At 42.6% G+C, this 72,089-nt stretch overlaps 1 long non-coding RNA gene across 1 annotated transcript; it reads left to right on the plus strand.

Moving 5' to 3' along the window:
* The first annotated feature begins 20,881 nt into the window (after positions 1-20,881).
* LOC310759833 lies at positions 20,882-43,922 on the plus strand. The gene is made up of 6 exons (XR_014546547.1): positions 20,882-21,138; positions 26,124-26,250; positions 29,305-29,533; positions 36,020-36,112; positions 41,446-42,688; positions 42,940-43,922. It is a non-coding gene; the product is annotated as an uncharacterized lncRNA (long non-coding RNA).
* The last annotated feature ends 28,167 nt before the right edge of the window (positions 43,923-72,089 follow it).

Consider the following 72,089-nt stretch of genomic DNA (forward strand, 5'->3'; position numbering starts at 1 on the left):
AAGTGACATGATTAAGCAGTAATAATGAACTATGATGGATTAGTTATGTAGGACATTTATTTATTTTATCTCAAATGAGTTTATATGTAAAGTCTATAGGGGGAGTAGCCTCCTGTTAGTTCTAATAAAAAAACTTTTAGTTTTTCAGACAAAGCTGTTGAGATTAGCAAAAGCCAACATGAATTGGTTTTCCAGTAGGGTTGCCACCAAAATCTCCAGAAAAGCTGAAGTGAATATGAGGATTCTTTCTTGGGAAAACATTCAAGGGATTTTGAAGGAAGGGGGGGGAGGACTAGTAAAGCATGCATGCTTCTGGTTAATTGCAGCAACCAGGAGGGAGAGCACATATCTGGTTGTTAGTTTGCCAGAAACCTGGATTGAATTTCGTTCTCTACCACCAATTCCCCACACGGCTTCTGAGCCAAGTTACTGACTCTTTCTGTGACTCACATTCAAAGCCAGTAAAAGATAAGAAGAGAAAAGTTGAGTTTGGAAGAGCCTTTGGATTGAGACATATTGTGTGTGTGTGTGTGTGTGTGTGTGTGTGTGTGTGTGTGTGTTGGTCTCTGTTTATTTTCTTTGGTTCCATAAATGTTGTAAGCCATTCCAAGAAGTTAGTTAAGATAGGTGATGAGCTTAAATGTTTAAGATAAACAGCTTTACACCCCAAGGTATCCAAATCTTTAGAGCAGTGGTTCCCAACCTTTTTTTTTGGCCGCACCCCACCTAAGCATCTCTAAAATCCTGATGCTCCATCCCACGTGACATATAATTCTTATTATTCAAAAAGTAAACTCCTATTCATGTGGAGGAAGCCTAAAAGGACATTCACTGTTAATAACACATTCTTGCATTGCCCCCCCCCACAAATCAAATTGCCCCCCTGTGGGGCGTGTGTCCCACAATGGGAACCACGGCCTTAGTCTATGAGCCTCTGCTAAGGTAAGGAAAATGACAGCAGGACATGGTTGCATTGGACATTCGGGGAGCTATCATGTCCTCAGGATTGTGGGTACCCGCCACCGCAACCAGGCATGTGACATCACTCACATAGGCAACTCCTTTTCCTCCTCATATCTGTAGTCAGCAAGGCACCTCAGAATAGAGTAGTTGCGTACACATGTGTGATGTCACACCCGTCGGGTGGAGGCCTGCTGCCTCTGTGGGGAGCCCCACTTAGGCCACTCTGCCCTACAGCAGGTAGGTTTGGTGGGCTCCCTCAAGATTGGAGGGGCTCGGCCCTGTCCTCACATGTCTATAAAGTACATTGATCTATCTCAAAGACTTCTCTTTGTACAGGTAGCCAAAGAAGGATACTTTTCTCTCAACTGAAAGAACATGGCCAATGCACCACTTCTGTGCTGAACAGCTGAACAGACCAACAGGGAAGTATTGACCACCTTGGCATGTGATTGAACTGCCAACTAAGTGCAGAGAGTGGAAAATCCCTCCTTGTTTTGGCCACATCAAGGACTTTTGAGGTAAACGTGTGCTTAGGACACAGGTTGCTAAAGATTCTACTCTATCACTTCACTTGGGATTTTGTTTTGTTTTGTTTGTAGGGGGAGCACCCATAGTTTTAACAGTTTATTTGGCACAGCAGCAAGACCCGTCACTTCTGTCTAACTGCAGCAAATCAGGAAAGGAGGGAAACCACAAGTTTGCCAGCGAGTTTGCCAGAAACCTGTGTTCAATTTCGTTCTCTACCACAGACTTCCCACATGGCTTTGGCCAAGTTGCTTGTCCATTCTCTGGCTCGCTTCCAATAGTCTGTAAAAGATAAGAGGGGAAGTGTTGGGCTGGGACACCCGCCCCCTCCCCCAAACCCTGTGAAGCCTAATTTAGTCAAAATGGTTGGGAGGGATCCCAAATGTGGTCGAGGTAAACCATCTGGAACGCTTCTGATGCAACTGAGCGGAAAACAAACAAACAACGAAGCCATAGGCAAATTCCAGAAAAGAAAGGATTGGGAAGAAAATTGAAATAGGCTCAGCAGGTCTGCTCTCTTCATTGATACATCATGCTCCATTCTGGAAAGGATTGCTATAGGGTAGCTGGTTGTTCCAAGTTTGACTCTTGTTTAATATATTTACCTCTTAACAAGGCATCTCACTGAGAGGGCAACAACTTCTCACCTACTATAGTGGCCAAAGCATTAGCCTTGACCTAGTTTCCTTGTTCCTTCTTGCAAGAGAACAGTGGGGTACAATGCTGCATTGAAGGTGGGTCAATGGTGGCTCTCTCCTTGTTGGAAGCATGAGAGTAAGAACGGAGTGGAAACAGTCTTGAAACACAGCTTGTTTGTAGGTGCTTGGGGGCCCAGTGACCACGGCTGAATTTACACTGACCAGTTTAACATTATTTCCCCCTATTAGAAGATCAAACCTCTCCATTCTTAAGGAAATCAGCCCTGAGTGCTCACTGGAAGGACAGATCCTGAAGCTGAGGCTCCAATACTTTGGCCACCTCATGAGAAGAGAAGACTCCCTGGAAAAGACCCTGATGTTGGGAAAGATGGAGGGCACAAGGAGAAGGGGGTGACAGAGGACAAGATGGTTGGACAGTGTTCTTGAAGCTACGAAAATGAGTTTGATCAAACTGTGGGAGGCAGTGAAAGACAGAAGTGCCTGGCGTGCTCTGGTCCATGGGGTCATGAAGAGTCAGACACGACTAAACAACTAAACACATATATGCTGGTCTAAAATAGCACCGGGCATACTTGTTAATTAAAAAGCTTTTTACTCCGTCAAACGTAAGTAATACCCGGCCACCCCATTTTCCAAAATGCTGTTTCTTTCCTTGCTGTAGGTCGTTGGTTGCTTTCTGGTGCCACGTTTTAATTCTTCCTTCCTCCCAAACTTCTAGGACGGAAGAAGCAAAAGGCGGGGTACCACTGGAGGGGTGTGTGTCAGAATCTGAATGCAATAAAAAAGGTAAAATGCTACACAGGGATATATGAGCAGTGTTTCACCAATATAGCTGCATAAAACGATTAGAAATTAAGCGTTAAAAAAGACAAGGTAATAACACATTATGAACATAAAAAGTAGAACATCTTGTGTCCATCTATGTTATCAAAAGCATTCTTTAACCCTTCCTTCATGAGTGCAGATCCGCCTCATGTTTCTTATTTCATGTTATGGGCCTAATAATGTAAGGGTGCTGCGACAATCTGTGAGATTTTGACAGGGTACGGAAAGGCTTTGAATGGTAAATACATTGAAATGTCTGATGCTAAATGCTCTGTGCTCTCATGCGCATTCTATATTATGTACACACTTAACAACTACTTCATAGGACAGCATATTTTATGATAGTTCCACACACACAAAATTCTTACACCTACAGAGTAAAAGAAAATGGGGGAGGGGAGTGCACATTCACAAAACATCAAATTGCTACATGACGCTTTCAGATACAGAGTTCAAATAAAAGATTGATGTCTGCAGGATGTATAAGCAAAATTGAAGCTGGATATATTGCTCTCTGAGAGCCTTTATATCTAAGCCAAAAATGCCTATGTGAAGTAGAGTTAGAAATATTTATTCTAGGCATAACTCCAAGAATCAAGAGTACCCTGTTGCCAGAGTCATTCTGTGGACAATATTACATGTTTCCATGTATAATAGATAGTGCTTTTAGAGTGGGGTGGAGAAATACCTTTTGTGATGTTTACTCACAATTTTGAAACTTCATGTTGTCTGCAGAGTGATCAAGTGTCTTTTTTTTCTGTTTAGCCCAAACGATAGACATGCAGGAAATGTAAAATAAAATGAACTCTAGCCCTGTGATGTTACTTACATGGGTTGTTCCAGTCGGGAAAGCATAATGTTATTATATTTTATTGCTGATGCACACTCTGGAATTGTGCAAACAAAGGAGAGTGAGTTGTAAATAATTTAATTAAATCAACAAACATAAATGCTGGGGGGAATTAATGTTGTCAGATGATGACTTGACTTTTTTAGAGCTAGGTCTGAAATTTGCATCGATTAAATCAGGCAGCTATCCAAGATCTCTTCCAGATGACCGGCTCATTGAGTACCCATCTGATATGTTTGCACAAAGTTTGTGGTGTGATTAGATGATGATGCCCAAGAACATCAAATCAACCATTGCTGGTAGTGCGTTGCTGGTACAGTCCATTCTTACATGGAAAGGGTTCTTAAACCGAGGTGCACTTTCCCTAATGAGGGTTCCTGCCGCTGGTGCCCTTCCACCATTCAGCTTCCGTTCATCTTCCGGGACAAAGTTCACTAGCCGGAACACCTACTTCTGGTTTTGCAGAGTACGTTGCCTGAATCGTTTGTTAACAGGGCTGTTCTTAGACTGAGGTACCACTGTAGATCCCTGAATTCCATCAGTAGCAGCCTGGAAGCCCCCTTACTTGCGTGTTGGGCTCCAGTCCAATACCTGCTTACCTGAGAGTAAGCCCCATAAAAGTCAACAGAACCTTCTAGACATGCAAAGGTTTTTAATGTGATTACAATTGCGGTTCCAGTCCCATAGTAATTATTCTGCCACTTTTCAAGGGTGAATGCTCTAGCCTTCACTATTTTTGCAAAGGAATCAGTCAGCTAGTTTCTACAGCCTGGCTTAGACTACCGAAACAGCTTTGGCCCTGTATACCTGAAGGAGCGTCTCCACCTTCATCGTTCAGCTGGGACACTGAGGTCCAGCTCCGAGGGCCTTCTGGCGGTTCCCTCCCTGTGAGAAGTGAGGTTACAGGGAACCAGGCAGAGGGCCTTCTTGGTAGTGGCACCCGCCCTGCAGAAACCCTCCTATCGGATGTCAAGGAAATAAACAACTATCTGACTTTTAGAAGACATCTGAAGGCAGCCCTGTATAGGGAAGTTTTTAATGTTCAATGTTTTACCGTGTGTTTTTTTTAATTTGTTGGGAGCTGCCCAGAGTGGCAACCTAGTCAGATGGGCAGAATCATCAATAGATGAAGAAGCATTCAGTTGCAACCCCATATCTCTCAAAAAAAATTTTTTTCCTTTTCTGTTTTGAATGGGGGAAGTTTCTGAATAATATATCATTGAGTGAGCTCACTGATCAGGAAGCATTCCAGTATATATTTATCCACCTGAAGATTTTCATTTTCATCCCTTTTTTATTTTACATTCCCAAAGAAACATCCCCTCCCTGTACAAATCAACCTATCCCTCCCCCCGTCGAATCTGGCATATAAATGTTAATAATACAATAGTCTTTGATCTCTGCCTAAGAAAGCACTGTACATCATTAAATCAAGTGAAACTACAGCACTATGATTTGTTGTGGGCTTTTACTCCTGGAATCAATTATCTATATATTTTGGAGAAGCACAAAATTTACAGACTTTTCAAACAAGACTTGATGGCGAGTTGAAGGAAAACACAGATGTTTGAGAGTGATGCAGGCACAAGAAAGAGATCAATGAAACACTAAGAGAGGGAATTATTAAAGGAAATAATAATTCCAGATTGATGTGTCATATTATGCAGAACACGACACTCATGGGGGAGATAATTCAATTATTTGCAGAGAGAAATTTGTATCTTTTTCAGAGTGACTTTGGGTTGCGATAGGTTTTTTTAATCAATGTACTTTTTGGGTCAAGATGCACCGGATGATAAGAGGCACACGGGAACTTGCATGACAATTAAATTCTCTGTAGTTAGAACCTGGATGTCTTGATCAAATGTTGGCTCCATTAAATTTTATTCTGGAGAATTCTAAAAAAAACATAGTTTATGCAGAGAACTGGGATTCAGCCTGTTCTGAATGGGGTTGCGTTCAGATAAGTTTGTTGTTTGAGGTTTGTTCCTAAATCCAGTTCTCCCCTGCACCTCAGATAGCCTCTCCAGTTGTGATCCCTACTGAACCAAGATAGACTGGCCACTGCTATCCATATCCAGGGAATCTCCAGATTAGACTACAGTGGTACCTTGGGTTACAGACACTTCAGGTTATAGACACTTCAGGTTACAGACGCTCAGGTTACAGACTCCGCTAACCCAGAAATAGTACCTCAGGTTAAGAACTTTGCTTCAGGATGAGAACAGAAATCGTGCTCCGGCGGCGCAGCGGCAGTGGAAAGCCCCATTAGCTAAAGTGGTGCCTCAGATTAAGAACAGTTTCAGGTTAAGAACGGACCTCCAGAATGAATTAAGTTCTTAACCCAAGGTACCACTATACTAGCAATGCATTGTAAGTGAATCTGCCTTTGAAAACTGTTTGAAAATTGACGTTCAGAACACAGCTGCTCTGTGTCACTCTGAGGTCAGGTATTTATACCCTCCAACATTTGTCTGATGAAAATAGGGATGTCCTATTCCATAATAATAATAATAATGATGATGATGATGCTATTATTTATACTCTGTCCATCTGACTGGGTTGCCTCAGCCGTTCTGGGCAGCTTACAACATATATAAAAACAGAACAAAACATTAAAGAACTTCCCTACGCAGGGCTGCCTTCATATGTCTTCTAAACATTGTATAATTACTTATCTCCTTGGCTTGGGGGCGGGGGTCACATAACTCCATATCTCCAACATTTCTCTGATGCAAATAGGGATGTCATAAGGGAAAGCAGGATCAAATCAGAAACCAGGACGGCCTCTGTAAACCCAGGACTGTCCCTAGAAAATAGGGACACTTGGAGGCTTTGCAGCCATGGGTGGGCTTTGAGCTTCTTTGCCCTCTAGGGAGAATGGAGCCAGTCCAGTGTTTCTCCTAGAATTTAAGGGGGCGCAAAAGGATGTGAGTACTGTGTTGTTGTTTTTTAATGTTGGTTGGTTTTCACACTCCTAGGGGATTGTGCCTCCCTCTTCCCAGTCTAGGATGCATGCATTAGATAGCTCTCTATGATCAATTACTGCTCCTCTTTGGGTTGCTTTTGAAGACCGTCCAATTGAGTCAAATGCTGATTGATTCAAACTGCAGCAGCTTCTGATGCCAAGCTCTCGGGAGCACATAACACCTATGGTTCCCGCTTGTTCCCAAACTGTTTCTAAGCACAATTCAATACGATGGTTCAAAATAGAAACACGCTAATGGGCTCGGACCAGATTATGAGTGGTTCCAGACTGTGTGCTTTTCGTGGTTATTATTCTTAGGCTGCAAGCTACATGCAGAATTACAACGGATTCCCCACACTTTGGTAGATTTTGTGCGTGCACATCTTTCTGTGTCCTATTTGCATTAATGAACACAACACTTCTGTGTGAGTGCAGAGGAACAGTGCACCTAATCATACAATTTTAGCAACATTTTTTTTTTAAAAAAATCAGTGTTTCAATATGCACTCAAAGGTCTTTTCCTTTCTTCCTTTTTTGTTGCAGCATTACTCCAATATTCTTTATTATTTTTTATTTTAAATATGTTGGCGGAAAAGCATTTTAGCAACAATTTAAAAAATAAATGAAGAAATGTGCCGCTAAACTGCTACTTATGGGAATTAGCATGGTGTCCGAGTTGAGAGATGTGATGATAGGAGGCAACCATCCAAATGGTTGCTGCATGTGTCAAAACAACTGCATTTCATTAAAAACATAACGATAGCACTAAGTTGATCTATACCTGCACGGCTGTTTCATTCTTTCAAGAATGTCTGTCTTTTTGTGAGCTCTCAAAAGAAATGAAAAAACAAAAAAGGGAAAAGGAAGTCAGGTGTGGGGAACCTTTGACTCACCGGAACTGCGACTCCCTCTATATGGTCACCTGCCTGGCGCTGTGGTCTAAACTACTGAGCTTCTTTGGCTTGCCGATCAGAAGGACGGCGGTTCGAATCCCCACAACAGGGTGATCTCCCATTGCTCTGTCTTAGCTCTTGCCAACCTAGCCGTTCGAAAGCTCACCAGTGCAAGTAGATAAATAGGTACTGCTGCAGCGGGAAGGTAGATGGCGTTTCCACGCGCTCTGGTTTCCATCACAGTGTCCTGTTGCACCAGAAGTTTAGTCATGCTGGCCACATGACCCGGAAAGCTGTCTGTGGACAAACGCTGAGTCTCTTGGCCTGAAAGTGAGATGAGCGCCGCAACCCCATAGTCACCTTTGACTGGACTTAACCGTCCAGAGGTCCTTTACCTTTTACCTTACCTGCACACCAAGTAATGGGAACACCAATGGTCCATCTAGCACAGTACTGTCCACACTGGTTGGCAGTAATTCTCCAGGGTTTGAGACAGGAGTTTCTCCCAGCCCTACCTGGGACCTTCTCTATGCATCCTTCCCCAATCCTTCTGTGGCTTTTCCCTTCTTCTGAGTAGACCCTCTGCTAGTGAATCAGGCTTTTAGAGCTGATGAACAGACTGGAAAATGATGTGCTGTTGTGTTGCTGATCATCTTCCGTTTAAGTTTTTCGGATTGTGATTTTGTTATTAATAGCTAAGAAGTTTCCTTGTGGCTTCATTCAACTTTGCTCTTGTTTTATTGCCGTTTTTAATGTTTTATTTTAAGTTATCTTGAGAGCCACATGGCTGGAATTAATGAAATTAAAACAAAACGGAAATAACGGAAATAGCAGAATTAAAATAAACAGTATAAAGCATTAATTTATTACAACTTTAACAAAGAGGGAGATTGGTTTTTTATATGAAACAATGAACTAGTGCAATGAATTGGCATGCAAACTGAACCATGGAAAGAGAAGAAGGGAAGTCATTGATATTTTAAGGCTGTTTAAATGAATATTCTAAAATGTAAAATAGAAAAACTTAATAAAAATTATACAAGAAACAGGATGAGCAGATAAAACTTCCATGCAGGTGGACTCTTTGGTTGCATGCATGCAGCCCATTGGGAGAACATACATAAACTGATGGAGGGGGAATGCTGCTGCAACTGCTCCATAGAGCACAGAGCTGGGAATAGCTGCCTAGAAGCTAGACTGGTGTGCTTTGGGAGCCGTAGTGTTAGCTTTGACAATGAAGAGTTAACCATCTGCTGTGTGCATTCCTTTGGCTGTGGAGTGCCCTTGACAGCATATGTGCATTATATCTAAAATGACAACAACAGAGGTAAGAGGGTCATTGGTCATCAATTCCCCTTCAACCCAACCCAACCCTGAACCGAATTCTACTGAACAGCCTGTCTGAAGGAAGGACTTAAATTACGGTGGGTGTTCCCTGACTGTTATGCAGCCTGCATATACTTAATTTCTCACAATGCTTTTTAAAGCAAAGGTTCCCCATCGCACAAGAGCAAAGTCAGTCTGAAATCAGTGAGAGGAGAAACACAAACCTTGCTGTGACCTGAAAATTTCACTGACATGCTTAACAAAGCCCATTGGAACAACACATAGCTTTGAATTTTATTTCTACAGCCACCGCAGATCCTTGTTCTTGAGCAAACAGTTTTCTCTTCAGCATTAATGGTTAGGTTCTCATATTAAGAAGCTTGATTAAAGTTTTTAAAAATATTTTTCAGAGCCTGAATTCAATTTTATTGCATTTTTAGTTAGGCCAAGGGCTCCTGTTCCCACAGTGGGACTCTAGTTTTTCGGTACATGTCCTTGACAAATAGCCCTCTCTTATTACACCACGTAGATGAGATTTCATTCTGGTTTTTTGATAACTTGCCACAATCTGTAAGTTTGTGCTGGATTCGAAAGGCCTGTCCCTCAGCAGCAAATCAAGTGCGAGGGGGGAATATTGAGTGTTGGTTTCCATATTTTTATGACCTGCCAAGCTCAAGTGTTTAGGTTGTAGAAGAGACATGACTGGTAGCAACGCTTCATCTTTTTTTCTTTTTCTTTTTTTGTATCAACAAACACAGCTGCCTTGCACGATGCTGTGGGAACATTGATCCAAGGATAGTTGTGCACATTCCATGAAGTTGGACAGGGAAAGAGGCCAAGAAGCTGCATCACAGTGCAAAGCATGGAGATATAAAGGGTGAAGCCCACAAAGGGATACATTAAACTGCCTTATAGTGAGTCCAGTCTTTGTTCTAGCATTCTCTTCTCCAGGAATGAGGCATCTGGTGTCCTCCAAAAGTTGCTACATGGGGCTGATGGGAGCTAGTGTGCAACAATAGCTGGAGGGTCACAGGTTTCCCATTCCCAATCTGCTTTGACTTGGATAGACTTTCAATGAATTTTCCAGCAGTGCCAGGTAAGCCAGTAGAGGAATTAGTACAGGGATGATGGCAGAGAATGGGGAGAACTTTCATGGAATATTGCAACATGGGGACAAAGTGTTAGGAAACGGGCCAACAAAGAGAATGTTGGGAACGACCTATTTGGATGGATGGTTGGATAGATAGATAGATACAGTAAAGTCTTTTCTATGTTGCAACTAGAAAGTCAGTGCTCTATTTTCTTCTGCCAGACAGTGTCACTGAATCTGTAAACTATCAGGGAACTTGGGCTCTTCTGCACGTGAATTGTGCATGTTACTGCCAAACTATGGGTCCTACCAGAAAAAGTAATTTCAGGACCCACATCCGTTTCATATCATATGACACAGAACACCTTGGAAGGAAGGTACATATCCGTATCATCTATATCTGTACCATACACAAACAGATATAACCAGCCACTGTACCTGGGATCTTCTGCTGTTGTGATCTTTGTACTGTTTTTATTTATTTACACATTTATAATTCACACTTTTTTAATTTCAATTTTTAAAATTCTGGCCTTTGATCTTTGGATTTTCTAGCAAACTGCTTTACAAACATGGTAACTTCTTTGGTATTAATATTTTGTTGAAAAGGTTTCAATTATAATGAAATAGAGGGGTTCAAAGAAAAAATGAAAAAAAATATTTAAAAATTGCAGTTTGATAGAGATATGGCAGGGTGGACATAACACGTAAGAATAAAAGCAACAAAAGTATCCATAAAAATATGGTGATGGTATTATATTTTCTATTGCACTTTTGTTGTATACCAACAAAAGGAGATGGTGTTATAATTTTACTTTTTGGAATATGGCAACTAGCCACTAGTTCTTGACAGCCACAAAATTGTTGACCTTATTTAGAAGCCCACCAAAATTGCTGAGCTTTTTTTGGGAACAAACCCAAATTGTTGAGCTTTCAGAGCTGTTTCCACTGCTTTTTCTATCGCATTGCCATATATCCGGGTTTCCCCAGACGTTTTCCTGCTGTGGCAAAATTCCCTCGCCATTTTTACACCTGCAAAACAGGATATGTCAGGAATTTTCCTGACGTATGGCAAGCCCAGTTCTGACGGTTTAGCTTAGTGAAACATTTAAATTCAAAATTGCAAAATGAAACGGCAAAACAGAAAATTCTGCTGGACAGACTTCAATTCCTCTCCCCAAATAAAATCTTAAGTTATACTATGCGTGTAATATTATAAGAAAATAAGAAGAGCCTGCTCATAGCTGTCAACTTTCCCCTTTTCTTGAGAGGAATCTATTCGGTATAAGGAAATTTCCCTTAAAAAAAGGGAAACGTTGACAGCTGTGAGCCTGCTGTATCAGGCCAATGGCCCACCTAGGCCAGCATCCTGCTTTCACAGTGGCCAACCAGATGTCTGTGGGAAACCCACAAGTATGATGTGAGCACAACAGCACTTCCTCTGCCGCCCCCTGCCCAGCCGTGTTTTCCAGAAACTGGCATTATACCAAACTATTTAGCTTCGCAATACGGAGAACACTTTGAAATCCCAGAATCCAAGCTTCTCACATAAATCACAGCATCCAGATTTCCTACTTGCAACGTTCCCAGTATCCAACAGAGGACACCTGTCTGTTATCACATTTCTGCTTGGCATTCCAGTACTGTGCAGTGCTGGTGCTGAGTCCGAGGTGAGAATATGGCGCTGCGTTTTCTGGAAAAAAAGACTGAAAGCACATAGGTAGCCCATGCAAAAGAAGACTCAGGTTTTCAACCAGTTTTCATTTTGGGGAGGGTTGGGTAGCAGCCAGCCCTCTCCATCCTGTCAGTATGCATCTGTAATTAGCACTGCTTTCTCAGCCGTCCACATTCTTTGCATATATCCGTCATAAGGGACTTGCGTTGGTTTTTACCTTTGGCTGAATGCATAAGAAAAGTAATCTGCAAGAGATCAAAAGGAAAGTTCAAAGCCAAATACTTTCTGGGCAATGCTTTCAAGGGAGACTCCCTTGGGAAGATACAAATATGCCAGGGAAGACCCCACAGAAAGAAATCTGGAGAGGTCAGTGCTGTCTATTGCTATTCAGGAATTCCATTCAAAGGTTTCATTTTAACAAACTTTCTGACCGCCCCCCCCCCATTCTGAGCAAATATCTTTCCTTATCCATGAAAGCCATTATTTTATTTTATACACGTTGGCAAATTGTACTCCCCTGCAAATGCTTCAATGGGCAGTAGGCCTCTGTTTGCCCAAAACACAGTCTGAAGGACTTGTAATTCCTCAAACCTATCACAACTCATCAGCCATAGATGGAGGGCTTGATAAAAACTCTGGGTGGTATCCCGCATTTTTGTCCGCGAGGGAGCTTCCATTCACGAAAGGAGAGTTGAGCTTATGGAGGGACTCATTCTTGGATGCAGTTCTCATGACACAAATAGAGGCTCCTTCTGTTAACAGAGAAAAAATGTTGGATACCACCCCCTATTTTTGCTACCTGCCTGGGACTGCAAAATGTTTGTGAGAGTGCATGCACTGTCAAGCACTCACTCCTGATGGGCTGATATAATTCTTGCCTCTGATTGTTACATTTGGCTTGGTGGCGCAGGTATGGGTTGCAATAGATTGAAATCTATCCTATTTGTTGCATTTCAGAGCATACTTCACGCTGCCATGGAAGTGATTCCTTGACATTTGAAGTACTCCTTACTTGAAGGTGAAACCTCCTTATTCACTTTCTTGTGAGATATGAGTAAAAAGTAGAAGAAACAGCTCCCCACATGTTGACTTTTACATCCAGATGAGCAAATCTATCACTGGTCCATGCGACAATTGTATGTTTTGTACCCAAAACTCCATTTAAATCTGTTTCTGCATGAGTCTGCAATTTTTAATACCCCCACAAGTTACATATGTAAATGTGGACTTTAATGGATATTTTATATGTGCTTTCTCTCAAATTGCATTCAAATGTGCATTTTGATACAGTGGAACCTCAGTTGTCAAACGCTTTGGAAACCGAACAATTCGGAACCCAAACGCCAACAACCCGGAAGTGAATGCTTCCATTTTTGAATGATTTTTGGAAGCTGAATGGCTTCCGAGGTGCGTTTTTCATTCCCCCCCCCCCATTGACTTTGCAGCCAGCCTATTGACCAGTGGGTTTCGGTCTTCCTTAATGAATTAAGTTTGAAAACCAAGGTTCCACTGTATGTTTATACTGCTGACAACTGTGTTGCAACATTTGGAGAAGTGCAGAATCAGATGGATGGCAAATTCACACCTGCATATTAGCCCAACAGCTTCTGATCGCATAAATTCAGAAAGGATCACATTCTTGAAGCATCTTTCACCTTTGGTGGACATGCCCAAGGATTAAGACTTTCTGGGAGATGATTTATAATGAAAGGAAAAAGGTATTTAAATATACCTTCCTGAAGAAACCAGAGGCCTTTCTCCTGGGCATGGTCGGCCAATTGGTGCCAAAGAAGGATACAATTTTCTTTATGTATGCTACAACACCAGCAAGAATACTTATCGCAAAGCATTGGAAGACACAAGATTTACCCACCTGGGAAGAATGGCAGATGAAGTTGATGGACTATATGGAACTGGCGGAAATGACTGTCAGAATCCGAGAACAGGGAGAAGAGTCAGTGGAAGAAGATTGGAAAAAATTTAAAGATTATTTACAGAAATACTGCAAAATTAATGAATGTTAGAAGGATGCTGGAATGAAGTTATATGGCTTTAGCAGAAATGTTACAAATAATTAAGTAAAAATAGATTGTTAATGGGCCAAAGTGGAAAAATTAAGGTTAGATTGTGTTAAGATAAATTATAGAACAAAAATTGAGAAAGATGGAAAGGATTTGCTGAAATAGCTAATTGAATTAGAATACAAAAAAGGGAGGTGTGAGGAGGTCGATGAAACAAGTAAATGAAAGACAAAGATATGGAAATTTTGGATGTGCTTTTAATTGTTTTTGTTTTTCTTTTTCTTTTGCTGTATTGTTTTTTGTTTTTTTCCCTATGTATTGTAAGGTATTGATTTGTTTTGTTTAACTTTTCATTTTTTCTTTCTTCTTTTTTTGTAATTTTTAAACTTTTAATAAATATTATTTTGAAGCACCACTACTTTGACCATCTTTGGCAAAGGGAAAAGCATACTCATGTGGAAAGATCGCAAGCTACCCTGCCCTGGGAAACACTGGCTTCCTACTAATTTTAGGGTGCCCTTAGACAAGGTAAGTGTATCATGCAAACACTGCAGGGATAAACTCACTCAGGGTGGCTTCCGTGCTAAGGACCCTGTGCATTGACTCTGTGTGTAGTTGCTTTCTACAAATTGAAGTTGTAACATTACAACACCCACTAGACTTTCAAAAGTGATAACATCAGAAGTGTTCTGCAGGTAGCCCTTATCAAAGTAGGGTTGCCAAGCCAGAAACATCCCAGAACCTTAGATTTAAGGATCCAAATCTGAGAAGTTGGGGTGATGTCATGCCCTGGTGATATGGAAGACCTTGGTGAGTCTTCTGAGCTCCCTCCCACCACTGAGTCCTGGAAATGGAGGTTAACTGGAAGAGAGGAAGTGGGAGCAGATTAGGGCACCCCATGTCAATAAACTATACAGTAATTTGCAGCCACTTTCTACCAGACTGAAGCTTGCAAGCTGCCTACATAGTCTTCTTAATCATTTTAACTTTTGCCCACCTCGCGAGCCCTCTCCCTGCTACCTGTAGGGGGCCAGGCAAACCTAACAACAACAACAACAACAACAACAACAACAACAATAATAATAATAATTTTTATTTATACCCTGCCCTCCCCAGCCAAGACCAGGCTCAGGGTGGCAAACAATCAATAATAAAAACAAGTTGATTAAAATACAACTTAAAAACAAGATTAAAATACAACATTAAAACATTAAGATGCAGCCTCTTCACAGGAGGAGAAAGGAAAAAAGAAAGAGGGGGAGGGAATCAAATTGATTGTAAGCCAAAGGCCAGGCGGAACAACTCTGTCTTACAGGCCCTGTGGAAAGAAATCAGATCCCGCAGGGCCCTGGTCTCATGAGACAGAGCGTTCCACCAGGCCGGTGTTGAAAAGGCCCTGGCTCTGGTTGAGGCTAATCTAACTTCCTTAGGGCCTGGGACCTCTAGGGTGTTGCTTTTTATGGACCTTAAGGTCCTCCGTGGGGCATACCAGGAGAGGTGGTCCCGTAGGTACGAGGGTCCTAGAAACTCCGGGTTAGTCCCGGAGGTCTGGTAACCCTAGGACCCTCATACCTACGGGACCGCCTCTCCTGGTATGTCCCACGGAGGACCTTACGGTCTTCAAATAAAAACATCTTGGAGATCCCGGGCCACAGGGAGGTTAGGCTGGCCACAACCAGAGCCAGGGCTTTTTTGGCCGTGGCCCCGATCTGGTGGAACGCTCCATCACAAGAGACTACAGCCCTGCGGGACTTGACATCTTTCCGCAGGGCCTGCAAGACAGAGCTGTTCCACCAGGCCTTTGGCCAAGGCACAGCCTGACCCCCTCTCTCCTTCTGTAATCCTCGTAGAACTCTAGCCCAATGCTTGACATTAATTTGATTCTGAATTGATTTTAGAATTAATTGTCTGCGATTTTATGTAAACTGTGATATTTTTACTGTTGTTAGCTGCTCTGAGCCTGGCTTTGGCTGGGAAAGGCGGGATATAAATAAAATATTATTATTATTATTATTATTATTATTATTATTATTATTATTATCAAAGTTGTCAATTAACAGTGCTGAACAAGTAGCAATTGGCTACTTATTGCTGTAAATCTGAAAGGCATTACATCTGACATGGAATGGGATGTGGCAAGCAAGTTATGCTAAAGACTCTCCTCCCTGGAAGAGAGGGGAGTGGTTGTGGGCGGGAGCCCGAGCTCCCCTCCCCCACTCACCTGGCTGGCGCCCACCCCCTTCGGCAGGCACCCAACCAGGTGCCTCCGAGGGGGCGTTTTCAGCAGCCTAAATGCTGCTGCGCCAGCCCCTCCTTGGCCTCATTCTCCGTCGTCCCGTCGCGAGTCACCCACCCTCCACACCCTTTGAGCTCAGGGTCTTAAATTTTCTTTGGCCTTGCTATGGACCTTAGGTTGGTCGCCCTTGTTGTCCAGGGGGCCTGGTAGGAATTTTTCCATTTGGCATTAGGCTTTTTGGTTTTTTCGCCTACCTCGTAGCAAACGTCACAACTTTCGTGGTATTGGTGGGTAGGTTAGGCACTGGAAAAATGTGTTGTGGTGTCGAAGAGCTAGGTGTGGCCATCGCCTATGCCTTCAATATTTTGGGTATTCCGTTAAAGGAATCTGGCGGTCGTGTATTCTGTCCGATGCCTGCTTTGCGGGAGGCCATGGCACGACCCTCGGTGACATTAGGGGAGAGCCTATAGTTGGATGAGCATCAACAGGCTCCACCTACTGGTGAATAAACCCCCCTTGTTTTAGACATCCAGTGCCTAAGCCAATACCTTTTCACTGCTGTAATCAATAAAGTTGTGGCCTTTTCTTGCCCATTAACCTTATATCTCGTGTCCTTGTGTATTCATTTCATATTGCGGGGGTCGGGTCCTCGAACCACAACAAACTAATAGTGTGCAGCCTTTGTGCTTCCTTAAAATCATGTGTCTTGTTTTTAAATGCCAACACTTACACTCAAAGCATTGGCTTGGAACATGAACTAGTGGGAGCTGTCTGGGAGTTTCTGGATGAAGACTGAAATGTCTGAGCATGAGTAATCCCGTGACTGAAATATTGCAGTATGGACTATGTTTCTAAGAAGTGCGATCGCAGAGAGTCTCTGATTCAAAGTCTACTTAAATCAAATTCTTTTGATTCTGAGAAGAAGAGGCTATAAATGTTTGCAACAGCCCTGATTCTCCAGGGAGCTGTAATGGTGGCGGGGAAGGGAAAGACACCCACCCACCAATGTGAGGTAATAAAGATAATTCAGAAACTGAGAGAAATTCCTCAGAAGGACAACTTCATATCTCTGAGAGGAACATTAATTAGAGCGGCAGGATGATAATGAATCAAGTGAGAAAATGGTTCGTGTCCAGCAAAAACAAAACAAAAATGTCCTGGATTATTTTAGAGCTGAAAATGGAGTCAAATACCAATGAGATATCAGACTGAATGAGATTAATTTGGATGAGGTGGCTGAACTAAGTACCTAATCACTTGAGAGTGAAGGGGGGGAAATGTGCCAGGTGAGGCCTGTCAGTAATGGAGACTGTCTCAGACTGAAATGCTGGACACATTCAGTTGCAGTTAGTGCAGTTATTTCTTCTCATACTGCAAACTAAATGGTTCTGCTTTTCAGTCTAACTTGGACAGTAATAGGACATCGAGGCCATTTCTTCTCTGAGATTGCTCAGAGGTATGTATTTTCCTAAATGTCTGTTCGGCCAAATGTTAACTCCGATCATTCTGATGCCCTGAAATGGATTCTTGCTTCTGGGAATGGTAGAGTAAGAACAGTGAGTTTAGAATAATATCTCTAATTTTACATATTCCGGAGAGTGGCTGAGAGAAAGTATGTCCCCTCAAAGCACCTAGTAGCTCTGTGGTTGAAGCAATATTAAAAATATAAGGGCTGCCTTATGGAGTAAGGCCAAAAACTATTTAGCCCACTTTTTTATTTCCAACAGATGGAGAAGGCACGATTAACTGATTGAAGATTATGGTACTTGGAGGCATTCCCCAGCAACCTAGGAATAAAGTCTTCAGCTGATGCCAAGAAGAATACAGACATCAGAAGAGCCTCTTTGGTATGGGCATTCCATTATCAGAATGCTATTCTTGAGAGATTCCTCAACTTGCTTGTCAGGGGCACTGAAAGAAGGACCTCTGAAGACAACCTTAAGGTCCGAGTGGATATACATTTTCTGAACATGGGAGCTTTCTGTTTTTGTCATTAATAGACCTAATCTCTCATGAAGAAGATCAGGAGCAACAACAACAACAACAAAATTAAACCATCAATGCTAGTGGCTATCTTCACTTCCTGAGGTAATAAAATATCATAATTGAATTGTGTTCTACTTGAAGGACTTCATTTTTGCTGTCCTGAACCTACTGCCAATCAACTTTACTGGGTGACACCAAATTGTGCGAAAGGTAGAATTTTCTTTCTCAAGCCACTCAACTTTTGGTTTAAATCAGGGGCCTTCTGAGCTCGCAACTCATGATGCACTCTCCCTTCCACAGAACGTGAGGAATCTCCACGCAAAGACCACAGCAATCAAGTTATAAGCCTCTCTCCAATGTTTGTGATTCTGTGATTCTAAGTCATAAAATGGCTTACGATGACCGGAGAAAGGGTCATTGCAGAGTCACCAGAGTATATCATGCCTCGCGACTATCTTCTAAGGCTGCGCGTGGGGGGAAAATCCATTTATTTCTTCCTGAGCCAATACCGTGGGAGCGTATGTTATTCATGGGACTTAACTTCAGACACCAGACAGCTGTAGCGTGGACAGAGAGTGCTCTGTCTCTGTGTACTCCACATTGGATGGCCAAGCTGACAGAGCCGGACTTGAAACCTGGAATGTGTTTATTCTGGGGACTGCTCTTCGCATGTCTTCCTTCCCCCCCTCACTGGTCCTCCCTACTGTGTGTATGAACATGCACTTTGTTCTTGCCAGACACCCAACTGTAAATTATAGTCTCCCAAAGCCAAGATTGTAACAAATTTATATGGCAACGGTTTCTACGAGGAATGCCCGTGATTAACAGTTGACGTTTTCCCTTTCGAATGGCTGAATAACTTCAAATGTTGGGTAGACTTCATGTGTGTCCAACAGATAATGGTGTCCCGAGACAAAAGTGGAAGATAACGTGGCATCGCAAGCAATTTCTTCACTTCTAAACTATGCATGAGAGACTTTGCCTCAAGAAATGGACTCAATACAACATGCAATATGGAGGGCCTCGGTAATGGTTCTAGGGGTTGCTCGTGCGTAAATCGACGCCACACCTGGCTGGGTTACCTGGGTGAACCCTTTCTGTCCGGACAGCCACTCACCTGTGGCTGTCTCAATCGCTGGCAGAATCCGTCAGTGGGTGTTTCTTGAACTTCTTCCAGCAAAGAAGTTCTTTGACGCGTAGTCGCCGCCTACTCTCCCTGCGCGGAAGCCTTCTGCACAGGGAGGGTGTGGGCAGCGGAGGACCCGTGCTCTCCCCGCTGGTCTCCAGCGAGGAGTCATGGAGCCACCTCGCCGATTCCCCCATCTGCCCCCCTTCTCCACTGGTGCTACGCTGAATTCTTTCCCCAGAAGATGGGCTGCTTCTCTCCCTCCCGGGACGCTCTCCGGAACCCCTCTGGAGCCCTCCCTCTCCCTCTGGCTCCTATGGCAGTTCCCTGACAGCCTCACTTCAGCACCATGTTTAGTCACAGACTTCCTTGAAGTGTCTTTGTGCTTTTTAAAACTAACTCGCTTACACTGCAACCCTAGGCAGGTCTACTCAGAAATTAGGCATGTTGTTTCACACTCACGTAAGTGTCTGCAGGACTGTGGCCTTAATCATGAGATAGGTGTTACAATTTTAACAGAAAGGTTAAAAGAGTTAAGGCATGGACTCTTGCTTTGAATGCTTTTCACCTTTGTTCTCTACACCAAAAGTTTCTATTAGCATTTGCACATTCTACATAACTAGACAGGTAACTTGCTTTGAAATATATATTGTCAGGGATGGGGCTTAAGGTATACACATATAGAAAATCTCCTGCCTCTCTTTCTGGCCCCTGGAGTGTGGGAATGCTGGACTTTGTTTCCTGGGCAATGCCTGCTTTTGTAAGCAGCTGTTCCAGTAACGCTTGCTTGTTCCTCCTAGCATGCTCTTCACTTTTGACAGCCTCTTCCTGAAGAGGTTGCACCCCGATAAGCTAATTCTAATTAAGTTCAAAACCAGAAGGGAGGAAAGATACGCAAACAACCTAGTAGCTGGCTTTTTAATATGTCCCGCTGATATAGTTCAAACTCAGCAACACAGTGTTCCTTCAAGAAGCCAGATTGTTATTAAATGCTACTCTGTTTATTGGCCGATGCTGGCAGTGTTTTGGTGAATGTTTGAATCTAGGAATCTAGTGTAAATGCAGTAACTGTCAAGGATATGAGCTGTAGAGCAACAAAAGCCACCTGCTGCTGGGCTCATGATGGCCTGAACCAAAGTACCGGAAAAAGGAGGTTGGATGCCAAGAAGAGAGAGAGGGAGGGGGAATTGTGTGTGTGTGTGTGTTGTACATATGGACCAAGCCACAAGGCCTTGGGGGATGAAAAGCTGTTGCTAATTTTAGTGGGATGTTCTTTGACTAATGGGGCATGTCAGTTATAGGTTCTCTGGATGCGTCCCAGTGCCTGCTTGGAACAAGACAAGAAAATTTTGTCTCCGCAGATGGACACGTTGCAAAACTCTGTCACGCCAGTCAACAGCTGTTCTGCTTTGTAGATAACGCCACGGGAGCAGAGATGAAAATGCGCACTGCTTTCCGAGCCCTCAAAAAGACGGTAATTGCAGGGCCATCATGTTTGCCAGAGCTGACTTCACTGGCACCTTGGCAGGTCTGCAGCCAAACTCAAAATCCAGGTATTATTAGCTGCAGTCAAAATTCCATTAGCTGACATCTCTTGCTACTTTTCAAGCAGACCCTTGGGGCAGCTGGCGCTAGAGGGCTGTGCCATAGTTGCGGGAGCTGAGCCACCAATAATAATATTCAGGCATGTGCCTACAAGATGTCTTAGTCTGTACGGGGGTTATAAAACACAAGGTGGATGTGTGGTTCGCTTTGCTACCACTTCCCCCCTCCCTTCCCTCTCCCCCTCCCCCTAAGTTGCAAACAGCAGGCTGCCAAAAACCAGAAACCGTTTGCTGATTCCTTCAGAGCTGGGAGCCTGAAACTGGTTTTTCTGTTCTTAATTTATGTCACGGAGCCTCAACAGCAATTTAATTTGAAGCTTTGGAGTATAGGAAAGCCAGCTACTGATGCCTGCCGACTGGTCTGAATGGGGGCTTCTGGCACAGGCCTAAGGTAAGAAGCTGCAATTCAAATGGCTTCAAAGACGTGACCTGTCATTACAAAGGCAGGCTGATTGTTTTCTTCCAACAGGTGACATGAGAGCTGGACCAGAAATGAGTAAAAGGGAACATGTGGCTGGTGCAGCTGAGAACGAAACAGAGATGGGCGTCGATTCTGTTCTCTTTCACTTCCATCATGACCAAAAAGTGTTTTTTTGTGTGTATGTGTGTGTGTGTAGAAAAGGGATCTAAAGCTCCAGCCAGCCAGACTATAAAATATTACCTCAACACCTTAAAGATAAAAGCACCGGTTAAGTTATTTATCCAGTTTCCAATATAAAAGGAAAATACCAAAGTGATTATTGTTAATAACAACCTTTCTCATATGTTGTAGGATAGCTAAAAGAGACACAGCCATACCTAAGGTAAAGAGGTTTTTGGGGTTTTTTAAGGGGACAATGGATACAAAGAAATCAGAAGATTCAAAAATTAAACCAGAAAACAGAGGAGAGAGAATGTATGCCTTCCCTTTGAGTTCTAAAAAGGGCCCCTAAAGCAGCTTCCAAATTAAAAGAGCAAACCTAAATCTCTCCTCTTAGATGTAAGTCACATTGCGTTCAGTGGTGCTTACTCCTAGGTAAATGGGTACATGTTACAGGCTGATAAGTTCCAAGGTCCTTTTTTAATTGGGAATTGCAGGCAGGGTGTGCATTTGGGTGGGTAATAAGTAGCATGGATGTGGTGCAGCCAAAGAAACAACACTAAAAATGAGATACAGGAGGAAAATGAGATGCACTTTCTGTTTTTATAAAGGTGCCCAAGGAATGAAAATGGCTGTTGCCCATACCAAGCATCAAGGGGGGCAGGGATAGTCCCATATGTTCTTATAGGTCCAGGGGTGCACATCACATCTTACTGCTTAAGGTGAAACCCCGCACTGCCTGCATAGGTCACTTTATGTATTTGAAACCCATAGCTCCACATATCTGAACAGTACTTAACAGTGCATAAGATTGCACTCTTAAATTGGGAAAAGTAATGGATTTTCTCTTTTCCTGGATATACCTGGAAGCCATCATTTTACTTTTGTTTCTGGCTAAGAATTCATTCATGATGGCTAGAGGTCTTCTGATTAGGTAGGTCAGGGGTCACCAGCCTTTTATGGACCAGTGGGCACATTTAGAATTTTGAGGAAGTGCCTTGGGTTCCAGTCACAAAATGGCTGCCATGGGGGGGGAGCATGCCATAACAAAATGGCTGCCATGGATGGCTGCCATGGGAATGTGGCATAATGCAAACTAACTTGTGTGTAGAGGTCCCCAGGGCCACCCCAATAACTCACACATCACACCAAATTTTTTGTTTAAGGTTTTTGGCATAATTTTGGCCACAACTTTTGTTGTTGTTGTTTAGTCGTTTAGTCGTGTCCGACTCTTCGTGACCCCATGGACCAGAGCACGCCACAACTTTATTAAAATACAAACATGTGAATGGTTGCTTAGGCATTGGTTGCGACTATCTGCCCCCACTGTGGGGGACAGACTGACATTCTGCACGCCTGCGAAAGTCAGAAAAGGGGAATACACTTGGGGGTAGCGACGGAGCAGGGAACCTGCCCTCAGCCCTCCCCAAATGCAACCAGGAGCTCATTGCTATGGCCCGAGCCCCCTTGACAGGGTGGACAAGCAATAGTTAGCCCCTGATTCCTTTAACAGAATCCCTTGTAGCAGCAGCATTAGAGGGGCAGGCACAGCCAATCCATGCCCCTCAACCAACCAAACCATAAACCAATGCCTAACCGCAACCTTACAAGATGTGACGATTTGCTACACAGTAGGCAAAAACCAAATGGCCCCAGCCAATCAGCCAGATGAACAAAATTCCTACCGGACCCCTCCCCAAGAGCAGACAACCCCATGACAGGCATAGCAAGGTCAAAGCGAACAACCCTAATTCTAGGGGGGGGGGGGGGGACAGGCAATCCGATGCACGGGTGAAAAGAGGAAACCCTAGCCTCGTGCAAGGAGTTTTAGCATTTCTGGCTGTCAATCAACAAATGGCAACATTAATTTCTTCCCAACAACAAGGGAAGCCCAATCGCATCAGTGGCCAATGATCAATTAGCCTGCCCCCAACTTTGGAGTGTCCTGGTGGCCCCCACCGCAACACGTGCTCTCCATGAAGGAGAACTCGCTTTGTGGGAATGTGCATAGTGTTACAGTTGTTCCCTATGTTGCAGAGTCCCAACTGGCCTCAATTAGAAGTCAGACATTTAGTGTCACCAGCCTCATAGTGCGGAACACTCTTCCAGCAGAGATTTGGAGACACCCTCAGTTCTGACTTTCAAGTGGCTCTTGAATACCTTTTTGAGGCGTTCTCTCTCTCTTTTTTTGTAAAAATCTTTTATTCGTTTTTACATTTAACATTTACATACAAACATCAAACATAATCATAAAAATATAGGATTCTCTGAATCTTTAGACTTCCCTCCACCCTTCCATGTATTCCATTATTAATCTTTTCCCACCTGCATGCTATAAAGTTCTCTATTTATCTTTAATATTCAATTTGTACCATAGTTCTTGTTACATCACAAGTGTTGTTAAAATCCTGCCAATGTTTTTAATTGTTTACAGTGTTCTCCACCTTTTCGAGGTAATCAATACCTATGCAGATGTTTAAAACTTTGATTAGCGACTCATTTTAATTATTATTTTCTACTTTTTAAAAATGGTGCTTTATGTTGTATTGTGCACACATATTGCTGTGAACCACTCTAATTTTTATGAGGTAAAGGTAAAGGTACCCCTGACTGTTAGGTCCAGTCGTGGATGACTCTGGGGTTGCACGCTCATCTCGCTCTATAGACTGAGGGAGCATTTGTCCGCAGACAGCTTCCTGGTCATGTGACCAGCATGACTAAGCTGCTTCTGGCGAACCAGAGCAGCACACAGAAACGCCGTTTACCTTCCTGTCGGAGCTGTACCTATTTATCTACTTGCACTTGACGTGCTTTCAAACTGCTAGGTTTGCAGGAGCAGGGACTGAACAACAGGCGCTCACCCCTTTGCAGGGATTCGAACCACTGACCTTCTGATCGGCAAGCCCTAGGCTCAGTGATTTAGACCACAGCGCCTAAAGTTAGCAGTACCTAAATGTTTTTTTAATAAATAAATAAAAATAAAATGGCCGCCACATTGAAAAGAGCAAGTGAAAAACAACAGAACCACAAAATAGTGCAGGCATCATTGACTAACATCAACCATATCATCAATGGGGGTGCAAGGAGGCAACTACATTATCCACCACCATGTTCGCTTGCAGAGAGAAGCTCTGTGCATCTCTCCTTTGTTCAGAATGGAGGAGGTGATGAGCATCAAATCCTGGCACCCCGTGAAAAGTGGGTATGTTTAAGCAGGTGTGGTGAAGAGGCTGAGACAGTGTGAACAGAAACTGAGCAGGAAAAGCAAATGGCCTCTTGCGTACTATGGATTTTTGAAAGGCTGAGACTTTTAGGTGGTGCCATTTTGGTGACCCCTTTTGGCTGAAACTCCTTTCACCACCTTATCCATATATTCTTAGCATGATCAGAAGGGTAACTCATAGCCTCCAACATTTCTCCAGTGAAAATAGGGACAGCCTATTCCATCATCATCATCATACCACGCCCATCTGACTGGGTTGCCCAGCCCCTCTGGGCAGCTTCCAACATATATAAAGATATAATAAAACAATACAGGGTTGCCTTCAGATGTCTTCTAATGGTTGTATAGTTACTTATCTCCTTGGCTCAGGGGGTCACATAGCTCCATACCAGGCATAGGCAAACTCAGCCCTCCAGATGTTTTTGGCCTACAACTCCCATGATCCCTAGCTAGCAGGACCAGTGGTCAGGGATGATGGGAATTGTAGTCTCAAAACATCTGGAGGGCTGAGTTTGCCTATGCCTGCTCCACACCATCCAACATTTCTCTGATGAAAATAGGGAAGTCCTACCATGCCCTATAACATTTCTCTGATGAAAATACGGATGTTCTAAGTGGAACATTCTGGGATCAAATCAGAAACCAGGACAGTGTCTGTAATCTGGGACTGTCTCTGGAAAATAGGGACACTTGGAGGGTCTGATATCTCTGGAAGATTCACTTTAACATTTATTTATTTATTTATTTGGAAAGTTTTAATTGCATCTTTCGTTGTTAGAGTATATGAGAACTGAACATAAACATTTTAAAAATAGCTAAAATAGTATAAAATCATGATCCTTCCATTCTCTGCAAACACTAGATGGATTCTGTTTACAAATCATGAACACATTAGTAGCAATGTAAAGGGGATATGCTTCCTTTTGACGGCTACTGTTTTCAGGAGATGAAAAGATTATCCACAGTGTACTACCATGTGATAAAAAAACCAGGCTACCATGTGATAGGTACAATCATTTCGTGAACAACTTAGGTGCCGAGATTCACCCAGGGTTCTTTGGTATAGCTGCAATTTGGGACCTTTGCTGCCCCATCTGTAGTACAATGGGATTATTTTGACTTTCAGGTTTTGGGAATGCGAACATGAGTGGAATTGTGAACACATGTCTCAGCAAAATGCTCTCTTTCCATCCATCCTGACATTCATTAGCATCATCGCAGGCCGTAAACACATGGACTATGGGTAGAGATGGGTATCTCATACAACAAAAGAAGGAAAGAACTTTTGGCGAGTGAATTAAGAGGACAGTTCCAGACACTTTGTGTTCTGATTTTGTGTTGTTAAAATGGTTGGGTCCCCCCCCATTTTTTTCTTCTGTGTTAGGGGATGTTGTGGGGTTTGAAGTGTCCAACCTATGAATATAATGCTTAAGGGAGAAGGGAAAGGAAGAAACTGAGGACTCATGAAGCAAAAACAAACAAACAAACGGTAGTAAGGGTAGTTTGGATGTCAGGAATCTTTGTTAGTGATTGCAGCAGAAATTCTGGATAATTTCAAACTTTGTTTTGAAAGGCAGGTAGGAGGCGCCATTTGACCACACGTGAAGTAAACAAGAGCACACTAGGGAGAAGAATTGGTGAGCGACACCACCCCCAAAACCCCCAACCACCTTGTTTAGCTACCAAATTCTGCAGCATTGGTGAGTTAAAATCTAGATCCCTGAGCTACAAAATAAAAAATGGTCAGGCAGAATGAATGTTCTGTGTTTCAGCAGTCTATCTGCTGAAGTTTTAAAGGCACGCAGGCAGCAATGCTAAATATATGAGAGGTCAGCTGCAAGCGATCCATATACCAGTGACAGAAATGTAAAGATGTGGCTGAAATGCATGTTTCTGCTGGACTTTTCTTCTAACCAACTTGTTAATTATTATTTTTAATAGAAAAAGCGATATTCCTGTCATTATTTCTGTCTTTGATTATTTGTAATATTAACTGATCACTTCTCTGCCCCCTGAGATCACTCACAATATTAAATAACCACCACACTCCAATATGACGACAACAACAACAACAACATGCTGCCCATCTGACTGGGATGCCCCAGCCATTACAGGTGGCTCCCAACAAAATATTAAAAACACAATACAACATCAAAAACTTCCTTGAACTTCCCTGATGTGCTACTTCATATTTACGGAAACAGACAGTTAAATATTTTAACATTAGAGCTAAGGCTGCAATCCTAAACATGCTTCCTAGAGCAGGGGTCCTCAAACTTTTAAAACAGGGGGCCGGTTCACTGTCCCTCAGACACTGTTGGGGGCCAGACTGTTGGTGGGGCCTGTGGGTCGTGCTGGGAAGCGCCCAGAGGACCCCAAGAAGAGGAGCCCAGGGGGAGGTTTTATTCCCCTGCTTTGAACAACCACTCTCCGTGCCAAACCACTAACTCCTGCTCCCCCTTAAGACCCTACCTGCCTGCGGACTGTCTTGCCAGAGTGGTGCATGCTCTAGTTATCTCCCGCTTGGACTACTGCAATGCGCTCTACGTGGGGCTACCTTTGAAGGAGTCCCGGAAACTACAATTAATCCAGAATGCGGCAGCTAGACTGGTGACTGGGAGTGGCTGCCGGGACCACATAACACAGGTCCTGAGAGATCTGCATTGGCTCCCAGTAAGTTTCTGAGCACAATTCAAAGTGTTGGTGCTGACCTTTAAAGCCCTAAATGGCCTCGGTCCTGTATACCTGAAGGAGCGTCTCCACAGCCCATCGTTCAGCCCGGACACTGAAATCCAGCGCCGAGGGCCTTCTGGCGGTTCCCTCATTGTGAGAAGTGAGGTTACAGGGAACCAGACAGAGGGCCTTCTCGGTAGTGGCACCCGCCCTGTGGAACGCTCTCCCTTCAAATGTGAAGGAAATAAGCAGCTATCTTATCTTTAAAAGACATCTGAAGGCAGCCCTGTTTAGGGAAGTTTTTAATATTTAATGCTGTATTGTTTTTAAGATTCGATTGGAAGCCGCCCAGAGTGGCTGGGGAAACTCAGCCAGATGGGCGGGGTATAAATAATAAATTATTATTATAATATTATTATATACCCAAAGCACTTGTGCCTTGGCATGGCTTGGAGATGACCATCCAATGCTCTGGGACCTCTGGGGTGACTTCCTAGGCTGTTGGCATCCTGCACTATAGACTTCAGGTCCTGTTACCCTCAGCCCAGAAGATTATCAGTCGACGGAAAGAAGACGTTGTTTTGGCCTGCAGAGCTTAGTTTGAGGACCCCTGTCCTAGATTAAGACCCATTGAACTTACTGGAACTTGTTTTCCAACAAACCAGCATAGGATTGTTCTTTTCGCCAATAAGCAAAACATTAAAGTAGTGCTTACCAGCTGTCTCAAATCCAAGGCACACTTTAAAACAACATGCACATGCACACTTGGCATCTGGCCAAAAGACGTGGGCTAGGAAGCAGGGAAGTAGGATGGCAAAATGGGGGGAAAGGAGCTAGGTTTGAGAAACTTCCAGACAAGCTTCGCCTGAGCAAGAGAGGCGGGACTTTTATTTAAATGGTGCCTTGGCAAATGCTTCAGGGTTCACTGCATTAAGGGAATATGTTAATTAAGGTTTTGTGATCCAGAGAATACATTCTAATATTCCCAAATAAAATGTATGTGGGATTTTCTTAGGAACAACCAATAACCAATTCAACAACTGGAAAAAACATACACCAGTCCTGCAGTTCTTTAAAGAAGAAAAAGGTAGTTATAGGAATTTGTAAATGGGCAAAACTGTTGATTAAGATTAAGATTGTATGATACAAATGATCAACAAGTGCCATTTTTTTTAATCAGTTGTGACTGGTATCTGATTTGATTTCTGCAGTTTAGAGAACTGCTAAATCTTATAGAAGCTCGACCAGGAATTTCACAACATGGTAATCTTCTTTTAGTTTGCAAACTTGTTTTAGCTGTCATACGACTGGTATATTTAGTGCTATGACGAGGAAAATAACATATAACATTTAGGGAAATTTGCTGCATATGTATATATTCAATGCACTTTAGTTGGTTTTCTATAATTGATGCAGAAGGTTTTGTGAGGTTTAGTGCCCATAGCATTAGTTTCAGACTTCAGAATTTTAAGATATTGTTAAATACAATATCCCCCCGCAAAAAAGTTTGGAAATGAACTAAAGGGGGAGCTCCAAGCCATTACAATATTTCAATATATCTAATAATTTAACAGTCAAACAGGGACGGAAATGGTAAATTGAATTGTCAGAGTTTTTATTTTTAACTGAGAAGACATTTCTTGAAATAAATGATAGGTAGCAAAGATAGCGGACTTCTTCCCTCCTTACAGAGCAATTCTGTGAACGTTTAACTTCGAGATTCACACTTCATATATACTCCGTAGGAAATAATCAGATTGGAAATGTCAAATTAATTTTGCATGACTCACCCATGGTCTGGAAAACAGGATTTCAGCTCATAGTATAACTTGGTTCGCATGTCATGCTGAGCCAAACCATGGCTTTAGTACAAAGGTAAGTGTCACTTCAGGGTATCACAACACTGTTTTCAAAAGCTGTCTCAAGTAAAACATTGTGCTATGAAGAGTAACAGCTTTCACTAATGTTCAGGTCAATTTTTAGACAGATTAAAGGATGTGTGCTTGGTATTATTACAGTTATATCCCGTACTAACCCATTTGTAGAGAAATTCTAAAACTTGAAATAAATCTCCTTTTCAGAGAGTTCTCCATTTCTGGTGCCTGTGAATTGATGTATCAAGTCATGAGAGAACATGAACCACCGGAGTTTGCTTGCTGTTTTGTCTCCCTATCTATGGTTAATCTATGTATTACAACACAACCCTGTACACCTATACCTGCTATGCATCTCTTTCATATACACACTTAACACTGAAGTCAATTTAACTCGGAAAGAGGTCCGACTAAGTGGAATGATAAATGTGTATAGGTAAGTATAGAATGCAAAGAAAATTATCACTTTGAAGTCTTAATTGCCTTAGTATAATATCCCTTATTGCTCATGCAACAAAATTGCTGGATTTTATTTTACTTACTGTTTCTGATATCCCACTTGGGGAAAAAAGCCCTTCCTAGTAATTTGTTTCATGCTGGATGGACAAGGACAAAACATGTTTCATAATTTGTAGGTAGGGTTGGGGGACTAGTTTATGTACTGAAAGAAGATATTACATTTTTGACCACTGCTTAATCATCATTAATATGTTTTTTATTAGCTAGAAGCCTATAAGAAATGCTGAGCAAAATCTCCTTGGCAAAGCCTTAAAAATGACCTGATGAGCTGGAACTTCAAACGCCTGGATGGAATAAATACTTGACTTTTAACATTTTATTCTTAGAGATAACTTTCTGTTCTGAGAAGAATACACAGAATGTTACAGAGAGAAAAAAAATGTTACTGTCAAAATAATACAGAAAGCCTAAAAGGAAATCTTATAAAATGTGAGATTGCAGTTCAGAAACCAAAGGAGAGGTGAAATTAAACATTTTATTGGGCCAACTAGTCATTTAGAATGTTTAATGCTCCCATTTTTGTTAGATACAGATAGGAGAGGGGGGGGGGGAACAATATTCAAAGCCTAGTGTCATTGGAGAGTACCTGGAGGTGTTTTGGAAAATGCAACACTTTTTAAAGATCTGGGTCGACCTTTTTGTGTGTGAGCAATTAAATAGCAAATATTCTAAACTTGTTTTGGTCTATAATTGAAAACATTTTCTAAAACAAAGCAAACATGAATTATTCATGCGAGGCGTAACATATTAAAATGATGGCAGAATATTTTGCAAATGCAGGGGTAGAAATGTGTATTCTTTTAGGAATTGTATGAGAAGGCTTAACAGCCCAGTTCGAAGGATGTTTACTTGGATGAAAGTCCCACTGACTTCAGTGGGATTTACTCTGCAGTAAGTGTGTTTCCAAAAGCAGCCTGAAAATTTGACTCTTTCTTTTTTGCATTTTATTTTCACCAGAGCTTTGAAGCGGAATGGCTAAGAACACCATTTGACTTGACTAAATGTTAGTTCTCTGTACTTACTTATATGAAACACAATATCCAAAAGATGGGGGTGGGGGTGGGGGTGGGGAACAACTAAACTGTGAAGCGTTAAGCAGTGCCTGAAATAATACGGTGAGTGCTAACCCTAAACCTTTTACACGTTAAAGAAAAAGTGAAGGTAAACTGCTGTTTAACAGCTTCCCACTGTTATATAAACTTTCAAACAACCATGAAATGTAGGTCTCTGGACATCACTTAAAAGAACCACAAATAAATAAAAGGACGGACCACACTTCTGTTCCCTGATGTTTAACTAAGGTTTTGCAGAGACAGAAAGTGAGCCCGACTTCCCTTTGTTTATGTGCCGCCCTGTGTACTGTAAACACAAACAAACAAAGCTGGACCAGAGCTCCGATGCAGAAGCACTTCCTGATGGAACAAATGTGCGGAAAGACAGCCGTGAGGTAAATGGAATCAGCTTAATGGGCCTCCGGGGTCCCCTTGCCTTTGTGTGTCTAGTATCCTGGGACACTGATGTAACAAAGAGTTGCCTACTTAAACGAAATGTGCAGCAGTTAATGGTGCTTTGCCAATAAAATCCCCAGGGGCCTTGCATAAATCTGATGAAAATCAGCTTGGGCAACAACAACTGGACTTCACTTAAGAGTGTCCACTTGAAATTCAAAAGACAAGCATGACTTCTTCGGCTGGAAGGAATCTGAGCAAATCTAGCCACTCCTGCAGCTGAAATAAGGCTGCAGTCCTTCTCCCCAGACCTTTCTCAAAGCCTCCAAATGTCCCTATTTTCCAGGGACAGTCCCAGATATAACAGAAGCTGTCCTGATTAATGATTTGATCCCAGAATGTCCTGCTTTTCCTTAGGACATCCCTATTTTTCCTCAGAGAAATGTTGGAGGGTATGGAGTTATTTGAACCCCGAGCCATCTGAAGGCAGCCCTGTATAGGGAAGGTTTCTTTTTTTTAAAAAAAAAATGTTTAATGTTTCATTAGGTTTTTATATATGTTGGAAGCTGCCCAGAGAGGCTGGGGCAACCCAGTCAGATGAATGGGGTATAAATGATAACAACAACAACAACAGAACAGGACATCCCTATTTTAATTGGAGAAATGTATGCACTCCAATATCCAGTAGGATAAAAGGTAAAGGGACCCCTGACCATTAGGTCCAGTCATGGACGACTCTGGGGTCGCGGCGCACATCTCTCTTTATTGGCCGAGGGAGCCAGCGTACAGCTTCCGGGTCATGTGGCCAGCATGACTAAACCACTTCTGGCAAACAAGAGCAGTGCACAGAAACGCCCTTTACCTTCCCGCCAGAGTGGTACCTATTTATCTACTTGCACTTTGACGTGCTTTCGAACTGCTAGGTTGGCAGGAGCAGGGACCGAGCAATGGGAGCTCACCCCGTTGTGGGGATTCGAACCACCGACCTTCTGATTGGCAAGTCCTAGGCTCTGTGGTTTAACCCACAGCGCCACCTGCGTCCCTAATCCAGTAGGATAACTAGGTGGAAAATAGCACAGGGCTCCTGCTCCTTTAATAAGTGCATAGAATAAAGAATTTCAGCTTGCATGACAATTCCACTTGCTGAAATTCCTTCCTTTGCATGCCTGTTAAAGGTGCAGGAACCGTTTCCTCTTTTGCATCTGGCTGCCCTAGTATCCAGGTATAATACGTACTCGGGAGCTGGTTTTCCTTATGAAGCAAGAGCTGGCAAGTCCTGTGGGTGATTCTACAGCAGAAGTAGCCAACCTGGTGCTATTCAGATGTTGTTGGACTACAACTCTTTTCGGACCTGATGGCTGGAGTCACAATGGGACTCCCTTCATGCCTCCCACCTCCACAGATCTGCTCTGTAGTGTTGGGGAAAACAACTGAAAAGGTTTAGAAACACCAGAAAAAGTTTAGAAGTCAGCCTCCTCACTACTAGACAGGCTAGGGACTCAGCTCTACAGCTGCAAACATAATGCTTTAAGTGTGCTTTAAATGCATGATACAACTGTGTCACCAGATGGCAATGGTGAGCTTATGGCAAATTCCATATATTTTTCAAAATGTTTTTTTTTTTTTTAAAAAAAGGCATTTTCATAGCGGGGTGTGTGTGTGTGTGTGTGTGTGTGTGTGTCTGGATTCTACCTAGGTCTGTTATTTCAAATTCCACAAAGGCTGATGGAAGAGCATGGCTAACTCTGCAATCCTATGCATGCTTTTTAACCCCTTGCTCTTCAACCACATCATGGAAATGTTTATTATATAACAGAATAACTACTGTGCATGCAAAGACATTCATTCCTGCATGTCGCTCTAGGCTTGCAGTTTCTTCCAACTCCAATTCCCCCATTTTTTTTAAAGCTACGCTTCTGTTGCACATTACTTTTAAAACACCACACAAGCAGCCATTTAAACAGAAACCATGGGCTTCTTGCCCTCAGCAACCATTTGTAACGATTTAGAACAGCCTAAAATGTGCATGTAAACCATCCAAAGATCAGAATAGCAGTGCTGGAGAGGTGCTTTGCACACATTTCAAATCGTTTCACATGGCAATGTGGGCTTGATGTCAAGGATATTCTAATTTAGAACATTTTCTTTAAAGCACTAAAAAGGCCACCAAGGGTGTCAACTGTAACAAACCTATCACCTCCAGCACCAGGCATTTTGTTGGCCATAGTTATCTTGGCGGCATCAGTCAACAGATTTCCAATTTTGACAGTTTGGAGAAACAGTGGTAAGATTTTAATAAGAGCAGACACTTACCACCCCCAAGTAGCTAAATAGACTTAAAACATATTCCTTGTTTTAATATTTCTAAGTTCCCTGGTTACTGATATGTTTAAATTGCTGTCTGTTTGAATACAGGAACTCCCTTGACAGCTTTTTGACAGTGGAGAGTTTTGTTAACAGAAAGGTTCAAATCGAGTAACAGATCCAATCTGCACTCTTATTTTAGCTGTCCTTTAAAAGATGCTGCCCTCTGTATTCTCTGGTAATCACAGAAATGTGGAGTTTAAAGGCTGATTTGATCTGACAGGTTATCTAACTCGGTGCATTTCCAAAAACAGATTTACTTTTCATCTTTCCTTGGTTTGGAGCCTGTCTGTTTTTAAAAAGACTCACACCATGTGCCTTTTCCTCAACGGTTGATATGACTGATATTATTATTATTATTATTATTATTATTATTATTATTATTATTTCCTACTTTTGGAAAATGTTTCCTGGCTGTCTAAATATATTCTTTTGTTGGTTTTAAGGAGCATTGTGCATGCATAATGAGAGGTTGTTAAGCAGAATGAACCTTCACATACTCAAAGCACTCACTGCACTGTTGTGCCACCTGCAAGATTACACCCAAGTAATGTCAGGCTTATTTTTTAGACGAGGTCAACTCCAGTTCAAGTTAACATAGTTCCTAAAACAGGGAGCTTTCTGATAACCAGAAGTGTCTGCTATTGGCTCAGCAATAGTTTTGGAGCTTGTGATATGTGTATGACACTTGAAATTCAACAAGTGTCAACCATCAGTCAGTGTTAATTTATTAGCAAGAGCTCTATGATGCTGAAAGAAGAAACAGATCATATTCCTCTGATGAGATGATACATTTACTGAGCAATCCTGTGCATATCCAGCTCTGACACTGAGGTCCAGCTTTGAGGGCCTTCTGGCAGTTCCCTTACTGCAAAAAGTGAGGTTACAGGGAATCAGGCAGAGGGTCTTCTCGGTAGTGGCGCCCGCCCTGTGGAATGCCCTCCCATCAGATGTCAAGGAGATAAACAACTATCTGACTTTTAGAAGACATCTGAAGGCAGCCCTGTTTAGGGAAGTTTTTAATGTTTGATGTTTTATTGTGTTTTTAATATTCTGTTGGGAGCCGCCCAGAGTGGCTGGGGAAACCAGATGGGTGGGGTATAAATAATATATGATGGTGGTGGTGGTGGTGGTGTCTACTCACAAGCTGAGTTCAGTGGGATTTGCTCCCAGTTTCACCCTTACCTAGAATTCCTGTTCAAATCCATGGGATGGGACTTACTTCTTGAGTAAATATATGCACGGCATCAGGCTATAATGTGTTCCTATTGCTCCTGGTGCAGATAAATGTATACTCAACTTTAACCTAACATGTTGGGTTAATTGGGAACCTCTGGCCATTCATTATATCAGAGATGGAGAACATCTGATCTGGGGGTCTAATGCGACTTGCCATGCCCCTTAAATCACTGCAGAACACTCTCCTTTGGCTACAGCTTTCTCTAGTCCACACACTCTTCATCCAAATGGCTCCCAAACACAACCCCACCTCACCCTACACTCCTACCACAACACCCTCCACAAGATCTGAAGCAGAGTAAGAGCCACAGTCTCCTTGCTCTTGTCATGCTGATTCCCCACATGCAGTGGGGTCCCCACAGGACCGCCACCATGCTGAGGATGTAGGGAAGAGGCAGAGAGGGTGCTAGGGCTGTACAGTATTTCAGAATTGGGAACTGGCTGGCAAGTGAAGACACTGACGGCTTGCTCACCAATCTCGTTCTTGCTGAGCCCCTTTCTCAGCACGCAACAGGAAATTGCAGCAATAGAGGAAGAGGCATGGGCAGTTCCCTGTTGTAAACCTAAGAGCAGGAACTGCCCTATCAGTGGTCTTTGTAAACTGCTCTGGCAGCCTTTCCAGCTAAAGAGTGGGGTAAAACTCCTACAAGTAAAAAACAAAAAAAACCCCACAGTTCTGATCCACTGATTGCATTGCGATATCTCCACCCCCCCCCCCCATCTCAAAGACCGTTGTCTTGGTGAAATACAGGTAACTCTTCTGTGGAGATAGTATGCATCAAATCATATTGTATACTTCTGGTTCACTTGTTTTTTGCTGCTTCCAGGAGGGAAGCAGCAGAAAAGTTATTGCTTGTGGTACCACATGTATTCAGCAAACGATGAGAAGGAAAAGAGGATTGAAGTTCCATCACATTTTCTTGCAAGTCACCTATGAGCTTCTTGATACAGTTTTCTTTTTGAGCCCATTACTGACGGATGAAACCAACCATTTTGCTTTCCTTCAGTTTCTCATTTTTTTCAATCTTAAGTTCTGACCTCCACATTTCTACACCAGTTTGTTTTCTTAAAGGCCCTTGTGAAAATTCACCAGCGGTAATTTCTGCTAATAGACACCTTTTTTTGGAAAGCAATTTCCTTTCATAAAAAGCATTTATAAATGTGTATTTTCACTAATATGTGCGTATCTGTGCACACTTTGTGCTAGCTTATGTGTTTTTGTATATATTACTTGTCTGGGGAACTGTATTACAATATTTGAGGAAGTGCAAATTTCAGTTGATTCAGAAAGTGCAAAACTGGTTGGTTCAACTTTCAATGCAAACTGAATAGAATTCATTTTCTATCTCTAGAGCCATGATTTAGCCATCAATGTTCACCTTGAGAGCTGGAAGCCCAGTTGACGGTCAGTCCTCAATGAAGTGTTGACAAGAAGATTCATTAAGGTATCTCTTCTTTCATTCTCTGCATTTTATTGTCTGTGTAAATCTGATTGTAACATCTTTGCCCGACATTCAGAACATACCGCATACAGGACTATGTTGGGCATTTGCTTTTCATTTATTCTTTTTAGTACAGGTCACCTTAAGAAAGCATTAAGAAAGCAAACACGTCCTTTGCATTACCAAAACAAGAGAAGAAAGCAAAGGCATACACCCTTGTGCAAATTAATTGAAACAAACAATGTAGTTTATTGTACAATACTCACATATACATATACATGTACATATACATGTATTTTACTCTCAGCTGGATACCGTCCTATCAGAGATGCCTAAGGAAGATAAAATTATCATCCTGGGTGATTTTAATGCAAGAGTTGGGCGAGATTTTGATCTGTGACCTGGGACTATTGGGAAAGAAGGAGTTGGCAACAGCAACCAAAACAGAATCTTACTTTTGTTGATATGTGCAGCACACAACCTTGTTATTACCAACACACTCTTTTGACAGAAAAATAAATTTAAAACTTCATGGAGGCATCCTTGGTCAAACCACTGGCACCTCTTAGACTATGTTATTGTCCGTGCTAAAGATTGCCGTGATGTGCTCCTTACCAGAGCTATGATGAGTGCCGATGACTGCTGGACAGATCACTGACTAATACGCTCCACAATGGCTATCAAGATTATACCTCAACGCAGGCTTCAAGGAAGGAAACCAAGGCGCAAAATGAACACTCAAGCCCTTCAAGATCCCATTAAGCGGGATTGCTTCCAAACGACTCTTAAGGACCATCTGCTTTCAGAATTCCCTGATAACATCGAGGAACACTGGACCAAGCTAAAAACATCCGTTGTTGCAGCCTGTGAACAAACTATTGGATACCAAACCAAGAAACACCAGGACTGGTTTGATGAGAATGACAGAGATTAAATGCATGATTGACAAGAAAAGGAAGGCCTTTCAGATCTGGCAAAGAGATAGAAACTCGGCCACTAAGAAAATAACCTATGCCAATGCTAAGGCTGAGGTTCAAAGAAGAACCAGAGAACTAAAAAACACCTGGTGGATAAAAAAAGCTCAAGAGATCAAGCACTTAGCTGACATTCTTGATGCACAGAGTTTCTTTAAAGCCACAAAGACCATATATGGGCCAATAAATCATGGCATATGCCCCCTACACTCAGCAGATGGTACCACACTTCTAAAAGATAAAGAAGAAGAAGAAGAAGAAGAAGAAGAAGAAGAAGAGGAGGAGGAGGAGTTTGGATTTGATATCCCGCCTTTCACTCCCTTTAAGGAGTCTCATAGAATCATAGAATCATAGAGTCGGAAGAGACCACAAGGGCCATCGAGTCCAACCCCCTGCCAAGCAGGAAACACCATCTCAAAGCGGCTAACATTCTCCTTTCCCTTCCTCCCCCACAACAAACACTCTGTGAGGTGAGTGGGGCTGAGAGACTTCAAAGAAGTGTGACTAGCCCAAGGTCACCCAGCAGCTGCATGTGGAGGAGCGGAGACGCGAACCCGGTTCCCCAGATTATGAGACTACCGCTCTTAACCACTACACCACACTGGCTGTCTATTGCACTGAGCTGGAAAGAACATTACCAAAATCTCCTTAACCACAACTCCCCTGTAGCTGCTGAGGTCCTCTCACAAATTCCGCAAAAACATGTTAGAGATGAGCTTGCAGTATCTCCAAATCTGGGAGAGTTGTGTACAGCTATTAACCAAATGAAAAACAACAAAGCCAGCGGACCTGATGTGATCCCTGTCAAAATCTTCAAAGTGGGCAGAATTGAATTTACACAACAACTTCACAAGCTCATCGAAAAAATCTGGGAAAGAGAAGAAATCCCAGCAGACTTTACAGGTGCCAAAATTATCAATCTCTTTAAAAAAAGGTGACAGAACTGATTGTGGAAACTATTGAGGCATCTCTCTATTAGCTGTGGCCGGCAAAATTCTTGCAAGGATCTTAGCAAACTGTCTCGTAACAATATCTGAGGTGACCCTTCCTGAATCCCAAAATGGTTTTTGGCTTCTAGGGGGACAGTGGACATGATTTTCACCGCTCGACAGCTTCAAGAAAAATGCAGAGAGCAAAACCAACCCCTGTATATGGCGTTTATTGACCTGACTAAGGCTTTCGATACTGTAAATCATAATGCCCTGTGGACTGTCCTTCTGAAAATTGTCTGCCCAGATAAATTTGTAAACATCATTCGGCTCCTCCATGATAATATGACAGCAACAATCGCAGATAATAATGTTTCTCAAAGTGAACCATTCACAGTGGGATCAGGTGTTCAACAGGGTTGTGTTATTGCCCCAATATTCATTACTTTCATTGCCATGATCCTACACTTTGTTGAAGGGAAACTCCCCACCGGAGTAGAAATCATATATCGAACAGATGGAAAGCTCTTCAATCTGAGCAGGCTGAAAGCAAAGAGTAAGGTAACCATAACTTCTGTCATAGAGCTTCAGTATGCTGATGACAACGTAGTGTGCACACGCTCAGAGGATGATCTCCAAACTATCTTAAATATCTTTGCAGAAGCTTACGAAAAGCTTGGCCTATCACTCAACATCAAAAAAAAAAAAAATAAATAAAGTGCTACACGAAGAAGTACAAAATAACTCCTCTGCAGTGCCACAAATCCAACTCAGTGGTGTAACATTGGAAACTGTCGATAACTTCTCCTACCTAGGCAGTTATCTTTCCACAAGGGCCAACATTGATGCCAAAATCCAGCATCGCCTGAGCTCTGAGAGTGCGGCTTTCTCCTGATTGAAGTGCAGAGTGTTTGAGGACCAGGACATTCACAGGGAAACCAAAATGCTTGTTTACAAAGCTATTGTACTACCAACCTTACCATATGCTTGTGAAACATGGACCACTTATAAACGCCGTCTCCAACTCCTTGAAATATTCCATCAACGGTGTCTCTGAAAAATCTTACACATCACTTGGGAAGATAGGCGAACTAATATAAGTGTACTGGAAGAAACAAAGATCAGCAGTGTTGAAGCAATGATTCTTCAACATCAACTTTGTTGGACTGGTCATGTTGTGCAGATGCCTGATGATCGTCTTCCAAAGCAACTACTCTATTCCAAACTTAAAAATGGAAAGCGTAATGCTGGTAGTCAGCAAAAGAGGTTTAAAGACTGTCTCAAGGCAAATCTAAAAAAATGTAGTACAAACACTGATAACTGGGAAACACTGGCCTGCGAGCACTCCAACTGGAGAACAGCCTTTACCAAAGGTGTCATGGGCTTTGAAGACACTCGAACTCAGGACGCAAGGGAGAAACGTGCTAAGAGGAAGGCACGCTTGGCAAATCCACACCGTTATCAACTCCTGCCCAGAAACCAATGTCCCCACTGTGGAAGGATGTGTGGATCCAGAATTGGCCTCCACAGTCACTTACGGACTCATTGTTAAAACTGTGTTTATGGAAGACAATGTTACCCAGCTACGAGTGATTACCAAAGAAGAAGAAATGTACAAAACTCACATATACATACATTAGTAACGGATATGACCTCCGCCATTTTTAAGCAGCATTTGAACACGGTATGGCATGGAGTCTACTAGTTTTGAACAGTCACTGTTGATTTTCAGATCCCTGTACTACACTTGAATCAGCGCCAGAATGAGCTTCTCCACAGTCGTACAGTCTACAGCACGGAGGTGACTTTTGCATATAGCCTACAAATTCTCAATGGGATTTACGTCCGGGGAATTCCCTGGCCAATCAAGTACGTGTATTTGCTGCTTTGTCATGAATTTCTCCACCACTTTTGATGTGTGACAGGGGGCTAGGTCCTGCTGCAATATCCCAGTACTGTCAGGACACCTCTTTTCCAGTTCTGGAATAACTCTCTTTCATAGAACTTGAATATATTGTGGCGAGCGCATCATTCCTTATATTGGCTGCAGGCTTCCGACACCATAATGATCAACTGACTTTTCGTATTTGTTTTGAGTAAAGGATTATGAGTAAGATAGAAAACATACTTTGTTTCAATTAATTTGCACAAGGGTGTAGCTGTTTTTGTACAGCTTATTTCAGGCAAACGCTGGAGATGCAGGTGCAAAACCACCATTGAAAAATCCCCTTCAAATCCATTCCCCTCCTCTGTCCTGGGTTCTGCCATGGAATCATCCAGCCTGGGGTGCAAAACCCTTAATTGTTTATCCTCCCAGTACAGGATTTATGGCTGAAGGCATGGTAGGGTGCCAGAGCTTTGTCCAAATTGGTTTTGACTGAACAAACAGCCTGCATGGCAATACTCAGATTAAGTTTTCCATTTTTTAATTTCCTCTCTTTACTCTTTTAATATCCCAACAGGCTGAACTAGTAAGGTCTCACCATTCTTGGTATTAACACTTCAAACATTTATAAAGGCGTTTTTTTAACCACACACCCTCCCCTCTGACTCTCTTTCTGCAGTTGGTCTTTTAATGGGGATAGATTTCTTTTAGCTTCAGAATGCTGCTTGAGCCAGGAAATGGGCACTTCGCTCCACAAACCAAGCAGATCTGATCCTTATGTAACCTTTTAAAAATTATTTGTAAAAATATCTGTACATCAAGAAAATATCAAAGCGGTTCACAAGAGTTGTACATAAAGCCACTCAAAAAAGTTAAAATAAGAAATCAGACATCTATTGCGGGAAAAATGTATATTTTTTGCCAATTATTTTAAATTAATTTTCAGTTCTTAAAAACAAATTAACAACAAATTTATTCAAATTTAACACAAATTTAAAAGTTGTCCCTCTGCCCCCTTACAAGATGCTTCTTTTCTCTTGCTTCTTTGCTGCTCACAGTAAAATACAGAGGTACCTCGGGTTAAGTACTTAATTCGTTCTGGAGGTCCGTTCTTAACCTGAAACTGTTCTTAGCCTGAAGCACCACTTTAGCTAATGGGGCCTCCCGCTGCCACCACGCGATTTCTGTTCTCATCCTGAAGCAAACTTCTTAACCCAAGTGACTATTTCTGGGTTGGCGGAGTCTGTAACCTGAAGCGTATGTAACCTAAAGCGTATGTAACCCGAGGTACCACTGTACTTTTTCTTAATTTCTAATATTTTTCTATCCATTCCTATTTCCACCTACTGTGCATGTTCAGTTCCTGCTTAGACTTTTATCTAGTTCCCCAGTTAATCAAATAGAGTTAATCTTCCTTCATCAATCCATATAAATCACAATTTTAATTCATATTTCCTCCAATACAACTTAATCATCCTGCCTTTATGCGTTCACAGCATTCTAATTAACAATACTCAAGGAAGATGTATTCTTAATTGCCTGCATAAGCCTGATGGAATAGACTTTGCAGTGTGAGCAACACCAAATGGTTCTCATGCAGGGTATCAGATACTGGCTGGATGAAGAGGAGTGGTAGAAGTCACTGTCGGAATCTAGGTTTGACCGAGCTGATAAAGCTCATCTTCCGGAATCGCCCTCCGACGTGATTAATGACCTGAGCCTTTGATGAGGCTCAGGCACATTCCCATTCAGCAGAGAATCAAAGCAGCACACGGAAGTGATGAGATTTATGGCTACATCACTATGCTTTATTTCTTACTACACAGACAGAAAAGAAATACACATCCTCTCTCTGTGAGAGCAGAGAGCAACCGAAAAAACAAAGGAATAGGAAACCAGTAGCATCACATCCGTCTCCTGTCTTCCGTGAGACTTCCAACAATCTGGAATCCCTGGAATGTAAACAGAGTCTTGTGACTCCAAAGCACTGCACAGTGGCAAACAGAAACTAACAGTCACCTGACCAAGAGCCCCCCAGGGAAAGCACAGAGTGAGGGGGTTTGGACCCTGGATCCTGGTGGTGGGGAACTGATCACAACCCAGAGGAGGGGGAGAGCTGGGAAGTGCTGGAGGCTGGGAGCTTGGAGGAGGATGAAGAGGAGGAAACAGGCAAGTGCCCCAGCCCACAGGAATCAGACTTGACAGCTCCACCACAGAGCCACCCGGACAGCTTCTCTGCTGACAGCCTGAAAGCCGCCCCCAACTCCCAAAATAGGGCATCTACTGCATGTCACCGAGCAGAGAGCCAGGCAGAAACAGAGAGGGTCCCTTGGGGCTCTCCATAGACAGAGGGTGTGGCCTGACACAGAGGGTTAGAGAATGAAGGGGGGAAGTCCAGGCAAGTGCTTCATCGAGACAGGAGCAACCCTTAGAAGTATCCATAGGTACTCTGATCTGCTTCCTTAAAAAAGAAACTAACTGTAAGTTAGAGGGTGTGCACTGTCTTTCTCTGCTCTGTGAATGACCTGTTCTCCTTGACGGCTCCCTGACATAAGGTGACATTGTAAACAGGAAGCATTTAATCTGTACTGATTGTATTTGTATCTCACTCTTCCCCCAAGAATTTATTCTCATAACAACTCTGTAAGTCAAGACAGGTCTGAGCACGAGTGACTTGTCCAAAGGCAGTCTGTGACTTTTGTGGCAAAGCAACTCCAGGCTGTTAACTATATCACACACATAAACAGGCAGATAATGTGGTAGTTTGCATTGCCACTGCAGCCAGTGTGGTGTAGTGGTTAAGAGCGGTAGTCTCGTAATCTGGGGAACCGGGTTCGTGTCTCCGCTCCCCCACATGCAGCTGCTGGGTGACCTTGGGCTAGTCACACTTCTTTGAAGTCTCTCAGCCCCACTCACCTCACAGAGTGTTTGTTGTGGGGGAGGAAGGGAAAGGAGAATGTTGGCCGCTTTGAGACTCCTGAAGGGGAGTGAAAGGCGGGATATCAAATCCAAACTCCTCTTCTTCTTCTTCTTTAGCTCCAGGAAGTCGTGGCCCTGGCCTGCAAAATGACCATGTAGCTCTACATCCCGTGATTCTTTGTTTCAAACATTAGAAGCGTAACTTAGCTATGACCATATGGAAATGGCAACCACGCTGTAAAGATAATATAGCAATCGGTCATCTCATTGACATATAATTGAAGTCAGCAGCTTTGATCTGAAGCAAGTTCCATCTGGTTGAATAGTCCTCAAAAAGAATGATGATATATGGTTTTTGAGAATAATCCAGAAATGTTTTTGGCAAGATACTTAAGGTATGTTAAGCATCCTTCTGTTGCAGTTCTGAACTTTTCCCTACTCACCTCTTTAAGGTACTTCTTTTTTTTGCACTTAGGTACCAGGAAGTGACTCAAGACTGTAGCAAATACTTATGTAGCACGTCTACGTCTACTCAACTAAAAATGGGCATTCAGTATAGTATTGCAAATCTTGCTTCACATCAGGGTTGGTGAACCTTTGGTCTTACAGATGTTTTTGGATTTCAGCTTCCCTCATCCCTGACCATTGGCCATGTTGGCTTAGGGCTGAAGGGAGTTGGAATCCAACATCTAGATTATAGACGGTACCTTTTTATCGAAAGAGAAAACTTAAATGCTTCCTAAATTTTCATCAGATTTGGAGTCCCAAGTGCTCGGAGAGGAATGGTTGTTTTTTAAAAAAGTATTCTCATGGATACCACTCGTTTTCAAAAGGACAAATTTATGTATTTCTATTGATATAAATAGGGACGCGGGTGGCGCTGCGTGTTAAACCACAGAGACTAGGGCTTGCCGATCAGAAGGTTGGTGGTTTGAATCCCCACGATGGGGTGAGCTCCCGTTGCTCGGTCCCAGCTCCTGCCCACATAGCAGTTCGAAAGCACATCAAAGTGCAGGTAGATAAATAGGTACCGCTCAAGCGGGAAGGTAAACGGCGTTTCCGTGCACTGCTCTGGTTCTCCAGAAGCGACTTAGTCATGCTGGCCACATGACCCGGAAGCTGTACACCAGCTCCCTCGGCCAATAAAGCGAGATGAGTGCTGCAACCCCAGAGTCGGCCACGACCAGACCTAATGGTCAGGGGTCCCTTTACCTTTATTGATATAACTGTGGCCAGTTCTTCACTGGACATAGTCCTTTCAAGGCAACTTTCAGGATGCAATCTTATGCTCAGTGATCTGGAAGCAAGTCCCACTGAAGTCATTGGGTTTTCATAGAATCAACGAATCATCATCTAGTCCAATCCCCTGCAATGTAGGACTCTGTCCCCCAACGTAGAGCTGAAACCTGTGACCCTGGGTTTAAGAGTCTCATGCTCTACCGACGGAGCTATACAATTTACTTCTGAGTAGATATGCCCAGGATTTTGCTGTAAATCTCCTTGTGCTTTAGGGCATGGAGAAGTTGTGCCTGCTTTAGCCAAGACATAAATTTACTTGATCTCAGGCCCCAGCTCTGATTCTTTCTTTGAACTTGTTCGCTAAGTGTGATGTGAGCTAGAGCTGTGTGCGTGCATGAAAAGCATTAAATAACATATTTAAGAATACAAAATGAGGCAGATATTTTATGTTTGAGAGGCGGCATTGGCTAAATATCTGATTTGAGCTTTTGGAGTCTCAAATGGGGCTGTTTGAGTGAAATGCTTTTCTTCTCGAGCCCACATCTGACCTCCCACACTTTATCTTCAGAGAATCAGCTTTGTGGTGTTAATTATGGGGTAAGTAAGCAGTTACTTCCTAGCACAAATCAGCCAAAGTCCAGGTTTGCTGTAGAGGTCCTAGAGATCATAGTTCTGTGTTTCTTCAGGTTTCAATTTACCAGGCTCAAAACACTTAAAAGCACAAGGAGGAGCGGTTGGGGAATGATCAGTTTACAAATGACCTGGGATTTCACAGCCTCCATCTCTTATAATTACAGGCCATACACTAGGTCTTTCTGCAGGCAGCGAGTCTGCAAAACTAAACTTTAGCAACTTTGTAATTTCCATTGATATGCATAGAAGACCTTGAGTAAATGTGGCTAGATGCCATTCAGTGAGCTGAAACACACCGATTTGTGAGTAAGGAGAAATTCAATTCCGTTTGCATTTAAAGGTGAAGCTACTTAACCTGCAGCTTTTGAAACAACACACTTTTGTCCAGATTTTGCTTTGCAGTTTTCCAGTCAACTAATGTGTACAAAAATGCATGCAGAGTGGGCACAAGAATCTATATATTAGTGAAGATAATGTATGGAAATTCAGGAAATATGTTTTATTAGGCAAAAATTACATACAGAATGTATACAACAGGAAAATTTTGCTCTGAAATGCTAGTGAATTTTATTAGGACCAAATCACAAAGTGATATGGAAAAGTGGAGAACTGAAATTATGATTGAAAAAAATGAAAAAAAACAAGAAAAAACTGAAGTGGACAAATTTATAGAATCACAAATTTGTAGAGCCAGAAGGGATCTAATGGGTCATCTATTCCAAGCCCCTGCAATGCAACCATCTACTTGTGAATAATCACACTGAAACATGAGAAACTGGTGTGTGTTTGGCTTGAAAATGTTTTGACTCTTGTATACAGTGGTACCTCAGGTTACATACGCTTCAGGTTACATACGCTTCAGGTTACACACTCCGCTAACCCAGAAATAGTACCTTGGGTTAAGAATTTTGCTTCTGGATGAGAACAGAAATCATGCTCCTGCGGCGTGACGGCAGCAGGAGGCCCCATTAGCTAAAGTGGTGCTTCAGGTTGAGAACAGTTTCAGGTTAAGAACGGACCTCCGGAACGAATTAGGTACTTAACCCAAGGTACCACTGTATATGTTATAGTTCCTTGCAGAATGCAGATTAAGGAAGGTGGATTTTAAAAGTGGTTATATTTTCATTTGACTAAAAAAAGAAAGAAGAAAGGAATAGACATACACACCATGCTAAGGCTGAACAGAATCATTTCATAGATATTGACTTGTAGTTGTTTGAACTACCAACTTTAAAACCAGGATAAATGGGCAAGAAAAGTCAGGGGGGAGCAACTAGCTCTGTGTTGCCTATCTGGCTAAATAAAAGATAATAACTTACACATGCAATTCAGAAAGTTGTCTAAAAAACCTGTGACTTCAGATAGATAGATAGATAGATAGATAGATAGATGATAGTTTTTCATGCTTTGATGAAGGAGAGGTCACAAACATTTCCTAATGGTAGTGGAACTGTAGCTTATGATTTATTTAGCATCAACAAATTATTTATTTCCTATGCAGAGAGCTTATAATCTGTATTAGTCAAACAAGCTAGGGGAAAATCGTAGACTGGCAATGAATAAAGAAGAGTTGAAGAGGAAGATGAGACTCTGCTGGTTCAAGAAAATATTTGCTAGAGAAATGTGGACTAAATAAGGGACTTAAAGGAGAAGAGGCATCAACGTGTTTTTGAGAGATTTGCAGGTGGTGGGGGATCCCTTTGAAAATGTTACACCGTTTTCTTAATCCAAGTCTTATTTTGTGTTATTTGCATGTTTGGATACAAATTGTAAAATGAGAAAATGTCAGGAAGGGGAGAATAGATATGTAGGTCAGCCTGCCTGGAGATGTTTTCAACTCCTCCGTGTAATGTCTGCCTCAAGTTTGTCAAAAGGTGGCGAAGCCCTTATTCTTCATGGCAAAACGGTAATTAATTTGGCTAGGCAGATACAGTGATTATGACAGACTTAAAGTGGTCTCCCTAGGGCAGGGAGAGAACTAAGCTGATTGACAAAATATGAAAGTGAGACCTAAGTAAGCAAGAGACAGCATTTTTTTAAAAGAGCATTACACTTTTTTTAGTGTGTGTGTCTCTCTGTGTGTATGTTTTCTTTCTTTCTTTCTAAAAAGAGAATAGATTCCAGGAGACTGGCCTTGGAGTCCTCCAGGCTTTTTTAAATTAAAAGCTCAATAAGATGCAGAAGTAGTAAGTACTCGCATGCTTTTCCCATTTGTCCCTTTTTATTGGCCGCAGAGATTGAATTTGTAATGACAATTATATATTAGGCCAAGAGAAGCTTCTTTCTCTTGCCAGTCGTGACCCAATTGTAAGCGAGCAAGTCACTTCAAACAAAGCCCTCTCTGCTTGCAGAGTTCCTTGATGTCTTGACAAAATATGGGCACAACATGTGGCTATGTTCGCTTGTATTTCGCTCTCCTCTAATCATGACTTGTTCCCGCCCACTTTTGTTTGATCTCATGTATTATATTCTGCTTTGGCTTTCCCTCAAGGGAAAAAAATGCAACTTTCCATCCCGTTTTCTTAACCCTCTTTTAACCCTGTGATGAGAATGTATCAGAAAGTTTTTATTTATGTTTTAATATGTGCTGGAAGCTGCCCAGGGTGGCTGGAGAAACCCAGCCAGATGGGTATTATTATTATTATTATTATTATTATTATTATTATTATCATGTGCTGGACCAGTGTCTTGCCTCATTAATGGACTGGATGAGAGCCAACAGACTAAAGCTCAATCCAGATAAGACTGAGGCACTGTTAGTGGATGGTTCCCTAGACCGGATGGGTGGGAGGTCACCTGCTTTTGATGGGGTTACACTGCCCCGAAGGAGCAGGTTTGTAGCTTGGGGGTACTCCTGGATCCTTTGCTGTTGCTCAAGGTTTGGGTGGCCTCAGTGGCTCAGAGTGCCTTCCATCAGCTACTCCCCTATCTGAACAGGGATAGCCTAAGTACTGTTGTCCATGCTCTGGTAAGCTCAAAGTTAGATTGCTGCAATGCGTTATACATAGGGCTGCCTCTGAAGATGGTTCGGAAACGTCAGCTGGTGCAGAATTCAGCGGCTAGGTTGCTCACTAGAGCAAGACAGTTTGAGCATATTATACCGATCCTGGTCCAACTGGAGTGGCTACCAATTAGTTTCTGGGCCCAATTCAAAGGGATAGTTTTGACCTACAAGGCCTTAAACAGCTCAGGACCGCAATACCTCAATGACTGCCTCTCTCCATATGCACCTACCTGGACCCTGAGATCATCTTCTGAGGCCCTCCTTCGTGTGCCTCCTCCTTGAGAGGTCCGCAGGGTGGCAACACGAGAACAGGCCTGCTCTGCAGTGGCTCCCCATCAGTGGAAAGCTCTCCCAGGGAAGTTTGCCTGGTGCCTTCAGTATATACCTTTAGGCACCAGGCAAAAATGTTCCTTTTTAACCAGGCCTTTCGTCAATCTGATTGACATCCTATTCCCTTTTAAAATGTGTTGGGGCTGAACATGGATTAAAAGCCATATAAGGAAACTTAGTAGTGTCAGTTGAGAGCAGTGTCAGTTCAGTGCTGGTGGTTGCTAGGTTGCGGAGGTCCTTGTGACACGCCCTTCATTGTGACACCTCCCTCTGCTGGCTCCTTGGTCACTAGGGCTCTAGAGGCATAGCCATCTCCTTTGGTTTGATCATTCAGGGAGTGAGAAAGAAGTGGATGGAGATGTAAGTAGACTTTCTCGTCTGCATTCTGTGCTGATAATGCTCCATGACAGTCTTAGGGAACATTTAAAATAGGGAGGTCCTAAGGAAAAGCAGGACATTCCAGGATCAAATCAGAAACCGGGACAGCTTCTGTAGATTTGGGACTGTCCCTGAGAAATAGGGGCACTTGGGGGGGCTGTTACCTGGCCTTTGACACCAGAATTGTATTTTCAAGACTCACCCTGTTGACATCCAATGCCCTTTTGTGTTTGGGGGGTGTTATTGGGTTGTTTTTGTTTTTATTATGTACATTGTATTTTTATATTGTGATCTTATCCTGTGAACTTCCCTGAAATCTGTGGGTATAGGGGGGCATACAAATTTAATTAATAACAACAATAATAATAATTTTAGATGGTTGTAACTTGTCCTGGAACCTGCTAGTGAAGGAGAGGAATAAAATGAATGAACATGCAAGGGGTGATTTCTGGTTTTCCACTGTTCAGCAATACAGGATGACACTGAAAAGGAGAGGGCTGCTGTGGAGCTGCAATGAATCACTTTGTGAATTTTCAAAGACACAGGGCCCTTTCCATAGCCTTTTGGTGTGTGGCAGTTGCACCAGAGAGGCAGAGAGGTAGATTAGATAGCTAATGCCCAGTAGGTGCAGGAACAACGAAATCTGTTGTTAAAGGGATAAATTTCATTTTACATATTTTACATATTTGCAAAAAGCTGAACATGGATTAAAAGCCATATAAGCAAACTTAGTAGTGTCAGTTGAGAGGAGTGTCAGTTGAGTGCTGGTGGTTGCTAGGTTGCGGAGGTCCTTGTGACACGCCCTTCATTGTGACACCTCCCTCTGCTGGCTCCTTGGTCCTCTAGAGGCATAGTGATCTCCTTTGGTTTGATCATTCAGAGAGTGAGAGAGAAAGTGGATGGAGATGTAAGTAGACTTTCTCATCAGCATCTGCATTCTGTGCTGGTAATGCTCCATGAGAGTCTTAGGGAACATTTAAAAGATTTAAAACATTTAAAAGATTAAGATCAGGAATAATTTAAATACTTCAGCCAGCCCTTCTGGGCATCTTTATGACTCCACTGTTTTGTAACAGTGAAGGGAAGTGATTCTGCTTACACTTTAGGAAAAGGAAAACTAATAAGATGTCATGCCGTGGAAAAGGACGTCTTTTTAGGCTAGTGACACAAGAGTCACTTGATAACTCGCCATGGGAGCATTAAGCATGCCCTCTGGAGAGGGTGATATCTTGCCTTGTCTTCCTCCCCTTCCTGCCTCCCAGGGCCCATCTTTCAAAGGACAGCCAAGGCACAAAACCCTTCAGCATGCTGATGTTTCTTCTATAGTAATATTAGTATGCGGTATTTGAGGTTTCCCTTTTAAGCATCCCTTCTCCACACTAAGCAAACCCACCTCTTTCAATGAGATAATTGTCTTATAATATGATATGCCTAGGAAAGTGAATTTATCTTGAGCTTTGTGTCGTGAATGCCCAAACCAGTTTAGGGATGTAGATCAGGAGAGTACTGCGAGTCCCATTTCTCACCTTATGACAGGCCTTCTCTGCAGTGGCTCCCCATCTGTGGAATGCTCTCCCCAAGGAAGTTCGCCTGGTGCCTTCATTATACACCTTTAGGCGCCAGGCAAAAACGTTCCTTTTTAACCAGGCCTTTGGTTGACCTGATTTACATCCAATGCACTTTTAAAAAAATTGTGTGTGTGTATGTGGAAGGGCTATTGTGTTGCTTTTATTTTTATTAGATATTTTGTGGTTTTATATCTTGGTTTTATTATGTGAAGCGACCTGAGAGCGGCATATAAATTCAATAAATAATTATAATAATATTATATAATTGTCATATACTTTGTGCATTCTGCTCAGCCTTTGCTGTGCAATAGCAACATGCTGGCCACACCTGTCATCCCAGAAAACTGCCTTTACAACTCTTGACACCTCAACAGATAACTGTTAATAAAAACCTTTCATCAGAACCTAATCAGAGTAGAATGGCCATCTGTCAACCGCTAATGGTCTTGATTTTATCAAAGCAGCAACAAATGTTGACACCTGCCTTTACCTATACCCCAGGCAGAAGGTGTGAGCTGACATGAAAAGAAAAGAAAAGGTGGAGATTATGGTGTAAGCCAGTGATTTTCAATCCACCCTACCATAAACAAACCTTTTCCATATTAATTTGTCTGCTAAAGACATCTTCTAGGACACGACGTCATTTTAGAGCACAAATGGATCCTTTCTCGAAGCCAGGCAATACAGTGGTACCTCGGGTTATAGACGCTTCAGGTTACAGACTCCGCTAACCCAGAAATAGTACCTCGGGTTAAGAACTTTGCTTCAGGATGAGAACAGAAATCGTGCGCCAGTGGCACGGTGGCAGCAGGAGGCCCCATTAGCTAAAGTGGTACCTCAGGTTAAGAATGGTTTCAGGTTAAGAACGGACCTCCAGAACTATTTAAGTTCTTAGCCCGAGGTACCACTGTACTCTTTTGAGGCTGCCTATTCTAAGGAAAGATTAGTAATAGTGAACAAACTGTCTTTCAGTGATATTCGATTCGAATGGGTGGTGGAAGGTTGTTCTTTTGCAGGTGGCTTAAAACATTTTGAGTTGGGGAGCTCATAGAATTGTAGATTGGAAAGGAACTCCCAGAGTCTTCTAGTCCAACCCTCTGCAATGCAGGAATTTCAGCTAAAGCATCCATGACAGGTGGCCCTCCAACCTCTTCTTAAAAACCTCCGAGGAAAGAGAAACCACACCTCCCAAGGAGACTGTTCCATTGTCAAACAGCTCTTAGTATCCGAAAGTTTTCCCTGGTGCTTAGTTGGAATCTCATTTCTTGTAACTTGAATCCATTGGTTTGAGTCCTACCCTCCAGAGCAGGAGAAAACAAGCTTGCGCCATCTTCCATGTGACAGTCCTTAAGACATTTGAAGATGGCTTTCATATCTCCTCTCAGTCACTTCTTTTCTAGGCTAAACATACCCAGCTCCTTCAACCTTTCCTCATAAGGCTTGGTTTCCAGACTCTTGACCATCTCCTCTGAGCACGTCTCAGCTTTTCAGTATTCTTCTTAAATTGTGGTGCCCAGAATTGGACACAGTATTCCAGCTGTGGTCTGACCAAGGCAGAATAGAGTGGTACTATTACTATACTTTTGTAGAAGCAGCCTAGACCAGGTCTTGGTTGGCAGATCTCTTCATTAGGAAACATGCATTTCCCCCCTCACTCTGGACTAGCCTCCTGAGAAACAGTTTCTATTTAAATGCGATTTTGGTTTTAAACACAGTGTAAGGTAGTCTCTATGGGAGTATATTGTATTTAATTATGGGGTATCAGAGTTTTTAGGGGGCTAACCAGGCTGGGATAGCTGGGATAGCAGACTTCTATGAATGTCTGATGTGGATTTTCAATTTCGTTGTTCTGTATGAGACAATGACAATAAAAATTATCCTATCGTATTGTATCAATTTGTGGCATTGCTGATTCTACCTGGTTACAGAATGAAATGACATCATCAAGTTGCCTGCCTGATCCCAGATTGATCGAGATTACAGTGGTACCTCAGGTTACATACGCTTCAGGTTACAGACTCCACTAACCCAGAAATAGTGCTTCAGGTTAAGAACTTTGCTTCAGGATGAGAATAGAAATCGTGTTCCAGTGGCGTGGCGGCAGCAGGAGGCACCATTAGCTAAAGTGGTGCTTCAGGTTAAGAACAGTTTCAGGTTAAGTATGGACCTCCGGAACGAATTAAGTACTTAACCTGAGGTACCACTGTACAGCAAGAAGTCTTTTATTTTAAAAAATGAAGCTACAGTTAGAGGAAATAAGCCACTGGGAACAGGCAGGGAGTAGCATGCAAACAAGATATGTATAGGCTTGATTTTTTTAGAAGTGATTTCCCCCCTTCCCCCTGCCGATTTTTCTAGGTGAACATTCAGTGCAGCGCTAGTCATATTTCAAAAAATCTATCCAAACCTAATTCCCGAGGAGCAGTCTTAATCAAAATGAGATAAGGAGAAATTTCAATTTGTTTTTCAGGAAAAGATTTCTGGGAAAACCAACTACTCATAAGAGGAGGTGGTTTGACAGTGACCTCTGAGAAGACTGTAGGGAATTCTCCTGCAAGGCTGATTTTTGGCTGTTTCATACCCTTCCAGAAACATAAATTAGATCCAGTGGTGTCCAGCTAAAATACTGCTGAAATATCATTTTCTCACACAGTTTCCAGAATTGCAATGAAACTTAGGGCTGGACTTTGAAGCGTGATGGGAAAACAACACAGAAAAACTAATTGAATTTGAGGTGGGCTCCTTTTGTTGTCCGCTGAATTGCGCCACCCACTCTGATGACAAACAGAATTGTCTATTTAGACAAGAATACATGGTGCCATAAAACTTATTAAAACATAGCTGATTCCGCCTCTCCCCCCCCCCCAATGAACGGGGGCCATAAAAGTTATTAAAACATAGCTGGATTTTCTCAGTGCCTCTGGATGCGGCATTTTGGCTGCAGAAAAGCTAAAGGAAGTGTACATAACTGAAGTGATCTCAGCCAAACTGAGATGAGCGTTGAGCAAATATATTCTAAGGTGTTTGCTGGCTCCGACCTCGTGTAAATGCTTCTGTAGGAATCTAAGGGGAAGGCTGTGCATTGTCCTCTTTGACTTTGTGAAGGGTTGAATAGGTATATATATATATATATATATATATATATATATATATGCGTGTGTGTGTGTTTATTCCCCAAGTAAACAATTGCCAAATTAAATAAGCTGCCAAAAGGAAATGAGGTGTCACTTAGATATAAACCAAGGTTATACTGTGTAATAAAAACGAGGGATCTCATTTTCTTTCGTGACTTCTCAGCCAAAATACCTAACTGGTGTAAATTGGCACTGTTCCATTGCCTTCCATTGTGTTTCATCTGTGTATATTAAAAGAGAAATTAGCTAGCGACAGTCCAGAATGTTTGCCTTAAAACAATTTCATCTACGTAAACGTTGTACTTGAAAGCAAGTGGGCCACACTGCTGCAAAGGAATAATAATACAAAATGGAGCTTGCTTTCACAGTGACCAAACAGGATAAAGGATAGAAAAAAGAAACCTTATATGACTGTAGAAATCTGGGTGCCTGGTAAATTTCAACGAGCCTTTACCTTATCTTTGGTACTGCCAAAGGACAACAGCAAGAGGCAACAAAGGGGGACGCGGAATGTGTAGCTGTCAAGATGCTATGGTAGTTTGATTCCCATTGGTCCCTGATACCATGCCCAATCGTTGGGGAAGATGTGAGTTTTAGTCCAAAAACATCTGGAAGGGCAAAGGTTCACCATCCATGGTATAAATTTCCCGACTTATAATCTTCTACCTGGATAGCCCTGATCACCTTCTCTCTATCCAGGAGCGGGAATCAAGGCGAGTTCTTGGTTATTAAAACACCTGATTTTTAGCACTTCTACCCTGAAGGCTGATTGCCAAAGAATTGATTCTTTTGAATTATGGTGTTGGAGGAGACTCTTGAGAGTCCCATGGACTGCAAGAAGATCAAATCTCTCCATTCTTAAGGAAATCAGCCCTGAGTGCTCACTGGAAGGACAGATTGTGAAGCTGAAGCTCCAATACTTTGGCCACCTCATGAGAAGAGAAGACTCCCTGGAAAAGACCCTGATGTTGGGAAAGATGGAGGGCACAAGGAGAAGGGGACGACAGAGGACGAGATGGTTGGACACTGTTCTCGAAGTTGGACAGTGTTCTTGAAGCTACCAGCATGCCAGCATGAGTTTGACCAAACTGCGGGAGCCAGTGGAAGACAGGAGTGCCTGGTGTGCTCTGGTCCATGGGGTCACGAAGAGTCGGACACGACTAAACAACAACAACAACCCTGCTTAATTCATTGCATATCTTCCTAACCCAAATCATGGATCATAAAGGAAGCATAAAACCCCACGCCATCATAACAAGTTTCAAAGCAGCCATCAAATATATAAAGCAATGGTGAGCTTTCAGCTTTCCCGCCAGGCCTCTACCGTTGCACATGTGCGCATTGGTGTGAGAACGAGGGAGGTGGGGGCTCATTGATTTGACCTGTACCATAACCAGGGGCAACCTCCAAACTAGCTAAGGAAACAGCTTGCCGTATTTTTTAGCACCTCCACTGGTGGTGAATGTGGCTGTTGTCAAACGGGCATTTGTTCAGATCCGCCCCAAGTCACCTGGAGACTTTATTTATTTATTTATTTATTTATTTATTTGACAAAGTAATAATCATACATAAATAAGAATAAAAATGTGCACCCCACCACTGAGACCATTCCATTGTAACTATCCAGCCTCCTAAAATTTCAACACTTCTTACAATGGTTTGACCCCTTTCCATTTAACCAGTACAAATTCTACACCCTACATATCTCCTCAAAATCATTTCTCATGCATATTCCCCATCTTACCTTAATGGCACATGCTAATTTATCATTAATGGCTATATCCTGCACCTCTTCATACCATTCTTCCATTTTGTATTTTGCCTGTCCCTTCCACTTCCTAGCTATCATAATTTGTGCAGCTGTCAATAAAGTTGTCCTTCATAGCTTGCGAAGCTTCCACCCCATCGTAAATTGTTAACAATGCTACCTCTGGACTTTTGCTCAGCTTTAACCCAGTGATTTCTGTTATTTCCTTAAAACCCTTTGCCAGAAAAATTGTACATATTTATACCCCCACCACATGTGGACATAATTCCCTGTTTCCTGGCATCCCCTGGAGACTTAGTGTAACAATTTCACCTTTTTTTGGGGGGGGGGAATCACTGGTCCTGTGTAACTTCACCCCAAAGTCCATATTTCTCTATTTTGAATGAAGCAATGCTATTGCAATGGATCATTGACATTTCCAGGACTGCTTTTTCCTAAAGGAATTATGTGCCGAATGTTTTCCTCTTTAAAATACGGACGTCATCATCCTCGTCACCATAATCTTCTTCATCATCACATTGATTGAGATTCCTGCATTGCAGGGGGTTGGACTATGGATCTAATTAATTTACATGCTGTTTAATTTCCAAAGGAACATGCACAAGAGGAACTAGTGTCATCAGCTCAGGTGCTTGCATCCGATGGAGTGGATTCCAGCCTAAGAAAGCTGATGCCACACATAAAGAAGACAGCAAGAAAGGATTTAGTTATACTAGATCTAGGTTTCAAACGGAAGTGATTGAAGGGAAAGTGAAACTACTGAAGGCCGCATACAGCATACTATTAGACTGGGAGACGAAAGATGAAGAGGTAAAATCAGTTATGATTAAATGGGCACAAGATGTAGGGCACAACATTATGATGGAAGATTGAGTTAAATTATGGAAAACTGACTTAAAATTTACAGATTGTTCCCTATTGAAGCAGAATTACCCAGTGGCGTAGCGTGGGGGGTGCAGGGGGGGCTGGCCGCACCGGGCGCAACATCTGGGGTTAGGGCAAATCCATGGGTTAGGGGGCGCAAATCCACGGGTTAGGGGGCGCAAATTACTTGCCTTGCCCCAGGTGCTGACAACCCACGCTACGCCACTGGAATTACCTGAAGATGATGTACAGATGGTACACAACACCAGTGCAGTTAGGGAAAATGTACAAAACTAGTTCAAATATATGTTGGAAGTGTAAGGAAAAGGAGGGGACATTTTATCATATGTGGTGGGACTGTAAGGTAATTAAAAAATTTTGGGAAATGATTTACAATGAATTGAAGAAAATATTCCATTTAACATTTGTTTAAAAACCCGAGGCATTTTTGTTGGGGATTGTAGGGAAAGACCTGCCAAAAAAGTTGAAAAACATCTTCATGTATGCGACAATGGCCGCGAGAGTTCTGGTAGCACAAGGATGGAAGACTGAAGAAACCCCAACTAAAGAATCATGGCAAGAAAAATTGATGGACTATGCAGAACTGGCAAAACTGACATATAAGCTATGGGACAAGGATAACTGTGACTTTAAGGATGAATGGGAACCCTTTACAAAGTATCTGAAGACGCAACAAAGCGAACTGGACTCCTTGGCAGGTTTTGAATAAACATTCACAAACTTTTTATTGATAATAATCAGCTAAATAGTTTGAGGATCTATACAACTTTGTAACATGCAGAAAACAGCATTCTTAGAGAAACCAAAGACTGGAACTGAGGGAAGTTGGGGTGGGTGGGGTGGGGTGGGTGGGGGTTTGTGTGGGAGGGGGGAAAATGGTGGGGGGGAAACAAGGATGATACGTTTTTGGATAATATGTCTTGTTATAATTTTGAATAAAAAAAATTTTTTATCAAAAAAGGGAAAAAAAGAAAGCCGATGCCACAATAAATTTATTAAACTTATTATTATTAAAGGTACTGTATAACTCCTTGCAATGCACTCAACACCATTTATGGTTTGAAACATGTAATCTACGCAGTCTATGCAACAAAACTTAAAAGTGTATCGCGTTTCACTATTTTTCTAGTTCCCTGGCTGTCCCCTGGCTGTGCCGATTTGGACGCTTGTAAGAAGGCAACCTAATTCCTGTATAAATCATAGCGTTCCACATAGTTTCAGAGATAGCATGGTAAACGCACCATAACCTGCATTTTTGCCATTTGCCTCGCTTATTCATTAATTCCATATTATCCAAAATGGGATCAGTTTGAGACAGTCAACTAAAGCTGAAAATCAGAACACAAACAGTTATTTTCTGCTATCACTTGGCAGGTTGTTGTGTGTCAATTTGAAACAGCTGGTCCCAGTGAGTTAAACTGACTTTAATATCCGGAATATATCACCAAGGGGATCACTTATTAAATAAGAGATGTGATCTTAGATTTCAGACATGGGTTATTATTCAAAATTGTTTTGTCTTGACAACAAATTGCAGCTTTTGACATCCAGGTTTTTATCTAGCATTTTAATATTGTGGTAGTTTATTAGAATCATAAATATTAAGATATATCAGAGTTTTTTATTTCAAAATTTCAACAGAGACTCACTGGAAACTAATATTTCCCGTTCTCCCCCCCCAACCCACTTTTTGATGACAGTGAAGGTATAATATAACTTGATAGAAATTTCTAAGCAGTGCTTTATCTAAATACTTCTTTTCTTTCTGCTAGAAAAAAACACACCACTCAACGTTAGTATAATTAAGTATTTTTTCAATCATGCATATAAATTTGCATTGTGTATATAGACACTCATTTCATGCTAGCATATTATTATGCCTCATATTGCATTCATGTTTAATAGTTCAGTGGTAACTTTAAAAAAATAGTATTAATATGTTCAGTTCTCAGTTTATTAATTTAGCTTCTCCTACAGTGATATATATGTCCCTGTTTTCAACACTAATATGTTTTCATCACATTAGATAGTCTGTGGGTTAGAAAATAATAATGATAATGATAATAATGATAATGATAATTACTTTTACCCTGCCCATCTGGCCGGGTCTCCCCAGCCACTCTGTGTTTCTCCCAACAGAATATTAAAAACACAATAAAACATCAAATATTAAAAACTTCCCTAAACAGGGCTGCCTTCAGATGTCTTCTAAAAGTCTGATAGTTGTTTTCCTTGACATCTGATGGGAGGGCGTTCCACAGGGCAGGCACCACTACCGAGAAGGCCCTCTGAGGGGTTCCCTGTAACCTCACTTCTCACAGTGAGGGAGCTGCCAGAAGGCCCTCGGAGCTGGACCTCAGTGTCTGGGCTGAACGATGGGGGTGGAGACGCTCCTTCAGGTATACTGGGCCAAGGCCATTTAGGGCTTTAAAGGTTAGCACCAACACTTTGAATTGTGCTTGGAAATGCACTGGGAGCCAATGTAGGTCTTTCAGGACTGGTGTTATATGGTCTGGGCGGCCACTCTCAGTCACCTGTCTAGCTGCCTCATTCTGGATTACTTGTAGTCACCTTCAAAGGTAGCCCCACATAGAGTGCATTGCAGTAGTCCAAGCGGGAGATAAGCAGAGCATGCACCACTCTGGCAAGACAGTCCGTGGGCAGGTAGGGTGTCAGTCTGCATACCAGGTGGAGCTGATAAACAGCTGCCCTAGACACAGAATTGACCTGTGCCTCCATGGACAGCTGTGAGTCCAAAATGACACCCAGGCTGTGCACCTGCTCCTTCAGGGGCACAGTTAGCCCATTGAGGACCAAGGAGTCCTCCACACCTACCTGCCTCCTGTTCCCCAAAAACAGTACTTCTGTCAGGATTCAGGTACTTCTGTCAGAATTCAACCTCAATCTGTTAGCCGCCATTCATCCTCCAATCTTGCAATTAAGTGAGCCCATTAGTTTTAACAGCCATTCAAGGTCCTTCTATTAATTTTCAAGACCCTTAACAATTTGGGTGCAGGATACCTGAAGGACCACATAGACCCTTAAGGTACACAAGATAGAGTTCAGTTGTGCAGTCGTAGCTTGGAAGTCGAACGGATTCCAAAACGTTCAAAAACCAAAGGTTGGGTTCTGATTGGCTTCAGGGAGCTCGTACAGCCAATCAGAAGCCGTGGAAGCCCCCTCGGACGTTCAGCTTCCAAAAGAACAGTCAAAAACCAGAACACTCACTTCTGGGTTTCGATTGCTCGGGAGCCAAAGCGTTCAGGAACTAGGCTGTTCGAAAACCAAGATATGGCTGTATAATGCAGCTGCAGCATTGCTCAGGAACTATTTTCAGAACAGTCCGAGTTGCACATCAGGCAACTAGCTTGCATTTCAAACATCCACTGTTGCGTTCAGTCCACGTTATCCTGCGTCAAGATGAAATAAATCAATCCATTTTCCACATGGGCATCTCCTACACATTCTTTTAAAATGTATCTTTATCCACCTTCACTTCAAATTACTCTGAGGCTTCTGAGTCAGCTGTCCTCCTTGCCTTCCTAAACCAGGATATTCCTACTGCTGGATTTCTGATTACCACATGTTGTAAATTGCACCTGCTGCAGATTCCATTATTCCTTTGATTGTTCTTTGAACTGATCTTAACTAATTCCATCCTCTAAGGAGGAGGCAGCCTGGAAACTGTTTCTTTGATGTTGTTAAATAGTATCACTGCTGATTTTCTTAAGGGTGAGTTGGCAAACAGTTTCGGTAGGCATAATTCTTTAAAATATCCTGTCGAAATAGCTCTGCTAAACCACTTTTTACATATGACTGTACAGGGAGAGGACTTTTTAAAGCATAAAAAAATTGCAGAAATGGAATGGAACAGAAAAAGAAATATGTGAAAGTGACCAGGCCTGAATATCAATAGATTCATCCAACCCTTGCCTCCAGAGGACACAGACAAACTGACGCTAGACCCCAGGGATGTGGGAGCTTTTTGTCAGTCCACTATTAATTTACTTACATGCCGTAAGACCATGCCTCCCTATGAATACAAGAAGCATAGGAGCTTAAATAAAGGGAGCTGTAGGAAGATAAAGAACACCAATCAACTCCCCGGTTTTGCGAAACAGAAAAGTCTTTCGTTGGAGAGACAGCCTAGGTCCAGAGAAATGATGTTTGAGCATGGAGCATTAGTGTTTGCATATATTGAATCCTGTAAATATCTGACCCGGGGTGTGTGGGGTGTTAGGGGAGGGGCAGTATCTCTGGTGCTCCTTCTGGAGCCATTGTCCACCTTTGCTCCCTGCCCTGCACTCAGCTCTCACCTGTGACTTCTAGAAGCTGTCAGCATATGACAGCAGCCACACACTGGGAAATGGCTTCAACTGGCCAGCTAAGCCAGTGAGGGCAGCCAATGGGTCTCAAACTCTTGCTGAGTTAGGGATTTCATCTTGCATGTGAAGTCAGCCTCTGGTGGATTGAGCGGGTGAGACCAATCATGGGTCCAATAGTCAAAAAGGCAGTTTCTACACATGCTTATTTTATTTATGATTTTCCGTTTTATACATTTCAATAATTTTACAATCATTTTGACATTTCCCTCCCCCTCTTTCTGCGGTTCCTTGAATTTTTTTTTTATATTTTCTGCATATTGCATATTAACTTAATTTACTCATTTATTCATTTACTTTAAATATATACTCTTATAAAACTGCAAGTTATTACAACGATCCTGCCAATGTTCTTATCTGTTTACAGTTTGTTTGTAAATATTCAATAGACCATTTCCATTCTTTTATAAAAAGTTTCTTACCTTAATTTCTTATTTTTTCCCTAAGTTTCGCCATTTCTGCATATTCCACAAGTTTTTGTATCCATTCTTCTTTCGCTGGGACTTTTTCTTCTTTCCATTTTTGGGCAAGTAAGATTCTTGCTGATGTAGTTGCATACATGAATAAATTTCTATACAGTTTGGGTAGTTCTGTCCCTATAATTCCCTAAAGAAAAGCTTCTGGGCTGTTGTTGTTTTTTTAACAAAAGTTATTTTAAACATCTTTTTCAATTCATTATATATCATTTCCCAGTAAGCTTTAACCTTACTACAAGACCACTGCATATGATAAAAAGAACCTTCTTTCTCTTTACATTTCCAACACTTACTTGATTTTGATTTATACATTTCAACACATGCTGTAGTGAGGAGTAGATGCAGCTCATGACCTGGGAAGGTACCCCAGGTAGGACACAACAACAACAACAACAACAACAACAACAACAACAACAACAACAACAACAGATAATGGGCTTACAATATTCACCTGCTAGATCACCAACCCAGTGTAAGAAAAGGCAAGAATGTCATTACTAGCTTTCAGCATTGAAATGCCTGTCCAAAACTTACATCCAACCTAGAATTAGGAATTCCCTTTGCCGAAGTAACTGTTTCCTAACACAGTGCAAAAATGGGGAGGCATTAGTCCCTAAACATAGCTTCATTTATCCAAAAGTTGTGCGGAAGGGGTTCAAATCCGAAACAACCAGGATCTCATATGGCTTTTTCCATAGCTGTCATGCCGATTGGTCTTGTATTTGGATAGGAAGGAGTGTGGATAAGTAGAGTGAAAAACAAGCACGCACCCTGATTATTTTTATTATTTATTGTGGATTTTATTATTAAATTCATATCTTGCCCTCCTTCTTATAGGAGTTCAGTGCGGCTTGGTGGTTCTAATGTGCACGAACGGATATACAAACATATACATGCAGAAATTGACTGGGCTTTCAGCGGGTGAAGTGGGGTGTTGCTGGCACATGGTTCCTGCTATAAGAAAGCTCCCGGTTGCATAGAACCGGCCCTGCAATGCTGCTTAAATACATCCTTTGCATTCTGCAATCTTCACTCGTGCGCATGAACGCACATAATCTGACAGCTCCAAAAAGGCAAAGCAGTGCAGGGTCTGGAGTTTCTCTGTCCTCTCCAGGTTTCCTCCAACAATACTTGGCTCGAGTTCAGCGACTGACAAAGCTCCTGAACCTCCTCCCCTTATATATCTGTCTTGTCTCTCAGGGTAGGAGAAGTCTATTTCTGGCTCTCTGTCAAGCTCCCCACAACATCCTTTTACCACACAACAATACTGAAGGAAGGAATGCATAGTTTTGCTTTGATTTCCACAGAGAATAATAACTCTTCCCGTTTCCCCCCCTAGTAGGTGACAGACGACTCACCAGAAGTCACCCATTCCTTTATTTTGACCTCTTTTTCACCCTCTCTTTCCCCACCCACCTCCAGCTAATATTCCAGCCTATTGCAGCTTAGGCAGTTATTCTGTCTACAGCTCGTGAGAAACCCTCTGTTTTTCAACTTATTTTCAGCTGCAATCCTAAAGGTTTTCATGAATAGAAAGCTGTTTCGTGTAGAGTTGAATCACTGGTCCATGTTCCATCTATACCAGGGGATCATAGCCTGTAGGCCTCCTGATGTTGTTGGACTGGAACTCCCATCAGCCCCCAAAAGCATGGCCTTTAGTCAGGGATGCTGGGAGTCATAGGCCATCTGTTGAGCACCACGTTGGTGACCTCTGTTTTCACTGATGCATATTTTTGTTGTTATAAATAACTAAACCAGATGATGTATGGAAGTGAGAGCTGGACCATAAAGAAGGCTGATCGCCGAAGAATTGATGCTTTTGAATTATGGTGCTGGAGGAGACTCTTGAGAGTCCCATGGACTGCAAGAAGATCAAACCTATCCATTCTGAAGGAAATAAGCCCTGGGTGCTCACTGGAAGGACAAATCATGAAGTTAAGGCTTCAGTACTTTGGCCACCTCATGAGAAGAGAAGACTCCCTGGAAAAGACCCTGATGTTGGGAAAGATGGAGGGCACAAGGAGAAGGGGACGACAGAGGACAAGATGGTTGGACAGTGTTCTCGAAGCTACCAACATGAGTTTGACCAAACTGCGGGAGGCAGTGGAAGACAGGAGTGCCTGGCGTGCTCTGGTCCATGGGGTCACGAAGAGTCGGACACGACTAAATGACTAAACAACAAAAAACCAGGTGAAGACTGCCAATGGGCCTCAAAGCCTTGGTGAGTTAGGGACTTTCCCTGCATGCAAAGACAGGCTCTAGCAGATTGAGTGGATGAGACCCATAGAGGGTCTGATGGTCAAAAAGGCGGTTTCTGCAAATGCTGTAGAGGGAAGTGAGGGGCAGATGGGGCTCATCAATCTGGAAAGGTAGTCATCTAGGAGAAGGAAACTCCGACCCTCTGCTAACTTGTGGGATATCTTTGGGAGAAGCAAAGGTTCATGCATAAAACCCTACACACATCCAGAGTGGAGTCCTTAAGACAGTTGGATGGCGCCTTGTATACCTTTCTCCAGCAACTCCTGCAGCTAAGCTGGTGCCAAACGTATTGCTCTGCTTTCCATTGGACCACACTGGCAAGGCAGAGAGTGGAGTCTTGTCTTCTGCATAGTCCAGGACCTCCATACACACTACCCAGGCTTGCGTCTTGAGGAATTGATTTTGGTGCTGCTAATGGAGCAGTTTGACCAGAAGGTGTTGAATTTCTGTACATTACAGTGGTACCTCGGGTTAAGAACTTAATTTGTTCTGGAGGTCTGTTCTTAACCTGAAACTGTTCTTAACCTGAAGCACCACTTTAGCTAATGGGGCCTCCCGCTGCCGCCACGCCGCAGCTGCACAATTTCTGTTCTCATCCTGAAGCAAAGTTCTTAACCCGAGGTACTATTTCTGGGTTAGCAGAGTCTGTAACCTGAAGCGTCTGTAACCTGAAGCGTCTGTAACCTGCAGTACCACTGTACTGTTAATGAATTTCTGTAAACCACATACAGATTTATTTAGTTTGTGATTCACCCCCCAGAGCTGCAGTCCATTGTCTCCCGAGACAGACGGATGCCAACAATATATCTAGAAACCACACTTAGATTTCATCCTAAGTAATGAAGGATGGTCTACAGGCAAGCCAGCATACAAACAAACAAACAAACAAACAAACAAACAAACAAAGGAATCCTGTTACACCATGTAGAGCTGATTTTCTTGAAATTATGCTTTGGTTTAGTATTGAGGGTGAGAAAGTCCCTGTTTCAAAAGTTACTTCAGCTAGGCACTCTCTCTGTCTCAGCCCTACATCAGCATAATGAAAGTACAAAGGATAAAACTCAGTTATCTTATAGATTTGCTGTAAGCAGGGCTTTTTTTCCAGCCAGAACTCACCAGAACTCAGTTCCGACACCTCTCAGGTGGGTGCCGTTGCCATTCTAAGAGAATAAGGGAGGTGTTCATGGTGAATTCTGGCACCAGTTTTTCTAAAAATAAGTATCTGTGGCTATATTAGTTGTTTCAACACTATGAAGTCCTCTGTTTAAAATGTATTTCTCTAAAATATTTCCACCCCAACTTTCTACACCAAAATCTCATTTTTCTTCTTCAGCATCTTTTTAATTTTTATATAGACATACAAACACACAATATATATATACTGAAACATACCAACGTTTACTATATACACGGCCAGCACCCTATAGTCCATAAATATCAAAAATCAATACTATATAGTATCTTTTATTACTATTTCATCGGGGGGAAATGAGCATATTAGGAGTCTCAGTTATTCATTTAATTTCATTCTCCATATGGATGGACAATATTACTATACAGACCCTTCTATATAAGCTAATCTTTTAGGACTGCAATCCTAATGCCTTTTACCTGGAGTAAGCCCCACTGAATTCAGCAGGACCTACTTCTGAGAAAACAAGGTTAGGCCACAGAGCATTTCTTTCAAAAAGTCTTAATGCTGCTAAACTCTCTGTGATATGGTGTCCTAGGGAGTTTGGATCGCAAAGAGGAGGTCTCCCAAACGACTTTCTTCTCATTGCTTGGAAGTCCTGACCCTTGCCACATCTCATTGTGCTTCTCTCAACAGAAAGTGCCTGCCTTTTTTGCCCTTGCTGACCTCTATGATCTTTAAGCCACTCCGCTCCATGCAACTATTCCAAAGTTCCCTTACGACTAACCTATATAATCCTCTAGCCGGTGATTTAACCTGTGTAGGCTAAGTTCAGAAGGAAAGCAAATCGAATTAAGGAGGGCATCAAGTGGGAGCTATTAGAAGAAGAAAAAACGGTTAACTGTCCCAATGAAGGCAATTTCAAGGAACTGACAAGATGACTCATTAGTGTTTTTAAAAAAGCATGTGATTGGCTCTCATTAAAGCTCAGCAAAAAAACAAGTTGCTTTTTGTTAAGATGTATAGAAACAAAGACTGGCAAGCTAGAGAAAAATATCTTTATTTCCCTTTTAAAACTAATAATATTTGATTCTTTTTTCCATGTAGAAAGTTACATTTGTTACTCAACAATTACAATCCAATTCAACAAAACTAGTGATTTTCCATGCACCCAACATCGATGTTTATAGCCTAAATTCCACACAATTGCATTTTAAGGTTTTGTCTTCTCTAATTCCATCCTCTCTAATGTGTTTCTTAATATATTATTCTATTTTCTTACACTTCAAACCCCACTGTGGTCTTCTCATATGGGAAATAACTTTTTGTAAAGACTAGGAAAAGTTTCAAGTCTTCTTTAAAAGATTCTAAATTTGTACCTTTTATCAGTGCCATCAGTTTTGCCATCTCTGAGTATTCCAAGACTTTCATCAACCATTCTTCATTCTTCATCCTCCTTCCATTTCTGTGCACAGAAAACCCTTGCCACTGTAGTCAGATACATAAATACCACTGAGACTTTTGGGGGGATTTCGCTGTCCAGTATCTCCAGCAGGAAGGATTCTGACCTCTTGGGAAAAGCCACTTTATTTTTTCTTAATTTCATTATAGGTCTTGTCCCAAAAGATCTTTGCCTTCCTGCGGGCACACCACATATGATACAACGACTGCTCACAGTCCTTACATTTTCAACACTTGTTTGATACGTTTTTGTACATTTGAGCTAGCTTCTTTCGGGTTAAACACCATCTTGGAATAATTTTCCTTTTCAGCCATTTTTAAAAATTCCTTCTGTAGTTCTGCTTTCTGTTGTTCTGCAGTGAGGACACCAAACATAATGCCAAGGCTATAGAAGTCAGTCTGTTTACCTTCTTTTAACAGTATGCTGAGATCTATAGATGATTGCCGATGTACTAGGAACCTGAGACCTTTCTAGTCAATTATTTGCTGTACAGACTGATTTCACAACTGGTGAAACAAGGCAACTTGCATGACACACAAAGTTATTTTGAAATATATATCACAATGAGCCTTTTTCATTATCTGAAGGCTTGTATGGAAGCAAGCATAGAGCTGGCAAACTGCCTAATGGGTCACGCAAAGGTGAGATTCCAAATCTAAGGGTTAGATTTACGTGTCTCTGTGGATCTCAGAAACACTAACCTAGCTATTCTGAAAAAGCAGGCGACTCTCCACTTACGTGGGGGTTATGTTCGGGGGTTGTGAAATCGCGTAAAGTGGGGAGAATCCTTTAAACATCCTTTAAGCTCTCTCTCTTCAATCCAACCCAATAATTATGTATCCAAAAATATCCACAACTAGAACCGAAGTTCTGGGTCTAGAAGGAGGCTGGAGGATGCTCATGAGAGTGGCTATTGTTGCTGTGCTACCCCGCACATCAGCTGTTAGGTGGAGAGGCTGAGCAGCATAAACAGAGCCCTGCTGCACCTCTGGTCTCTTCGGGGCTTCCTCCACTCTCACACCGATGTCCCCTTTGAGCTCCGAGAGGGTCTGCTTGTGAGACATGAGGGTTCTCTAGCTCTCTCCCATGTGCACACATTGTGTGGTGCCAGCCCCCCCCCCCCAATCATGGGGGCAAGCTGGCATGCCTGGGAGAAGCCATGATAATAATAATCAAAATTTATTACTTATACCCCGCCCATCTGGCCAGGTCTCCCCAGCCACTCTGGGCAACTCCAAACAGAATATTAAAAACACAATAAAACATCAAACATTAAAAACTTCCCTAAACAGGGCTGCCTTCAGATGTCTTCTAAAAGTCAGGTAGTTGTTTATTTCCTTGACGTCTGATGGGAGGGTGTTCCACAGTGTGGATGCCTCTACTGAGAAGGCCCTCTGCCTGGTTCCCTGTAACCTCTCTTCTCACAGTGAGGGAACCACCAGAAGACCCTTGGATCTGGACCTCGGTGTCTGGGCTGAACGATGGGGGTGGCGACGCTCCTTTGGGTATACTGGGCCGAGGCCATTTAGGGCTTTCAAGGTCAGCCCCAACACTTTGAATTGTGCTCGGAAATGTACTGGGAGCCAATGAAGGTCTTTCAGGACTGGTGTTATATGGCCTTGGTTTATATGGCTGCATAAAGTGGTATCATAGCACATTAAATGTACGGCAGTGGTGTCCAAACTTTTTTCAAAGAGGGCCAGATTTGATGAAGTGAACATGTGTGAGGGCCAGACTTTGGACATGTCTGATGTATGGTATGCATGTGGCCCTAGGCCTCATTCGAAAGCTGAAAGTAGGATCCTCATTATGTGGGGCAGGTCCAGTATTGCTGTCTTGTTTTATTCACGGAAGCTCATACTCTGTGGGGAGGACGGTGAATCATTGTAAACAGGAGCTCAGAGGCAAACTGATTTTAACTTTAATTTGAAAGCTCACACACTGCTCCCGGACAGTCCTTTGTAGCAGCCGCCGCCGCTGTGACAGTGCCGAGACTCTGGTTCTAGCATTACCCCATTTCCTCCCCTTGGTTAGGAATTCTTCTGCAGAAAGTAAAACTTTTGTGTATTTTGAAAAGTCAAAACATAGCTTTAAAATTTTGTATTCTCTGAGAGAAAGCATATTGCTTTTCTATTGACTCATGCTATGGGAATAGAACCCAGACTGCTCTATTATGAGTCTCCTACGAGAACACATAAGAACTTGCATGGGCTGAATAGCGGAGAACCAGGGGACTCAGCTGCAGTTAATTTTCATTTGCTGTTTGTATATAAATGCTTTTAATACTTAAACTAAATTCAGTTCAATTAAACTAATGTTGTTTGACATAATATTCCTTGTTCCAAAATCAATATTCCTTCATTTGACAGGCTTTTTTTCTTGAATGCAGGATGTTTATTATTCTTAAAGCTTACCTATAGACCTGTTTTTTGTCTTGGATGATGTAAAACAGCTCTTCCTTGCACAGCCTAAGCCAGAATATAATGGGGTTCACATTTCTCTGGTAAATATCTTTAATTGTAAGATCATGTCTCCATTATAGCACCAATTTCCTATCCGATTCGCTCTCTCTCTTTTTCCTCCCCACCCCCAAGTTCTTTCAAAGATATCAACAACAGAAGTCATGTTCCTTCAAGTGGAAGGCGATTAATACCATTCTGGAATCTTCTTTATGGTAAACATTTTCCCTGGATCTCTCGGCTGCTTTCAACACCATTGACCATGATACACTTTTAGAAGGACTCTGGGGTTGGGAGTTGGAGGTACTGTTCTACAGTGGTTGTGCTTCTACCTGCAGAGTGTCCACCTGAAAGTAGCACTAGGGGGTGGTTCCTTGGTCCTATGGCTTTGGGGCTGTGGGATCCCACAGATATCGATTCTATTTCATATGTTATTCAACATCTGTATAAAACTGTTAGTAGCTGTTACCCATATGCTTATGAAACACCACTCTGTCTCCCCATGTAGGATGTAATCTACTGGAGCAGTCAAATACAACATTCCTTGTTTCCCTAGAGTGGACACAGACAGGGGGATGTTGATCCAGCCAGTATAACTTCCTATTACACCTGGTCTGGAGCATCCTCCCCTGCGTGTGACCAGGTAGGAGGGCGTGACCCTGGTGGACCTAGCAAAGACATGCAACCATCTTCCTCTTTTGACTCTTTTTGACTCCTTCTTCTCCTGGACTGCACTGCTGGCTCTCATGGGATAAGACCCCATATGGGATGAATCCACACCTTTTTCTTTAACTGTAACCACAAACTAAATCCTGCCTTCAGGGATCCTACTCTGAATGTAAGTAAACTTCTTGTTACTTTTAAGGAAAGACTGTTGTGTCTTTATTCTTTTGAGAGGTATCAAAAGGGGACTAACCAGGAGTAATCCAATCTGGGCATGCCGGACTGGATTGCTTAACTAAAGAGATTCAAATGAATCTGCAAACTAGCTTCCTGCTGTATACGGGGAATGTGCTCTGCTACTTGACTCACTAGCGTGAGTGAGGAAGGATAATATTTAATCAATATATCCTCTCCTACTATCCACAACATTCCCACACTTCATTCCATCTGGATCTGGAGAGGAGTTTGATCAGTGCCTGGAAAAAGTGATGGGCTGGATGGGTTCCAATAAACTGAAGCTGAATTCCGACCAGGTGGAGGTGCTGTGGGAGGGCAGTTCCCATGTTCAGGAATTAGATGGATAGCTTGTTGCGAGGAGGACTGTTCTTCCCCCCGAAGGAACAACTTCAAAGTCTGTTAGTACTATTGGATTCCAGTCTGCTAGGAGACTCCCAAATGGCCTCTGTGGCTGAGAGCGCTTATGCCCAGCTTTGACTGGTCCACCAGCTATGGCCATTCCTTGACCAATATATCAAGGTCTCTAGAGTCCATGCTCTAATGACCTCCCACCTGGACCACTGCAATCCACTCTACATGGGGCTAACCTTGATGATGGTATGGAGGCTGCGGTGCAGAATGAGTCTGCCAAGTTGGCAAATGGGCAGCTTAATGGACCACGTGTCTCCAGTCCCTAAAAGCACTGGACTGACTGCTACTGAGCTTCTGGACTCAATTCAATGTGTTTGTACTAGCTGTCAAAGTCCTGAACAGCTGGTACCTGTGTGCTGGAATCCATCTGTCTTGGGAGACAGTGGAAGAGTGCACCTTTGGGGGTGAGGTCAGGCTGTTGGAAAGCTGCAGCACCTGCTGCAACAGTAGAGACTGATGTGGGAGAGACATGTTTTCTTGCAGCTGGAGCAGATAAAGGCATCCCGTTGTGCTGCTGCAGATACACCACAGTGTTTCTTCTCTCTGATCTCCTCCCAGCAGTCATTTCTCCTCTGGTCACTGCTATGGATACGTGACTTGACTGCCTTTCTCAGAACAGCTGGTAAGTAAAGGTATAGGGACCCCTGACCATTAGGTCCAGTCGTGACCGACTCTGGGGTTGCGGCGCTTATCTCGCTTTACTGGCTGAGGGAGCCGGCGTACAGCTTCCGGGTCATGTGGCCAACATGACTAAGCTGCTTCTGACGAACGAGAGCAGTGCACGGAAACGCCGTTTACTTTCCTGCCAGAGCCGTACCTATTTATCTACTTGCACTTTGATGTGCTTTCGAACTGCTAGGTTGGCAGGAGCTGGGACCGAGAAATGGGAGCTCACCCCATTGCGGGGAACCACGACCTTCTGATTGGCAAGTCCTAGGCTCTGTGGTTTAACTCAGAGCTCCACTCGCATCCCAGAACAGCTGGTGTTGTTGTTTAGTCGTTTAGTCATGTCCGACTCTTCGTGACCACATGGACCAGAGCACGTCAGGCACTCCTGTCTTCCACTGCCTACCGCAGTTTGGTCAAACTCATGTTGGTAGCTTCGAGAACATTGTCCAACCATCTGGTTCTCTGTCATCCCCTTCTCCTTGTGCCCTCCATCTTTCCCAACATCAGGGTCTTTTCCAGGGAGTCTTCTCTTCTCATGAGGTGGCCAAAGTATTAGAGCCTCAGCTTCATGATCTGTCCTTCCAGTGAGCATTCAGGGCTGATTTCCTTCAGAATCGATAGGTTTGCTCTTCTTGCAGTCCATGGGACTCTCAAGAGTCTCCTCCAGCACCATAATTCAAAAGCATCAATTCTTCGGCGATCAGCCTTCTTTATGGTCCAGCTCTCACTTCCATACATCACTACTGGGAAAGCTGGTACCATGTACTTACAAAACTCCACTGCCCCCAATACCAACCATCTTGAGCAAGGGTCAGCAAGGCTTACTGGGCATCGGCTGGATCACTCCCACAGAGATCCTCCCTGGGCCAGACTGGCACAGCACGACGCTGAAAATCGTGCAGATGCAATTTCCGGTGTCTGGGCATGCGCAGAAGAGATTTCCAGAGCCGTGGAAGAGAGTCCCCATGCTGCACTGCACCGGTTGCTCAGTTCAGGGGCAGCTAATGGGCCAGTTAAGCGACCCTCATGGGCCGGCCCATGAGCCTTAGGTTGCTGATCTCTGATCTTGAGCTTTGTGGTCAGCAGGGGAGGCCCTGTTGGTGGAGCCACTGTTAGAAGCTGCCCAATGATGCGGACCTGAGAGAGTACCTTCTCAGTAATGGTTCCCCACTTACAGAATGCCTTCTCTGATGAGGTGCGTCTGTCTTCCTCATGATTAACCTTTAGTGGATTATTATTATTATTATTATTGTAAAAAACAAAACAAAACAGGCTTGTTCATCCAGGCATTTGATAGAAAGTGCCTTAAAGGTCAAGTGTATTCACAAGCACAGAATCGTTCTTGGAGAGCTAGGTAGCAGTGGTGGCACAGAGCGCTTTTCACCAGCTTCAGAAAAGTACCAACTGTACTGTTTCCTTGGAAAATTTGCCTTAGTCTTGGGCTGCATTCATATAGCTATTTATTCTGTTTGCTCAATGTTTCCCTAGTTTCCACATCATATGTGAGCTTTCATTATAGGTGAGTGGACTATACTGGAAGTTTAGTGCTAATTTCCTTGTTGATTGCTTCCACAAAAATTCCATTTGCAATCCCCATTAACTCAGAAAATTTTGGGAGTTATGTGGCATCTGTAACAGTGTCAGTCCCACAATATCAAAGCCGTTGAGTGAGCCCTTATGGGGTAAGGGAATCTTGCTGGTAAACTGGTCCCAAGGTATTAAGGGCCTGATAGGTAAAAGACCCTTGGACAACCGTCAACTATGGGGTTGTGGCACTCATCTCGCTTTCAGGTCGAGGGAGCCGGCGTTTGTCTACAGACACTTTCTGGGTCATGTGGCCAGCATGACTAAACTGCTACTGGTGCAACAGGACATCGTGATGGAAACCAGAGTGCACAGAAACGCTGTTTACCATCCCATCGCAGCAGTACCTATTTATCTATTTTCACTGGTGTGCTTTTGAACTGCTAGGTTGGCAGGAGCTGGGACAGAGCAACGGGAGCTCACCCCATTGCGGGGATTCGAACCGCTGACCTTCTGATCGGCAAGCCCAATAGTAACAGCTTGAATATTGCCTTGCAGTTAAATTGTTACTGAAAGGCAACTCACGTCCAACCTCAATCACTTTCTTCAGACTCCTGTGCTCTATTCTGGTTCTAACACATTTACTTGGGAATAAGGTGC

The sequence above is a fragment of the Podarcis filfolensis genome (genome assembly GCF_964270895.1).
Source record: "Podarcis filfolensis genome assembly, chromosome: 3".
Taxonomy (NCBI): Eukaryota; Metazoa; Chordata; class Lepidosauria; order Squamata; family Lacertidae; genus Podarcis; species Podarcis filfolensis.